Source organism: Rattus norvegicus, chromosome 8, assembly GCF_021556685.1.
Source record: "Rattus norvegicus strain SHRSP/BbbUtx chromosome 8, alternate assembly SHRSP_T2T, whole genome shotgun sequence".
NCBI lineage: Eukaryota > Metazoa > Chordata > Mammalia > Rodentia > Muridae > Rattus > Rattus norvegicus.
The window spans coordinates 4,978,785-5,050,873 of record NC_141541.1 but is presented as its reverse complement, the minus strand read 5'-3'; positions in this window follow the sequence as shown (position 1 = coordinate 5,050,873).

The following is a 72,089-nucleotide window of genomic DNA, read 5'->3' as shown; positions in this document are numbered from 1 at the left end:
GGGAACTAACTGAATTCACAGAGAAACAGTGTTTCAGTTCGTTAAAACGTTGCTCTATCTTGAATAACAAGCTTATTACATGCGAATCCTATTGGGAACCTACTGAATTCACCATGATACTTAGATTCCGTTCCACAAAATGTTGCTCTATATTGAAAAGCAGACTCATACAAGCATGTCCCACTGGGAACTCACTGAATTCGCCTAGAAATTTTGATTCCATTCGTGAAAATTTTTCTATATCCCGTACAGTCCACTCATTACTACTGCGGCCTACTGGGAACTAACCGAATTCACCATGTTACTCAGATTCGGCTCACCAAATTTTGATTAATCTTTAAAAGTACACATCGTACAAGAGCAGGCTATTGGGAACTAACTGAATTCACAGAGAAACAGTGTTTCAGTTCGTTAAAACGTTGCTCTATCTTGAATAACAAGCTTATTACATGCGAATCCTATTGGGAACCTACTGAATTCACCATGATACTTAGATTCCGTTCCACAAAATGTTGCTCTATATTGAAAAGCAGACTCATACAAGCATGTCCCATTGGGAACTCTCTGAATTCGCCTAGAAATTTTGATTCCATTCGTGAAAATTTTTCTATATCCCGAACAGTCCACTCATTACTACTGCGGCCTACTGGGAACTAACCGAATTCACCATGTTACTCAGATTCGGCTCACCAAATTTTGATAAATCTTTAAAAGTACACATCGTACAAGAGCAGGCTACTGGGAGCTAACTGGATTTACAGAGAAACAGTGTTTCAGTTCGTTAAAACGTTGCTCTATCTTGAATAACAAGCTTATTACATGCGAATCCTATTGGGAACCTACTGAATTCACCATGATACTTAGATTCCGTTCCACAAAATGTTGCTCTATATTGAAAAGCAGACTCATACAAGCATGTCCCATTGGGAACTCACTGAATTCGCCTAGAAATTTTGATTCCATTCGTGAAAATTTTTCTATATCCCGAACAGTCCACTCATTACTACTGCAGCCTACTGCGAACTAACCGAATTCACCATGTTACTCAGATTCGGCTCACCAAATTTTGATAAATCTTTAAAAGTACACATAGTGCAAGAGCAGGCTACTGGGAACTAACTGAATTCACAGAGAAACAGTGTTTCAGTTCGTTAAAACGTTGCTCTATCTTGAATAACAAGCTTATTACATGCGAATCCTATTGGGAACCTACTGAATTCACCATGATACTTAGATTCCGTTCCACAAAATGTTGCTCTATATTGAAAAGCAGACTCATACAAGCATGTCCCATTGGGAACTCACTGAATTCGCCTAGAAATTTTGATTCCATTCGTGAAAATTTTTCTCTATCCCGAACAGTCCACTCATTACTACTGCGGCCTACTGGGAACTAACCGAATTCACCATGTTACTCAGATTCGGCTCACCAAATTTTGATAAATCTTTAAAAGTACACATAGTACAAGAGCAGGCTACTTGGAACTAACTGAATTCACAGAGAAACAGTGTTTCAGTTCGTTAAAACGTTGCTCTATCTTGAATAACAAGCTTATTACATGCGAATCCTATTGGGAACCTACTGAATTCACCATGATACTTAGATTCCGTTCCACAAAATGTTGCTCTATATTGAAAAGCAGACTCATACAAGCATGTCCCATTGGGAACTCACTGAATTCGCCTAGAAATTTTGATTCCATTCGTGAAAATTTTTCTATATCCCGTACAGTCCACTCATTACTACTGCGGCCTACTGGCAACTAACCGAATTCACCATGTTACTCAGATTCGGCTCACCAAATTTTGATAAATCTTTAAAAGTACACATCGTACAAGAGCAGGCTACTGGGAACTAACTGAATTCACAGAGAAACAGTGTTTCAGTTCGTTAAAACGTTGCTCTATCTTGAATAACAAGCTTATTAAATGCGAATCCTATTGGGAACCTACTGAATTCACCATGATACTTAGATTCCGTTCCACAAAATGTTGCTCTATATTGAAAAGCAGACTCATACAAGCATGTCCCATTGGGAACTCACTGAATTCGCCTAGAAATTTTGATTCCATTCGTGAAAATTTTTCTATATCCCGTACAGTCCACTCATTACTACTGCGGCCTATTGGGAACTAACCGAATTCACCATGTTACTCAGATTCGGCTCACCAAATTTTGATAAATCTTAAAAAGTACACATCGTACAAGAGCAGGCTACTGGGAACTAACTGAATTCACAGAGAAACAGTGTTTCAGTTCGTTAAAACGTTGCTCTATCTTGAATAACAAGCTTATTACATGCGAATCCTATTGGGAACGTACTGAATTCACCATGATACTTAGATTCCGTTCCACAAAATGTTGCTCTATATTGAAAAGCAGACTCATACAAGCATGTCCCATTGGGAACTCACTGAATTCGCCTAGAAATTTTGATTCCATTCGTGAAAATTTTTCTATATCCCGAACAGTCCACTCATTACTACTGCGGCCTACTGGGAACTAACCGAATTCACCATGTTACTCAGATTCGGCTCACCAAATTTTGATAAATCTTTAAAAGTACACATCGTACAAGAGCATGCTACTGGGAGCTAACTGGATTTACAGAGAAACAGTGTTTCAGTTCGTTAAAACGTTGCTCTATCTTGAAGAACAAGCTTATTACATGCGAATCCTATTGGGAACCTACTGAATTCACCATGATACTTAGATTCCGTTCCACAAAATGTTGCTCTATATTGAAAAGCAGACTGATACAAGCATGTCCCATTGGGAACTCACTGAATTCGCCTAGAAATTTTGATTCCATTCGTGAAAATTTTTCTATATCCCGAACAGTCCACTCATTACTACTGCGGCCTACTGGGAACTAACCGAATTCACCATGTTACTCAGATTCGGCTCACCAAATTTTGATAAATCTTTAAAAGTACACATCGTACAAGAGCAGGCTACTTGGAACTAACTGAATTCACAGAGAAACAGTGTTTCAGTTCGTTAAAACGTTGCTCTATCTTGAATAACAAGCTTATTACATGCGAATCCTATTGGGAACCTACTGAATTCACCATGATACTTAGATTCCGTTCCACAAAATGTTGCTCTATATTGAAAAGCAGACTCATACAAGCATGTCCCATTGGGAACTCACTGAATTCGCCTAGAAATTTTGATTCCATTCGTGAAAATTTTTCTATATCCCGTACAGTCCACTCATTACTACTGCGGCCTACTGGCAACTAACTGAATTCACCATGTTACTCAGATTCGGCTCACCAAATTTTGATAAATCTTTAAAAGTACACATCGTACAAGAGCAGGCTACTGGGAACTAACTGAATTCACAGAGAAACAGTGTTTCAGTTCGTTAAAACGTTGCTCTATCTTGAATAACAAGCTTATTACATGCGAATCCTATTGGGAACCTACTGAATTCACCATGATACTTAGATTCCGTTCCACAAAATGTTGCTCTATATTGAAAAGCAGACTCATACAAGCATGTCCCATTGGGAACTCACTGAATTCGCCTAGAAATTTTGATTCCATTCGTGAAAATTTTTCTATATCCCGAACAGTCCACTCATTACTACTGCGGCCTACTGGGAACTAACCGAATTCACCATGTTACTCAGATTCGGCTCACCAAATTTTGATAAATCTTTAAAAGTACACATCGTACAAGAGCAGGCTACTGGGAACTAACTGAATTCACAGAGAAACAGTGTTTCAGTTCGTTAAAACGTTGCTCTATCTTGAATAACAAGCTTATTACATGCGAATCCTATTGGGAACCTACTGAATTCACCATGATACTTAGATTCCGTTCCACAAAATGTTGCTCTATATTGAAAAGCAGACTCATACAAGCATGTCCCATTGGGAACTCACTGAATTCGCCTAGAAATTTTGATTCCATTCGTGAAAATTTTTCTATATCCCGAACAGTCCACTCATTACTACTGCGGCCTACTGGGAACTAACCGAATTCACCATGTTACTCAGATTCGGCTCACCAAATTTTGATAAATCTTTAAAAGTACACATCGTACAAGAGCAGGCTACTGGGAACTAACTGAATTCACAGAGAAACAGTGTTTCAGTTCGTTAAAACGTTGCTCTATCTTGAATAACAAGCTTATTACATGCGAATCCTATTGGGAACCTACTGAATTCACCATGATACTTAGATTCCGTTCCACAAAATGTTGCTCTATATTGAAAAGCAGACTCATACAAGCATGTCCCACTGGGAACTCACTGAATTCGCCTAGAAATTTTGATTCCATTCGTGAAAATTTTTCTATATCCCGAACAGTCCACTCATTACTACTGCGGCCTACTGGGAACTAACCGAATTCACCATGTTACTCAGATTCGGCTCACCAAATTTTGATTAATCTTTAAAAGTACACATCGTACAAGAGCAGGCTACTGGGAACTAACTGAATTCACAGAGAAACAGTGTTTCAGTTCGTTAAAACGTTGCTCTATCTTGAATAACAAGCTTATTACATGCGAATCCTATTGGGAACCTACTGAATTCACCATGATACTTAGATTCCGTTCCACAAAATGTTGCTCTATATTGAAAAGCAGACTGATACAAGCATGTCCCATTGGGAACTCACTGAATTCGCCTAGAAATTTTGATTCCATTCGGAAAATTTTTCTATATCCCGAACAGTCCACTCATTACTACTGCGGCCTACTGGGAACTAACCGAATTCACCATGTTACTCAGATTCGGCTCACCAAATTTTGATAAATCTTTAAAAGTACACATCGTACAAGAGCAGGCTACTGGGAGCTAACTGGATTTACAGAGAAACAGTGTTTCAGTTCGTTAAAACGTTGCTATATCTTGAATAACAAGCTTATTACATGCGAATCCTATTGGGAACCTACTGAATTCACCATGATACTTAGATTCCGTTCCACAAAATGTTGCTCTATATTGAAAAGCAGACTCATACAAGCATGTCCCATTGGGAACTCACTGAATTCGCCTAGAAATTTTGATTCCATTCGTGAAAATTTTTCTATATCCCGAACAGTCCACTCATTACTACTGCAGCCTACTGCGAACTAACCGAATTCACCATGTTACTCAGATTCGGCTCACCAAATTTTGATAAATCTTTAAAAGTACACATAGTACAAGAGCAGGCTACTGGGAACTAACTGAATTCACAGAGAAACAGTGTTTCAGTTCGTTAAAACGTTGCTCTATCTTGAATAACAAGCTTATTACATGCGAATCCTATTGGGAACCTACTGAATTCACCATGATACTTAGATTCCGTTCCACAAAATGTTGCTCTATATTGAAAAGCAGACTCATACAAGCATGTCCCATTGGGAACTCACTGAATTCGCCTAGAAATTTTGATTCCATTCGTGAAAATTTTTCTATATCCCGAACAGTCCACTCATTACTACTGCGGCCTACTGGGAACTAACCGAATTCACCATGTTACTCAGATTCGGCTCACCAAATTTTGATAAATCTTTAAAAGTACACATCGTACAAGAGCAGGCTACTGGGAACTAACTGAATTCACAGAGAAACAGTGTTTCAGTTCGTTAAAACGTTGCTCTATCTTGAATAACAAGCTTATTACATGCGAATCCTATTGGGAACCTACTGAATTCACCATGATACTTAGATTCCGTTCCACAAAATGTTGCTCTATATTGAAAAGCAGACTCATACAAGCATGTCCCACTGGGAACTCACTGAATTCGCCTAGAAATTTTGATTCCATTCGTGAAAATTTTTCTATATCCCGTACAGTCCACTCATTACTACTGCGGCCTACTGGGAACTAACCGAATTCACCATGTTACTCAGATTCGGCTCACCAAATTTTGATAAATCTTTAAAAGTACACATCGTACAAGAGCAGGCTACTGGGAACTAACTGAATTCACAGAGAAACAGTGTTTCAGTTCGTTAAAACGTTGCTCTATCTTGAATAACAAGCTTATTACATGCGAATCCTATTGGGAACCTACTGAATTCACCATGATACTTAGATTCCGTTCCACAAAATGTTGCTCTATATTGAAAAGCAGACTCATACAAGCATGTCCCATTGGGAACTCACTGAATTCGCCGAGAAATTTTGATTCCATTCGTGAAAATTTTTCTATATCCCGAACAGTCCACTCATTACTACTGCGGCCTACTGGGAACTAACCGAATTCACCATGTTACTCAGATTCGGCTCACCAAATTTTGATAAATCTTTAAAAGTACACATCGTACAAGAGCAGGCTACTGGGAGCTAACTGGATTTACAGAGAAACAGTGTTTCAGTTCGTTAAAACGTTGCTCTATCTTGAATAACAAGCTTATTACATGCGAATCCTATTGGGAACCTACTGAATTCACCATGATACTTAGATTCCGTTCCACAAAATGTTGCTCTATATTGAAAAGCAGACTCATACAAGCATGTCCCATTGGGAACTCACTGAATTCGCCTCGAAATTTTGATTCCATTCGTGAAAATTTTTCTATATCCCGAACAGTCCACTCATTACTACTGCGGCCTACTGGGAACTAACCGAATTCACCATGTTACTCAGATTCGGCTCACCAAATTTTGATAAATCTTTAAAAGTACACATCGTACAAGAGCAGGCTACTTGGAACTAACTGAATTCACAGAGAAACAGTGTTTCAGTTCGTTAAAACGTTGCTCTATCTTGAATAACAAGCTTATTACATGCGAATCCTATTGGGAACCTACTGAATTCAACATGATACTTAGATTCCGTTCCACAAAATGTTGCTCTATATTGAAAAGCAGACTCATACAAGCATGTCCCATTGGGAACTCACTGAATTCGCCTAGAAATTTTGATTCCATTCGTGAAAATTTTTCTATATCCCGAACAGTCCACTCATTACTACTGCGGCCTACTGGGAACTAACCGAATTCACCATGTTACTCAGATTCGGCTCACCAAATTTTGATAAATCTTTAAAAGTACACATCGTACAAGAGCAGGCTACTTGGAACTAACTGAATTCACAGAGAAACAGTGTTTCAGTTCGTTAAAACGTTGCTCTATCTTGAATAACAAGCTTATTACATGCGAATCCTATTGGGAACCTACTGAATTCACCATGATACTTAGATTCCGTTCCACAAAATGTTGCTCTATATTGAAAAGCAGACTCATACAAGCATGTCCCATTGGGAACTCACTGAATTCGCCTAGAAATTTTGATTCCATTCGTGAAAATTTTTCTATATCCCGTACAGTCCACTCATTACTACTGCGGCCTACTGGCAACTAACCGAATTCACCATGTTACTCAGATTCGGCTCACCAAATTTTGATAAATCTTTAAAAGTACACATCGTACAAGAGCAGGCTACTGGGAACTAACTGAATTCACAGAGAAACAGTGTTTCAGTTCGTTAAAACGTTGCTCTATCTTGAATAACAAGCTTATTACATGCGAATCCTATTGGGAACCTACTGAATTCACCATGATACTTAGATTCCGTTCCACAAAATGTTGCTCTATATTGAAAAGCAGACTCATACAAGCATGTCCCATTGGGAACTCACTGAATTCGCCTAGAAATTTTGATTCCATTCGTGAAAATTTTTCTATATCCCGAACAGTCCACTCATTACTACTGCAGCCTACTGGGAACTAACCGAATTCACCATGTTACTCAGATTCGGCTCACCAAATTTTGATAAATCTTTAAAAGTACACATAGTACAAGAGCAGGCTACTGGGAACTAACTGAATTCACAGAGAAACAGTGTTTCAGTTCGTTAAAACGTTGCTCTATCTTGAATAACAAGCTTATTACATGCGAATCCTATTGGGAACCTACTGAATTCACCATGATACTTAGATTCCGTTCCACAAAATGTTGCTCTATATTGAAAAGCAGACTCATACAAGCATGTCCCATTGGGAACTCACTGAATTCGCCGAGAAATTTTGATTCCATTCGTGAAAATTTTTCTATATCCCGAACAGTCCACTCATTACTACTGCGGCCTACTGGGAACTAACCGAATTCACCATGTTACTCAGATTCGGCTCACCAAATTTTGATAAATCTTTAAAAGTACACATCGTACAAGAGCAGGCTACTGGGAGCTAACTGGATTTACAGAGAAACAGTGTTTCAGTTCGTTAAAACGTTGCTCTATCTTGAATAACAAGCTTATTACATGCGAATCCTATTGGGAACCTACTGAATTCACCATGATACTTAGATTCCGTTCCACAAAATGTTGCTCTATATTGAAAAGCAGACTCATACAAGCATGTCCCATTGGGAACTCACTGAATTCGCCTAGAAATTTTGATTCCATTCGTGAAAATTTTTCTATATCCCGAACAGTCCACTCATTACTACTGCGGCCTACTGGGAACTAACCGAATTCACCATGTTACTCAGATTCGGCTCACCAAATTTTGATAAATCTTTAAAAGTACACATCGTACAAGAGCAGGCTACTGGGAACTAACTGAATTCACAGAGAAACAGTGTTTCAGTTCGTTAAAACGTTGCTCTATCTTGAATAACAAGCTTATTACATGCGAATCCTATTGGGAACCTACTGAATTCACCATGATACTTAGATTCCGTTCCACAAAATGTTGCTCTATATTGAAAAGCAGACTCATACAAGCATGTCCCACTGGGAACTCACTGAATTCGCCTAGAAATTTTGATTCCATTCGTGAAAATTTTTCTATATCCCGAACAGTCCACTCATTACTACTGCGGCCTACTGGGAACTAACCGAATTCACCATGTTACTCAGATTCGGCTCACCAAATTTTGATTAATCTTTAAAAGTACACATCGTACAAGAGCAGGCTACTGGGAACTAACTGAATTCACAGAGAAACAGTGTTTCAGTTCGTTAAAACGTTGCTCTATCTTGAATAACAAGCTTATTACATGCGAATCCTATTGGGAACCTACTGAATTCACCATGATACTTAGATTCCGTTCCACAAAATGTTGCTCTATATTGAAAAGCAGACTGATACAAGCATGTCCCATTGGGAACTCACTGAATTCGCCTAGAAATTTTGATTCCATTCGTGAAAATTTTTCTATATCCCGAACAGTCCACTCATTACTACTGCGGCCTACTGGGAACTAACCGAATTCACCATGTTACTCAGATTCGGCTCACCAAATTTTGATAAATCTTTAAAAGTACACATCGTACAAGAGCAGGCTACTGGGAGCTAACTGGATTTACAGAGAAACAGTGTTTCAGTTCGTTAAAACGTTGCTATATCTTGAATAACAAGCTTATTACATGCGAATCCTATTGGGAACCTACTGAATTCACCATGATACTTAGATTCCGTTCCACAAAATGTTGCTCTATATTGAAAAGCAGACTCATACAAGCATGTCCCATTGGGAACTCACTGAATTCGCCTAGAAATTTTGATTCCATTCGTGAAAATTTTTCTATATCCCGAACAGTCCACTCATTACTACTGCAGCCTACTGCGAACTAACCGAATTCACCATGTTACTCAGATTCGGCTCACCAAATTTTGATAAATCTTTAAAAGTACACATAGTACAAGAGCAGGCTACTGGGAACTAACTGAATTCACAGAGAAACAGTGTTTCAGTTCGTTAAAACGTTGCTCTATCTTGAATAACAAGCTTATTACATGCGAATCCTATTGGGAACCTACTGAATTCACCATGATACTTAGATTCCGTTCCACAAAATGTTGCTCTATATTGAAAAGCAGACTCATACAAGCATGTCCCATTGGGAACTCACTGAATTCGCCTAGAAATTTTGATTCCATTCGTGAAAATTTTTCTATATCCCGAACAGTCCACTCATTACTACTGCGGCCTACTGGGAACTAACCGAATTCACCATGTTACTCAGATTCGGCTCACCAAATTTTGATAAATCTTTAAAAGTACACATCGTACAAGAGCAGGCTACTGGGAACTAACTGAATTCACAGAGAAACAGTGTTTCAGTTCGTTAAAACGTTGCTCTATCTTGAATAACAAGCTTATTACATGCGAATCCTATTGGGAACCTACTGAATTCACCATGATACTTAGATTCCGTTCCACAAAATGTTGCTCTATATTGAAAAGCAGACTCATACAAGCATGTCCCACTGGGAACTCACTGAATTCGCCTAGAAATTTTGATTCCATTCGTGAAAATTTTTCTATATCCCGTACAGTCCACTCATTACTACTGCGGCCTACTGGGAACTAACCGAATTCACCATGTTACTCAGATTCGGCTCACCAAATTTTGATAAATCTTTAAAAGTACACATCGTACAAGAGCAGGCTACTGGGAACTAACTGAATTCACAGAGAAACAGTGTTTCAGTTCGTTAAAACGTTGCTCTATCTTGAATAACAAGCTTATTACATGCGAATCCTATTGGGAACCTACTGAATTCACCATGATACTTAGATTCCGTTCCACAAAATGTTGCTCTATATTGAAAAGCAGACTCATACAAGCATGTCCCATTGGGAACTCACTGAATTCGCCGAGAAATTTTGATTCCATTCGTGAAAATTTTTCTATATCCCGAACAGTCCACTCATTACTACTGCGGCCTACTGGGAACTAACCGAATTCACCATGTTACTCAGATTCGGCTCACCAAATTTTGATAAATCTTTAAAAGTACACATCGTACAAGAGCAGGCTACTGGGAGCTAACTGGATTTACAGAGAAACAGTGTTTCAGTTCGTTAAAACGTTGCTCTATCTTGAATAACAAGCTTATTACATGCGAATCCTATTGGGAACCTACTGAATTCACCATGATACTTAGATTCCGTTCCACAAAATGTTGCTCTATATTGAAAAGCAGACTCATACAAGCATGTCCCATTGGGAACTCACTGAATTCGCCTCGAAATTTTGATTCCATTCGTGAAAATTTTTCTATATCCCGAACAGTCCACTCATTACTACTGCGGCCTACTGGGAACTAACCGAATTCACCATGTTACTCAGATTCGGCTCACCAAATTTTGATAAATCTTTAAAAGTACACATCGTACAAGAGCAGGCTACTTGGAACTAACTGAATTCACAGAGAAACAGTGTTTCAGTTCGTTAAAACGTTGCTCTATCTTGAATAACAAGCTTATTACATGCGAATCCTATTGGGAACCTACTGAATTCAACATGATACTTAGATTCCGTTCCACAAAATGTTGCTCTATATTGAAAAGCAGACTCATACAAGCATGTCCCATTGGGAACTCACTGAATTCGCCTAGAAATTTTGATTCCATTCGTGAAAATTTTTCTATATCCCGAACAGTCCACTCATTACTACTGCGGCCTACTGGGAACTAACCGAATTCACCATGTTACTCAGATTCGGCTCACCAAATTTTGATAAATCTTTAAAAGTACACATCGTACAAGAGCAGGCTACTTGGAACTAACTGAATTCACAGAGAAACAGTGTTTCAGTTCGTTAAAACGTTGCTCTATCTTGAATAACAAGCTTATTACATGCGAATCCTATTGGGAACCTACTGAATTCACCATGATACTTAGATTCCGTTCCACAAAATGTTGCTCTATATTGAAAAGCAGACTCATACAAGCATGTCCCATTGGGAACTCACTGAATTCGCCTAGAAATTTTGATTCCATTCGTGAAAATTTTTCTATATCCCGTACAGTCCACTCATTACTACTGCGGCCTACTGGCAACTAACCGAATTCACCATGTTACTCAGATTCGGCTCACCAAATTTTGATAAATCTTTAAAAGTACACATCGTACAAGAGCAGGCTACTGGGAACTAACTGAATTCACAGAGAAACAGTGTTTCAGTTCGTTAAAACGTTGCTCTATCTTGAATAACAAGCTTATTACATGCGAATCCTATTGGGAACCTACTGAATTCACCATGATACTTAGATTCCGTTCCACAAAATGTTGCTCTATATTGAAAAGCAGACTCATACAAGCATGTCCCATTGGGAACTCACTGAATTCGCCTAGAAATTTTGATTCCATTCGTGAAAATTTTTCTATATCCCGAACAGTCCACTCATTACTACTGCAGCCTACTGGGAACTAACCGAATTCACCATGTTACTCAGATTCGGCTCACCAAATTTTGATAAATCTTTAAAAGTACACATAGTACAAGAGCAGGCTACTGGGAACTAACTGAATTCACAGAGAAACAGTGTTTCAGTTCGTTAAAACGTTGCTCTATCTTGAATAACAAGCTTATTACATGCGAATCCTATTGGGAACCTACTGAATTCACCATGATACTTAGATTCCGTTCCACAAAATGTTGCTCTATATTGAAAAGCAGACTCATACAAGCATGTCCCATTGGGAACTCACTGAATTCGCCGAGAAATTTTGATTCCATTCGTGAAAATTTTTCTATATCCCGAACAGTCCACTCATTACTACTGCGGCCTACTGGGAACTAACCGAATTCACCATGTTACTCAGATTCGGCTCACCAAATTTTGATAAATCTTTAAAAGTACACATCGTACAAGAGCAGGCTACTGGGAGCTAACTGGATTTACAGAGAAACAGTGTTTCAGTTCGTTAAAACGTTGCTCTATCTTGAATAACAAGCTTATTACATGCGAATCCTATTGGGAACCTACTGAATTCACCATGATACTTAGATTCCGTTCCACAAAATGTTGCTCTATATTGAAAAGCAGACTCATACAAGCATGTCCCATTGGGAACTCACTGAATTCGCCTAGAAATTTTGATTCCATTCGTGAAAATTTTTCTATATCCCGAACAGTCCACTCATTACTACTGCGGCCTACTGGGAACTAACCGAATTCACCATGTTACTCAGATTCGGCTCACCAAATTTTGATAAATCTTTAAAAGTACACATCGTACAAGAGCAGGCTACTTGGAACTAACTGAATTCACAGAGAAACAGTGTTTCAGTTCGTTAAAACGTTGCTCTATCTTGAATAACAAGCTTATTACATGCGAATCCTATTGGGAACCTACTGAATTCACCATGATTCTTAGATTCCGTTCCACAAAATGTTGCTCTATATTGAAAAGCAGACTCATACAAGCATGTCCCATTGGGAACTCACTGAATTCGCCTAGAAATTTTGATTCCATTCGTGAAAATTTTTCTATATCCCGAACAGTCCACTCATTACTACTGCGGCCTACTGGGAACTAACCGAATTCACCATGTTACTCAGATTCGGCTCACCAAATTTTGATAAATCTTTAAAAGTACACATCGTACAAGAGCAGGCTACTTGGAACTAACTGAATTCACAGAGAAACAGTGTTTCAGTTCGTTAAAACGTTGCTCTATCTTGAATAACAAGCTTATTACATGCGAATCCTATTGGGAACCTACTGAATTCACCATGATACTTAGATTCCGTTCCACAAAATGTTGCTCTATATTGAAAAGCAGACTCATACAAGCATGTCCCATTGGGAACTCACTGAATTCGCCTAGAAATTTTGATTCCATTCGTGAAAATTTTTCTATATCCCGTACAGTCCACTCATTACTACTGCGGCCTACTGGCAACTAACCGAATTCACCATGTTACTCAGATTCGGCTCACCAAATTTTGATAAATCTTTAAAAGTACACATCGTACAAGAGCAGGCTACTGGGAACTAACTGAATTCACAGAGAAACAGTGTTTCAGTTCGTTAAAACGTTGCTCTATCTTGAATAACAAGCTTATTACATGCGAATCCTATTGGGAACCTACTGAATTCACCATGATACTTAGATTCCGTTCCACAAAATGTTGCTCTATATTGAAAAGCAGACTCATACAAGCATGTCCCATTGGGAACTCACTGAATTCGCCTAGAAATTTTGATTCCATTCGTGAAAATTTTTCTATATCCCGAACAGTCCACTCATTACTACTGCAGCCTACTGGGAACTAACCGAATTCACCATGTTACTCAGATTCGGCTCACCAAATTTTGATAAATCTTTAAAAGTACACATAGTACAAGAGCAGGCTACTGGGAACTAACTGAATTCACAGAGAAACAGTGTTTCAGTTCGTTAAAACGTTGCTCTATCTTGAATAACAAGCTTATTACATGCGAATCCTATTGGGAACCTACTGAATTCACCATGATACTTAGATTCCGTTCCACAAAATGTTGCTCTATATTGAAAAGCAGACTCATACAAGCATGTCCCATTGGGAACTCACTGAATTCGCCTAGAAATTTTGATTCCATTCGTGAAAATTTTTCTATATCCCGAACAGTCCACTCATTACTACTGCGGCCTACTGGGAACTAACCGAATTCACCATGTTACTCAGATTCGGCTCACCAAATTTTGATAAATCTTTAAAAGTACACATCGTACAAGAGCAGGCTACTGGGAACTAACTGAATTCACAGAGAAACAGTGTTTCAGTTCGTTAAAACGTTGCTCTATCTTGAATAACAAGCTTATTACATGCGAATCCTATTGGGAACCTACTGAATTCACCATGATACTTAGATTCCGTTCCACAAAATGTTGCTCTATATTGAAAAGCAGACTCATACAAGCATGTCCCACTGGGAACTCACTGAATTCGCCTAGAAATTTTGATTCCATTCGTGAAAATTTTTCTATATCCCGTACAGTCCACTCATTACTACTGCGGCCTATTGGGAACTAACCGAATTCACCATGTTACTCAGATTCGGCTCACCAAATTTTGATAAATCTTAAAAAGTACACATCGTACAAGAGCAGGCTACTGGGAACTAACTGAATTCACAGAGAAACAGTGTTTCAGTTCGTTAAAACGTTGCTCTATCTTGAATAACAAGCTTATTACATGCGAATCCTATTGGGAACGTACTGAATTCACCATGATACTTAGATTCCGTTCCACAAAATGTTGCTCTATATTGAAAAGCAGACTCATACAAGCATGTCCCATTGGGAACTCACTGAATTCGCCTAGAAATTTTGATTCCATTCGTGAAAATTTTTCTATATCCCAAACAGTCCACTCATTACTACTGCGGCCTACTGGGAACTAACCGAATTCACCATGTTACTCAGATTCGGCTCACCAAATTTTGATAAATCTTTAAAAGTACACATCGTACAAGAGCATGCTACTGGGAGCTAACTGGATTTACAGAGAAACAGTGTTTCAGTTCGTTAAAACGTTGCTCTATCTTGAAGAACAAGCTTATTACATGCGAATCCTATTGGGAACCTACTGAATTCACCATGATACTTAGATTCCGTTCCACAAAATGTTGCTCTATATTGAAAAGCAGACTGATACAAGCATGTCCCATTGGGAACTCACTGAATTCGCCTAGAAATTTTGATTCCATTCGTGAAAATTTTTCTATATCCCGAACAGTCCACTCATTACTACTGCGGCCTACTGGGAACTAACCGAATTCACCATGTTACTCAGATTCGGCTCACCAAATTTTGATAAATCTTTAAAAGTACACATCGTACAAGAGCAGGCTACTTGGAACTAACTGAATTCACAGAGAAACAGTGTTTCAGTTCGTTAAAACGTTGCTCTATCTTGAATAACAAGCTTATTACATGCGAATCCTATTGGGAACCTACTGAATTCACCATGATACTTAGATTCCGTTCCACAAAATGTTGCTCTATATTGAAAAGCAGACTCATACAAGCATGTCCCATTGGGAACTCACTGAATTCGCCTAGAAATTTTGATTCCATTCGTGAAAATTTTTCTATATCCCGTACAGTCCACTCATTACTACTGCGGCCTACTGGCAACTAACTGAATTCACCATGTTACTCAGATTCGGCTCACCAAATTTTGATAAATCTTTAAAAGTACACATCGTACAAGAGCAGGCTACTGGGAACTAACTGAATTCACAGAGAAACAGTGTTTCAGTTCGTTAAAACGTTGCTCTATCTTGAATAACAAGCTTATTACATGCGAATCCTATTGGGAACCTACTGAATTCACCATGATACTTAGATTCCGTTCCACAAAATGTTGCTCTATATTGAAAAGCAGACTCATACAAGCATGTCCCATTGGGAACTCACTGAATTCGCCTAGAAATTTTGATTCCATTCGTGAAAATTTTTCTATATCCCGAACAGTCCACTCATTACTACTGCGGCCTACTGGGAACTAACCGAATTCACCATGTTACTCAGATTCGGCTCACCAAATTTTGATAAATCTTTAAAAGTACACATCGTACAAGAGCAGGCTACTGGGAACTAACTGAATTCACAGAGAAACAGTGTTTCAGTTCGTTAAAACGTTGCTCTATCTTGAATAACAAGCTTATTACATGCGAATCCTATTGGGAACCTACTGAATTCACCATGATACTTAGATTCCGTTCCACAAAATGTTGCTCTATATTGAAAAGCAGACTCATACAAGCATGTCCCATTGGGAACTCACTGAATTCGCCTAGAAATTTTGATTCCATTCGTGAAAATTTTTCTATATCCCGAACAGTCCACTCATTACTACTGCGGCCTACTGGGAACTAACCGAATTCACCATGTTACTCAGATTCGGCTCACCAAATTTTGATAAATCTTTAAAAGTACACATCGTACAAGAGCAGGCTACTGGGAACTAACTGAATTCACAGAGAAACAGTGTTTCAGTTCGTTAAAACGTTGCTCTATCTTGAATAACAAGCTTATTACATGCGAATCCTATTGGGAACCTACTGAATTCACCATGATACTTAGATTCCGTTCCACAAAATGTTGCTCTATATTGAAAAGCAGACTCATACAAGCATGTCCCACTGGGAACTCACTGAATTCGCCTAGAAATTTTGATTCCATTCGTGAAAATTTTTCTATATCCCGTACAGTCCACTCATTACTACTGCGGCCTACTGGGAACTAACCGAATTCACCATGTTACTCAGATTCGGCTCACCAAATTTTGATTAATCTTTAAAAGTACACATCGTACAAGAGCAGGCTATTGGGAACTAACTGAATTCACAGAGAAACAGTGTTTCAGTTCGTTAAAACGTTGCTCTATCTTGAATAACAAGCTTATTACATGCGAATCCTATTGGGAACCTACTGAATTCACCATGATACTTAGATTCCGTTCCACAAAATGTTGCTCTATATTGAAAAGCAGACTCATACAAGCATGTCCCATTGGGAACTCTCTGAATTCGCCTAGAAATTTTGATTCCATTCGTGAAAATTTTTCTATATCCCGAACAGTCCACTCATTACTACTGCGGCCTACTGGGAACTAACCGAATTCACCATGTTACTCAGATTCGGCTCACCAAATTTTGATAAATCTTTAAAAGTACACATCGTACAAGAGCAGGCTACTGGGAGCTAACTGGATTTACAGAGAAACAGTGTTTCAGTTCGTTAAAACGTTGCTCTATCTTGAATAACAAGCTTATTACATGCGAATCCTATTGGGAACCTACTGAATTCACCATGATACTTAGATTCCGTTCCACAAAATGTTGCTCTATATTGAAAAGCAGACTCATAAAAGCATGTCCCATTGGGAACTCACTGAATTCGCCTCGAAATTTTGATTCCATTCGTGAAAATTTTTCTATATCCCGAACAGTCCACTCATTACTACTGCGGCCTACTGGGAACTAACCGAATTCACCATGTTACTCAGATTCGGCTCACCAAATTTTGATAAATCTTTAAAAGTACACATCGTACAAGAGCAGGCTACTTGGAACTAACTGAATTCACAGAGAAACAGTGTTTCAGTTCGTTAAAACGTTGCTCTATCTTGAATAACAAGCTTATTACATGCGAATCCTATTGGGAACCTACTGAATTCAACATGATACTTAGATTCCGTTCCACAAAATGTTGCTCTATATTGAAAAGCAGACTCATACAAGCATGTCCCATTGGGAACTCACTGAATTCGCCTAGAAATTTTGATTCCATTCGTGAAAATTTTTCTATATCCCGAACAGTCCACTCATTACTACTGCGGCCTACTGGGAACTAACCGAATTCACCATGTTACTCAGATTCGGCTCACCAAATTTTGATAAATCTTTAAAAGTACACATCGTACAAGAGCAGGCTACTTGGAACTAACTGAATTCACAGAGAAACAGTGTTTCAGTTCGTTAAAACGTTGCTCTATCTTGAATAACAAGCTTATTACATGCGAATCCTATTGGGAACCTACTGAATTCACCATGATACTTAGATTCCGTTCCACAAAATGTTGCTCTATATTGAAAAGCAGACTCATACAAGCATGTCCCATTGGGAACTCACTGAATTCGCCTAGAAATTTTGATTCCATTCGTGAAAATTTTTCTATATCCCGTACAGTCCACTCATTACTACTGCGGCCTACTGGCAACTAACCGAATTCACCATGTTACTCAGATTCGGCTCACCAAATTTTGATAAATCTTTAAAAGTACACATCGTACAAGAGCAGGCTACTGGGAACTAACTGAATTCACAGAGAAACAGTGTTTCAGTTCGTTAAAACGTTGCTCTATCTTGAATAACAAGCTTATTACATGCGAATCCTATTGGGAACCTACTGAATTCACCATGATACTTAGATTCCGTTCCACAAAATGTTGCTCTATATTGAAAAGCAGACTCATACAAGCATGTCCCATTGGGAACTCACTGAATTCGCCTAGAAATTTTGATTCCATTCGTGAAAATTTTTCTATATCCCGAACAGTCCACTCATTACTACTGCAGCCTACTGGGAACTAACCGAATTCACCATGTTACTCAGATTCGGCTCACCAAATTTTGATAAATCTTTAAAAGTACACATAGTACAAGAGCAGGCTACTGGGAACTAACTGAATTCACAGAGAAACAGTGTTTCAGTTCGTTAAAACGTTGCTCTATCTTGAATAACAAGCTTATTACATGCGAATCCTATTGGGAACCTACTGAATTCACCATGATACTTAGATTCCGTTCCACAAAATGTTGCTCTATATTGAAAAGCAGACTCATACAAGCATGTCCCATTGGGAACTCACTGAATTCGCCGAGAAATTTTGATTCCATTCGTGAAAATTTTTCTATATCCCGAACAGTCCACTCATTACTACTGCGGCCTACTGGGAACTAACCGAATTCACCATGTTACTCAGATTCGGCTCACCAAATTTTGATAAATCTTTAAAAGTACACATCGTACAAGAGCAGGCTACTGGGAGCTAACTGGATTTACAGAGAAACAGTGTTTCAGTTCGTTAAAACGTTGCTCTATCTTGAATAACAAGCTTATTACATGCGAATCCTATTGGGAACCTACTGAATTCACCATGATACTTAGATTCCGTTCCACAAAATGTTGCTCTATATTGAAAAGCAGACTCATACAAGCATGTCCCATTGGGAACTCACTGAATTCGCCTAGAAATTTTGATTCCATTCGTGAAAATTTTTCTATATCCCGAACAGTCCACTCATTACTACTGCGGCCTACTGGGAACTAACCGAATTCACCATGTTACTCAGATTCGGCTCACCAAATTTTGATAAATCTTTAAAAGTACACATCGTACAAGAGCAGGCTACTTGGAACTAACTGAATTCACAGAGAAACAGTGTTTCAGTTCGTTAAAACGTTGCTCTATCTTGAATAACAAGCTTATTACATGCGAATCCTATTGGGAACCTACTGAATTCACCATGATTCTTAGATTCCGTTCCACAAAATGTTGCTCTATATTGAAAAGCAGACTCATACAAGCATGTCCCATTGGGAACTCACTGAATTCGCCTAGAAATTTTGATTCCATTCGTGAAAATTTTTCTATATCCCGAACAGTCCACTCATTACTACTGCGGCCTACTGGGAACTAACCGAATTCACCATGTTACTCAGATTCGGCTCACCAAATTTTGATAAATCTTTAAAAGTACACATCGTACAAGAGCAGGCTACTTGGAACTAACTGAATTCACAGAGAAACAGTGTTTCAGTTCGTTAAAACGTTGCTCTATCTTGAATAACAAGCTTATTACATGCGAATCCTATTGGGAACCTACTGAATTCACCATGATACTTAGATTCCGTTCCACAAAATGTTGCTCTATATTGAAAAGCAGACTCATACAAGCATGTCCCATTGGGAACTCACTGAATTCGCCTAGAAATTTTGATTCCATTCGTGAAAATTTTTCTATATCCCGTACAGTCCACTCATTACTACTGCGGCCTACTGGCAACTAACCGAATTCACCATGTTACTCAGATTCGGCTCACCAAATTTTGATAAATCTTTAAAAGTACACATCGTACAAGAGCAGGCTACTGGGAACTAACTGAATTCACAGAGAAACAGTGTTTCAGTTCGTTAAAACGTTGCTCTATCTTGAATAACAAGCTTATTACATGCGAATCCTATTGGGAACCTACTGAATTCACCATGATACTTAGATTCCGTTCCACAAAATGTTGCTCTATATTGAAAAGCAGACTCATACAAGCATGTCCCATTGGGAACTCACTGAATTCGCCTAGAAATTTTGATTCCATTCGTGAAAATTTTTCTATATCCCGAACAGTCCACTCATTACTACTGCAGCCTACTGGGAACTAACCGAATTCACCATGTTACTCAGATTCGGCTCACCAAATTTTGATAAATCTTTAAAAGTACACATAGTACAAGAGCAGGCTACTGGGAACTAACTGAATTCACAGAGAAACAGTGTTTCAGTTCGTTAAAACGTTGCTCTATCTTGAATAACAAGCTTATTACATGCGAATCCTATTGGGAACCTACTGAATTCACCATGATACTTAGATTCCGTTCCACAAAATGTTGCTCTATATTGAAAAGCAGACTCATACAAGCATGTCCCATTGGGAACTCACTGAATTCGCCTAGAAATTTTGATTCCATTCGTGAAAATTTTTCTATATCCCGAACAGTCCACTCATTACTACTGCGGCCTACTGGGAACTAACCGAATTCACCATGTTACTCAGATTCGGCTCACCAAATTTTGATAAATCTTTAAAAGTACACATCGTACAAGAGCAGGCTACTGGGAACTAACTGAATTCACAGAGAAACAGTGTTTCAGTTCGTTAAAACGTTGCTCTATCTTGAATAACAAGCTTATTACATGCGAATCCTATTGGGAACCTACTGAATTCACCATGATACTTAGATTCCGTTCCACAAAATGTTGCTCTATATTGAAAAGCAGACTCATACAAGCATGTCCCACTGGGAACTCACTGAATTCGCCTAGAAATTTTGATTCCATTCGTGAAAATTTTTCTATATCCCGTACAGTCCACTCATTACTACTGCGGCCTATTGGGAACTAACCGAATTCACCATGTTACTCAGATTCGGCTCACCAAATTTTGATAAATCTTAAAAAGTACACATCGTACAAGAGCAGGCTACTGGGAACTAACTGAATTCACAGAGAAACAGTGTTTCAGTTCGTTAAAACGTTGCTCTATCTTGAATAACAAGCTTATTACATGCGAATCCTATTGGGAACGTACTGAATTCACCATGATACTTAGATTCCGTTCCACAAAATGTTGCTCTATATTGAAAAGCAGACTCATACAAGCATGTCCCATTGGGAACTCACTGAATTCGCCTAGAAATTTTGATTCCATTCGTGAAAATTTTTCTATATCCCGAACAGTCCACTCATTACTACTGCGGCCTACTGGGAACTAACCGAATTCACCATGTTACTCAGATTCGGCTCACCAAATTTTGATAAATCTTTAAAAGTACACATCGTACAAGAGCATGCTACTGGGAGGTAACTGGATTTACAGAGAAACAGTGTTTCAGTTCGTTAAAACGTTGCTCTATCTTGAAGAACAAGCTTATTACATGCGAATCCTATTGGGAACCTACTGAATTCACCATGATACTTAGATTCCGTTCCACAAAATGTTGCTCTATATTGAAAAGCAGACTGATACAAGCATGTCCCATTGGGAACTCACTGAATTCGCCTAGAAATTTTGATTCCATTCGTGAAAATTTTTCTATATCCCGAACAGTCCACTCATTACTACTGCGGCCTACTGGGAACTAACCGAATTCACCATGTTACTCAGATTCGGCTCACCAAATTTTGATAAATCTTTAAAAGTACACATCGTACAAGAGCAGGCTACTTGGAACTAACTGAATTCACAGAGAAACAGTGTTTCAGTTCGTTAAAACGTTGCTCTATCTTGAATAACAAGCTTATTACATGCGAATCCTATTGGGAACCTACTGAATTCACCATGATACTTAGATTCCGTTCCACAAAATGTTGCTCTATATTGAAAAGCAGACTCATACAAGCATGTCCCATTGGGAACTCACTGAATTCGCCTAGAAATTTTGATTCCATTCGTGAAAATTTTTCTATATCCCGTACAGTCCACTCATTACTACTGCGGCCTACTGGCAACTAACTGAATTCACCATGTTACTCAGATTCGGCTCACCAAATTTTGATAAATCTTTAAAAGTACACATCGTACAAGAGCAGGCTACTGGGAACTAACTGAATTCACAGAGAAACAGTGTTTCAGTTCGTTAAAACGTTGCTCTATCTTGAATAACAAGCTTATTACATGCGAATCCTATTGGGAACCTACTGAATTCACCATGATACTTAGATTCCGTTCCACAAAATGTTGCTCTATATTGAAAAGCAGACTCATACAAGCATGTCCCATTGGGAACTCACTGAATTCGCCTAGAAATTTTGATTCCATTCGTGAAAATTTTTCTATATCCCGAACAGTCCACTCATTACTACTGCGGCCTACTGGGAACTAACCGAATTCACCATGTTACTCAGATTCGGCTCACCAAATTTTGATAAATCTTTAAAAGTACACATCGTACAAGAGCAGGCTACTGGGAACTAACTGAATTCACAGAGAAACAGTGTTTCAGTTCGTTAAAACGTTGCTCTATCTTGAATAACAAGCTTATTACATGCGAATCCTATTGGGAACCTACTGAATTCACCATGATACTTAGATTCCGTTCCACAAAATGTTGCTCTATATTGAAAAGCAGACTCATACAAGCATGTCCCATTGGGAACTCACTGAATTCGCCTAGAAATTTTGATTCCATTCGTGAAAATTTTTCTATATCCCGAACAGTCCACTCATTACTACTGCGGCCTACTGGGAACTAACCGAATTCACCATGTTACTCAGATTCGGCTCACCAAATTTTGATAAATCTTTAAAAGTACACATCGTACAAGAGCAGGCTACTGGGAACTAACTGAATTCACAGAGAAACAGTGTTTCAGTTCGTTAAAACGTTGCTCTATCTTGAATAACAAGCTTATTACATGCGAATCCTATTGGGAACCTACTGAATTCACCATGATACTTAGATTCCGTTCCACAAAATGTTGCTCTATATTGAAAAGCAGACTCATACAAGCATGTCCCACTGGGAACTCACTGAATTCGCCTAGAAATTTTGATTCCATTCGTGAAAATTTTTCTATATCCCGTACAGTCCACTCATTACTACTGCGGCCTACTGGGAACTAACCGAATTCACCATGTTACTCAGATTCGGCTCACCAAATTTTGATTAATCTTTAAAAGTACACATCGTACAAGAGCAGGCTACTGGGAACTAACTGAATTCACAGAGAAACAGTGTTTCAGTTCGTTAAAACGTTGCTCTATCTTGAATAACAAGCTTATTACATGCGAATCCTATTGGGAACCTACTGAATTCACCATGATACTTAGATTCCGTTCCACAAAATGTTGCTCTATATTGAAAAGCAGACTGATACAAGCATGTCCCATTGGGAACTCACTGAATTCGCCTAGAAATTTTGATTCCATTCGTGAAAATTTTTCTATATCCCGAACAGTCCACTCATTACTACTGCGGCCTACTGGGAACTAACCGAATTCACCATGTTACTCAGATTCGGCTCACCAAATTTTGATAAATCTTTAAAAGTACACATCGTACAAGAGCAGGCTACTGGGAGCTAACTGGATTTACAGAGAAACAGTGTTTCAGTTCGTTAAAACGTTGCTCTATCTTGAATAACAAGCTTATTACATGCGAATCCTATTGGGAACCTACTGAATTCACCATGATACTTAGATTCCGTTCCACAAAATGTTGCTCTATATTGAAAAGCAGACTCATACAAGCATGTCCCATTGGGAACTCACTGAATTCGCCTAGAAATTTTGATTCCATTCGTGAAAATTTTTCTATATCCCGAACAGTCCACTCATTACTACTGCAGCCTACTGCGAACTAACCGAATTCACCATGTTACTCAGATTCGGCTCACCAAATTTTGATAAATCTTTAAAAGTACACATAGTACAAGAGCAGGCTACTGGGAACTAACTGAATTCACAGAGAAACAGTGTTTCAGTTCGTTAAAACGTTGCTCTATCTTGAATAACAAGCTTATTACATGCGAATCCTATTGGGAACCTACTGAATTCACCATGATACTTAGATTCCGTTCCACAAAATGTTGCTCTATATTGAAAAGCAGACTCATACAAGCATGTCCCATTGGGAACTCACTGAATTCGCCTAGAAATTTTGATTCCATTCGTGAAAATTTTTCTCTATCCCGAACAGTCCACTCATTACTACTGCGGCCTACTGGGAACTAACCGAATTCACCATGTTACTCAGATTCGGCTCACCAAATTTTGATAAATCTTTAAAAGTACACATAGTACAAGAGCAGGCTACTTGGAACTAACTGAATTCACAGAGAAACAGTGTTTCAGTTCGTTAAAACGTTGCTCTATCTTGAATAACAAGCTTATTACATGCGAATCCTATTGGGAACCTACTGAATTCACCATGATACTTAGATTCCGTTCCACAAAATGTTGCTCTATATTGAAAAGCAGACTCATACAAGCATGTCCCATTGGGAACTCACTGAATTCGCCTAGAAATTTTGATTCCATTCGTGAAAATTTTTCTATATCCCGTACAGTCCACTCATTACTACTGCGGCCTACTGGCAACTAACCGAATTCACCATGTTACTCAGATTCGGCTCACCAAATTTTGATAAATCTTTAAAAGTACACATCGTACAAGAGCAGGCTACTGGGAACTAACTGAATTCACAGAGAAACAGTGTTTCAGTTCGTTAAAACGTTGCTCTATCTTGAATAACAAGCTTATTAAATGCGAATCCTATTGGGAACCTACTGAATTCACCATGATACTTAGATTCCGTTCCACAAAATGTTGCTCTATATTGAAAAGCAGACTCATACAAGCATGTCCCATTGGGAACTCACTGAATTCGCCTAGAAATTTTGATTCCATTCGTGAAAATTTTTCTATATCCCGAACAGTCCACTCATTACTACTGCGGCCTACTGGGAACTAACCGAATTCACCATGTTACTCAGATTCGGCTCACCAAATTTTGATAAATCTTTAAAAGTACACATAGTACAAGAGCAGGCTACTGGGAACTAACTGAATTCACAGAGAAACAGTGTTTCAGTTCGTTAAAACGTTGCTCTATCTTGAATAACAAGCTTATTACATGCGAATCCTATTGGGAACCTACTGAATTCACCATGATACTTAGATTCCGTTCCACAAAATGTTGCTCTATATTGAAAAGCAGACTCATACAAGCATGTCCCATTGGGAACTCACTGAATTCGCTTGAGAAATTTTGATTCCATTCGTGAAAATTTTCTATATCCCGAACAGTCCACTCATTACTACTGCGGCCTACTGGGAACTAACCGAATTCACCATGTTACTCAGATTCGGCTCACCAAATTTTGATAAATCTTTAAAAGTACACATCGTACAAGAGCAGGCTACTGGGAACTAACTGAATTCACAGAGAAACAGTGTTTCAGTTCGTTAAAACGTTGCTCTATCTTGAATAACAAGCTTATTACATGCGAATCCTATTGGGAACCTACTGAATTCACCATGATACTTAGATTCCGTTCCACAAAATGTTGCTCTATATTGAAAAGCAGACTCATACAAGCATGTCCCACTGGGAACTCACTGAATTCGCCTAGAAATTTTGATTCCATTCGTGAAAATTTTTCTATATCCCGTACAGTCCACTCATTACTACTGCGGCCTACTGGGAACTAACCGAATTCACCATGTTACTCAGATTCGGCTCACCAAATTTTGATTAATCTTTAAAAGTACACATCGTACAAGAGCAGGCTACTGGGAACTAACTGAATTCACAGAGAAACAGTGTTTCAGTTCGTTAAAACGTTGCTCTATCTTGAATAACAAGCTTATTACATGCGAATCCTATTGGGAACCTACTGAATTCACCATGATACTTAGATTCCGTTCCACAAAATGTTGCTCTATATTGAAAAGCAGACTCATACAAGCATGTCATATTGGGAACTCACTGAATTCGCCTAGAAATTTTGATTCCATTCGTGAAAATTTTTCTATATCCCGAACAGTCCACTCATTACTACTGCGGCCTACTGGGAACTAACCGAATTCACCATGTTACTCAGATTCGGCTCACCAAATTTTGATAAATCTTTAAAAGTACACATCGTACAAGAGCAGGCTACTGGGAGCTAACTGGATTTACAGAGAAACAGTGTTTCAGTTCGTTAAAACATTGCTCTATCTTGAATAACAAGCTTATTACATGCGAATCCTATTGGGAACCTACTGAATTCACCATGATACTTAGATTCCGTTCCACAAAATGTTGCTCTATATTGAAAAGCAGACTCATACAAGCATGTCCCATTGGGAACTCACTGAATTCGCCTAGAAATTTTGATTCCATTCGTGAAAATTTTTCTATATCCCGAACAGTCCACTCATTACTACTGCAGCCTACTGGGAACTAACCGAATTCACCATGTTACTCAGATTCGGCTCACCAAATTTTGATAAATCTTTAAAAGTACACATAGTACAAGAGCAGGCTACTGGGAACTAACTGAATTCACAGAGAAACAGTGTTTCAGTTCGTTAAAACGTTGCTCTATCTTGAATAACAAGCTTATTACATGCGAATCCTATTGGGAACCTACTGAATTCAACATGATACTTAGATTCCGTTCCACAAAATGTTGCTCTATATTGAAAAGCAGACTCATACAAGCATGTCCCATTGGGAACTCACTGAATTCGCCTAGAAATTTTGATTCCATTCGTGAAAATTTTTCTATATCCCGAACAGTCCACTCATTACTACTGCGGCCTACTGGGAACTAACCGAATTCACCATGTTACTCAGATTCGGCTCACCAAATTTTGATAAATCTTTAAAAGTACACATAGTACAAGAGCAGGCTACTTGGAACTAACTGAATTCACAGAGAATCAGTGTTTCAGTTCGTTAAAACGTTGCTCTATCTTGAATAACAAGCTTATTACATGCGAATCCTATTGGGAACCTACTGAATTCACCATGATACTTAGATTCCGTTCCACAAAATGTTGCTCTATATTGAAAAGCAGACTCATACAAGCATGTCCCATTGGGAACTCACTGAATTCGCCTAGAAATTTTGATTCCATTCGTGAAAATTTTTCTATATCCCGTACAGTCCACTCATTACTACTGCGGCCTACTGGCAACTAACCGAATTCACCATGTTACTCAGATTCGGCTCACCAAATTTTGATAAATCTTTAAAAGTACACATCGTACAAGAGCAGGCTACTGGGAACTAACTGAATTCACAGAGAAACAGTGTTTCAGTTCGTTAAAACGTTGCTCTATCTTGAATAACAAGCTTATTACATGCGAATCCTATTGGGAACCTACTGAATTCACCATGATACTTAGATTCCGTTCCACAAAATGTTGCTCTATATTGAAAAGCAGACTCATACAAGCATGTCCCATTGGGAACTCACTGAATTCGCCTAGAAATTTTGATTCCATTCGTGAAAATTTTTCTATATCCCGAACAGTCCACTCATTACTACTGCAGCCTACTGGGAACTAACCGAATTCACCATGTTACTCAGATTCGGCTCACCAAATTTTGATAAATCTTTAAAAGTACACATAGTACAAGAGCAGGCTACTGGGAACTAACTGAATTCACAGAGAAACAGTGTTTCAGTTCGTTAAAACGTTGCTCTATCTTGAATAACAAGCTTATTACATGCGAATCCTATTGGGAACCTACTGAATTCACCATGATACTTAGATTCCGTTCCACAAAATGTTGCTCTATATTGAAAAGCAGACTCATACAAGCATGTCCCACTGGGAACTCACTGAATTCGCCTAGAAATTTTGATTCCATTCGTGAAAATTTTCTATATCCCGAACAGTCCACTCATTACTACTGCGGCCTACTGGGAACTAACCGAATTCACCATGTTACTCAGATTCGGCTCACCAAATTTTGATAAATCTTTAAAAGTACACATCGTACAAGAGCAGGCTACTGGGAACTAACTGAATTCACAGAGAAACAGTGTTTCAGTTCGTTAAAACGTTGCTCTATCTTGAATAACAAGCTTATTACATGCGAATCCTATTGGGAACCTACTGAATTCACCATGATACTTAGATTCCGTTCCACAAAATGTTGCTCTATATTGAAAAGCAGACTCATACAAGCATGTCCCACTGGGAACTCACTGAATTCGCCTAGAAATTTTGATTCCATTCGTGAAAATTTTTCTATATCCCGTACAGTCCACTCATTACTACTGCGGCCTACTGGGAACTAACCGAATTCACCATGTTACTCAGATTCGGCTCACCAAATTTTGATAAATCTTAAAAAGTACACATCGTACAAGAGCAGGCTACTGGGAACTAACTGAATTCACAGAGAAACAGTGTTTCAGTTCGTTAAAACGTTGCTCTATCTTGAATAACAAGCTTATTACATGCGAATCCTATTGGGAACCTACTGAATTCACCATGATACTTAGATTCCGTTCCACAAAATGTTGCTCTATATTGAAAAGCAGACTCATACAAGCATGTCCCACTGGGAACTCACTGAATTCGCCTAGAAATTTTGATTCCATTCGTGAAAATTTTTCTATATCCCGAACAGTCCACTCATTACTACTGCGGCCTACTGGGAACTAACCGAATTCACCATGTTACTCAGTTCGGCTCACCAAATTTTGATAAATCTTTAAAAGTACACATCGTACAAGAGCAGGCTACTGGGAGCTAACTGGATTTACAGAGAAACAGTGTTTCAGTTCGTTAAAACGTTGCTCTATCTTGAATAACAAGCTTATTACATGCGAATCCTATTGGGAACCTACTGAATTCACCATGATACTTAGATTCCGTTCCACAAAATGTTGCTCTATATTGAAAAGCAGACTGATACAAGCATGTCCCATTGGGAACTCACTGAATTCGCCCAGAAATTTTGATTCCATTCGTGAAAATTTTTCTATATCCCGAACAGTCCACTCATTACTACTGCGGCCTACTGGGAACTAACCGAATTCACCATGTTACTCAGATTCGGCTCACCAAATTTTGATAAATCTTTAAAAGTACACATCGTACAAGAGCAGGCTACTTGGAACTAACTGAATTCACAGAGAAACAGTGTTTCAGTTCGTTAAAACGTTGCTCTATCTTGAATAACAAGCTTATTACATGCGAATCCTATTGGGAACCTACTGAATTCACCATGATACTTAGATTCCGTTCCACAAAATGTTGCTCTATATTGAAAAGCAGACTCATACAAGCATGTCCCATTGGGAACTCACTGAATTCGCCTAGAAATTTTGATTCCATTCGTGAAAATTTTTCTATATCCCGTACAGTCCACTCATTACTACTGCGGCCTACTGGCAACTAACCGAATTCACCATGTTACTCAGATTCGGCTCACCAAATTTTGATAAATCTTTAAAAGTACACATCGTACAAGAGCAGGCTACTGGGAACTAACTGAATTCACAGAGAAACAGTGTTTCAGTTCGTTAAAACGTTGCTCTATCTTGAATAACAAGCTTATTACATGCGAATCCTATTGGGAACCTACTGAATTCACCATGATACTTAGATTCCGTTCCACAAAATGTTGCTCTATATTGAAAAGCAGACTCATACAAGCATGTCCCATTGGGAACTCACTGAATTCGCCTAGAAATTTTGATTCCATTCGTGAAAATTTTTCTATATCCCGAACAGTCCACTCATTACTACTGCGGCCTACTGGGAACTAACCGAATTCACCATGTTACTCAGATTCGGCTCACCAAATTTTGATAAATCTTTAAAAGTACACATCGTACAAGAGCAGGCTACTGGGAACTAACTGAATTCACAGAGAAACAGTGTTTCAGTTCGTTAAAACGTTGCTCTATCTTGAATAACAAGCTTATTACATGCGAATCCTATTGGGAACCTACTGAATTCACCATGATACTTAGATTCCGTTCCACAAAATGTTGCTCTATATTGAAAAGCAGACTCATACAAGCATGTCCCACTGGGAACTCACTGAATTCGCCTAGAAATTTTGATTCCATTCGTGAAAATTTTTCTATATCCCGTACAGTCCACTCATTACTACTGCGGCCTACTGGGAACTAACCGAATTCACCATGTTACTCAGATTCGGCTCACCAAATTTTGATAAATCTTTAAAAGTACACATCGTACAAGAGCAGGCTACTGGGAACTAACTGAATTCACAGAGAAACAGTGTTTCAGTTCGTTAAAACGTTGCACTATCTTGAATAACAAGCTTATTACATGCGAATCCTATTGGGAACCCTCTGAATTCACCATGATACTTAGATTCCGTTCCACAAAATGTTGCTCTATATTGAAAAGCAGACTCATACAAGCATGTCCCATTGGGAACTCACTGAATTCGCCTAGAAATTTTGATTCCATTCGTGAAAATTTTTCTATATCCCGAACAGTCCACTCATTACTACTGCGGCCTACTGGGAACTAACCGAATTCACCATGTTACTCAGATTCGGCTCACCAAATTTTGATACATCTTTAAAAGTACACATCGTACAAGAGCAGGCTACTGGGAGCTAACTGGATTTACAGAGAAACAGTGTTTCAGTTCGTTAAAACGTTGCTCTATCTTGAATAACAAGCTTATTACATGCGAATCCTATTGGGAACCTACTGAATTCACCATGATACTTAGATTCCGTTCCACAAAATGTTGCTCTATATTGAAAAGCAGACTGATACAAGCATGTCCCATTGGGAACTCACTGAATTCGCCTAGAAATTTTGATTCCATTCGTGAAAATTTTTCTATATCCCGTACAGTCCACTCATTACTACTGCGGCCTACTGGCAACTAACCGAATTCACCATGTTACTCAGATTCGGCTCACCAAATTTTGATAAATCTTTAAAAGTACACATCGTACAAGAGCAGGCTACTGGGAACTAACTGAATTCACAGAGAAACAGTGTTTCAGTTCGTTAAAACGTTGCTCTATCTTGAATAACAAGCTTATTACATGCGAATCCTATTGGGAACCTACTGAATTCACCATGATACTTAGATTCCGTTCCACAAAATGTTGCTCTATATTGAAAAGCAGACTCATACAAGCATGTCCCATTGGGAACTCACTGAATTCGCCTAGAAATTTTGATTCCATTCGTGAAAATTTTTCTATATCCCGAACAGTCCACTCATTACTACTGCAGCCTACTGGGAACTAACCGAATTCACCATGTTACTCAGATTCGGCTCACCAAATTTTGATAAATCTTTAAAAGTACACATCGTACAAGAGCAGGCTACTGGGACCTAACTGAATTCACAGAGAAACAGTGTTTCAGTTCGTTAAAACGTTGCTCTATCTTGAATAACAAGCTTATTACATGCGAATCCTATTGGGAACCTACTGAATTCACCATGATACTTAGATTCCGTTCCACAAAATGTTGCTCTATATTGAAAAGCAGACTCATACAAGCATGTCCCATTGGGAACTCACTGAATTCGCTTAGAAATTTTGATTCCATTCGTGAAAATTTTTCTATATCCCGAACAGTCCACTCATTACTACTGCGGCCTACTGGGAACTAACCGAATTCACCATGTTACTCAGATTCGGCTCACCAAATTTTGATAAATCTTTAAAAGTACACATCGTACAAGAGCAGGCTACTGGGAACTAACTGAATTCACAGAGAAACAGTGTTTCAGTTCGTTAAAACGTTGCTCTATCTTGAATAACAAGCTTATTACATGCGAATCCTATTGGGAACCTACTGAATTCACCATGATACTTAGATTCCGTTCCACAAAATGTTGCTCTATATTGAAAAGCAGACTCATACAAGCATGTCCCACTGGGAACTCACTGAATTCGCCTAGAAATTTTGATTCCATTCGTGAAAATTTTTCTATATCCCGTACAGTCCACTCATTACTACTGCGGCCTACTGGGAACTAACCGAATTCACCATGTTACTCAGATTCGGCTCACCAAATTTTGATTAATCTTTAAAAGTACACATCGTACAAGAGCAGGCTACTGGGAACTAACTGAATTCACAGAGAAACAGTGTTTCAGTTCGTTAAAACGTTGCTCTATCTTGAATAACAAGCTTATTACATGCGAATCCTATTGGGAACCTACTGAATTCACCATGATACTTAGATTCCGTTCCACAAAATGTTGCTCTATATTGAAAAGCAGACTCATACAAGCATGTCCCATTGGGAACTCACTGAATTCGCCTAGAAATTTTGATTCCATTCGTGAAAATTTTTCTATATCCCGAACAGTCCACTCATTACTACTGCGGCCTACTGGGAACTAACCGAATTCACCATGTTACTCAGATTCGGCTCACCAAATTTTGATAAATCTTTAAAAGTACACATCGTACAAGAGCAGGCTACTGGGAACTAACTGAATTCACAGAGAAACAGTGTTTCAGTTCATTAAAACGTTGCTCTATCTTGAATAACAAGCTTATTACATGCGAATCCTATTGGGAACCTACTGAATTCACCATGATACTTAGATTCCGTTCCACAAAATGTTGCTCTATATTGAAAAGCAGACTCATACAAGCATGTCCCACTGGGAACTCACTGAATTCGCCTAGAAATTTTGATTCCATTCGTGAAAATTTTTCTATATCCCGTACAGTCCACTCATTACTACTGCGGCCTACTGGGAACTAACCGAATTCACCATGTTACTCAGATTCGGCTCACCAAATTTTGATAAATCTTTAAAAGTACACATCGTACAAGAGCAGGCTACTGGGAACTAACTGAATTCACAGAGAAACAGTGTTTCAGTTCGTTAAAACGTTGCTCTATCTTGAATAACAAGCTTATTACATGCGAATCCTATTGGGAACCTACTGAATTCACCATGATACTTAGATTCCGTTCCACAAAATGTTGCTCTATATTGAAAAGCAGACTCATACAAGCATGTCCCATTGGGAACTCACTGAATTCGCCTAGAAATTTTGATTCCATTCGTGAAAATTTTTCTATATCCCGAACAGTCCACTCATTACTACTGCGGCCTACTGGGAACTAACCGAATTCACCATGTTACTCAGATTCGGCTCACCAAATTTTGATAAATCTTTAAAAGTACACATCGTACAAGAGAAGGCTACTGGGAACTAACTGAATTCGCAGAGAAACAGTGTTTCAGTTCGTTAAAACGTTGCTCTATCTTGAATAACAAGCTTATTACATGCGAATCCTATTGGGAACCTACTGAATTCACCATGATACTTAGATTCCGTTCCACAAAATGTTGCTCTATATTGAAAAGCAGACTCATACAAGCATGTCCCATTGGGAACTCACTGAATTCGCTTAGAAATTTTGATTCCATTCGTGAAAATTTTTCTATATCCCGAACAGTCCACTCATTACTACTGCGGCCTACTGGGAACTAACCGAATTCACCATGTTACTCAGATTCGGCTCACCAAATTTTGATAAATCTTTAAAAGTACACATCGTACAAGAGCAGGCTACTTGGAACTAACTGAATTCACAGAGAAACAGTGTTTCAGTTCGTTAAAACGTTGCTCTATCTTGAATAACAAGCTTATTACATGCGAATCCTATTGGGAACCTACTGAATTCACCATGATACTTAGATTCCGTTCCACAAAATGTTGCTCTATATTGAAAAGCAGACTCATACAAGCATGTCCCATTGGGAACTCACTGAATTCGCCTAGAAATTTTGATTCCATTCGTGAAAATTTTTCTATATCCCGTACAGTCCACTCATTACTACTGCGGCCTACTGGGAACTAACCGAATTCACCATGTTACTCAGATTCGGCTCACCAAATTTTGATAAATCTTTAAAAGTACACATCATACAAGAGCAGGCTACTGGGAACTAACTGAATTCACAGAGAAACAGTGTTTCAGTTCGTTAAAACGTTGCTCTATCTTGAATAACAAGCTTATTACATGCGAATCCTATTGGGAACCTACTGAATTCACCATGATACTTAGATTCCGTTCCACAAAATGTTGCTCTATATTGAAAAGCAGACTGATACAAGCATGTCCCATTGGGAACTCACTGAATTCGCCTAGAAATTTTGATTCCATTCGTGAAAATTTTTCTATATCCCGAACAGTCCACTCATTACTACTGCGGCCTACTGGGAACTAACCGAATTCACCATGTTACTCAGATTCGGCTCACCAAATTTTGATAAATCTTTAAAAGTACACATCGTACAAGAGCAGGCTACTTGGAACTAACTGAATTCACAGAGAAACAGTGTTTCAGTTCGTTAAAACGTTGCTCTATCTTGAATAACAAGCTTATTACATGCGAATCCTATTGGGAACCTACTGAATTCACCATGATACTTAGATTCCGTTCCACAAAATGTTGCTCTATATTGAAAAGCAGACTCATACAAGCATGTCCCATTGGGAACTCACTGAATTCGCCTAGAAATTTTGATTCCATTCGTGAAAATTTTTCTATATCCCGTACAGTCCACTCATTACTACTGCGGCCTACTGGCAACTAACCGAATTCACCATGTTACTCAGATTCGGCTCACCAAATTTTGATAAATCTTTAAAAGTACACATCGTACAAGAGCAGGCTACTGGGAACTAACTGAATTCACAGAGAAACAGTGTTTCAGTTCGTTAAAACGTTGCTCTATCTTGAATAACAAGCTTATTACATGCGAATCCTATTGGGAACCTACTGAATTCACCATGATACTTAGATTCCGTTCCACAAAATGTTGCTCTATATTGAAAAGCAGACTCATACAAGCATGTCCCATTGGGACCTCACTGAATTCGCCTAGAAATTTTGATTCCATTCGTGAAAATTTTTCTATATCCCGAACAGTCCACTCATTACTACTGCAGCCTACTGGGAACTAACCGAATTCACCATGTTACTCAGATTCGGCTCACCAAATTTTGATAAATCTTTAAAAGTACACATCGTACAAGAGCAGGCTACTGGGAACTAACTGAATTCACAGAGAAACAGTGTTTCAGTTCGTTAAAACGTTGCTCTATCTTGAATAACAAGCTTATTACATGCGAATCCTATTGGGAACCTACTGAATTCACCATGATACTTAGATTCCGTTCCACAAAATGTTGCTCTATATTGAAAAGCAGACTCATACAAGCATGTCCCATTGGGAACTCACTGAATTCGCATAGAAATTTTGATTCCATTCGTGAAAATTTTCTATATCCCGAACAGTCCACTCATTACTACTGCGGCCTACTGGGAACTAACCGAATTCACCATGTTACTCAGATTCGGCTCACCAAATTTTGATAAATCTTTAAAAGTACACATCGTACAAGAGCAGGCTACTGGGAACTAACTGAATTCACAGAGAAACAGTGTTTCAGTTCGTTAAAACGTTGCTCTATCTTGAATAACAAGCTTATTACATGCGAATCCTATTGGGAACCTACTGAATTCACCATGATACTTAGATTCCGTTCCACAAAATGTTGCTCTATATTGAAAAGCAGACTCATACAAGCATGTCCCACTGGGAACTCACTGAATTCGCCTAGAAATTTTGATTCCATTCGTGAAAATTTTTCTATATCCCGTACAGTCCACTCATTACTACTGCGGCCTACTGGGAACTAACCGAATTCACCATGTTACTCAGATTCGGCTCACCAAATTTTGATAAATCTTAAAAAGTACACATCGTACAAGAGCAGGCTACTGGGAACTAACTGAATTCACAGAGAAACAGTGTTTCAGTTCGTTAAAACGTTGCTCTATCTTGAATAACAAGCTTATTACATGCGAATTTTATTGGGAACCTACTGAATTCACCATGATACTTAGATTCCGTTCCACAAAATGTTGCTCTATATTGAAAAGCAGACTCATACAAGCATGTCCCATTGGGAACTCACTGAATTCGCCTAGAAATTTTGATTCCATTCGTGAAAATTTTTCTATATCCCGAACAGTCCACTCATTACTACTGCGGCCTACTGGGAACTAACCGAATTCACCATGTTACTCAGATTCGGCTCACCAAATTTTGATAAATCTTTAAAAGTACACATCGTACAAGAGCAGGCTACTGGGAGCTAACTGGATTTACAGAGAAACAGTGTTTCAGTTCGTTAAAACGTTGCTCTATCTTGAATAACAAGCTTATTACATGCGAATCCTATTGGGAACCTACTGAATTCACCATGATACTTAGATTCCGTTCCACAAAATGTTGCTCTATATTGAAAAGCAGACTGATACAAGCATGTCCCATTGGGAACTCACTGAATTCGCCCAGAAATTTTGATTCCATTCGTGAAAATTTTTCAATATCCTGAACAGTCCACTCATTACTACTGCGGCCTACTGGGAACTAACCGAATTCACCATGTTACTCAGATTCGGCTCACCAAATTTTGATAAATCTTTAAAAGTACACATCGTACAAGAGCAGGCTACTTGGAACTAACTGAATTCACAGAGAAACAGTGTTTCAGTTCGTTAAAACGTTGCTCTATCTTGAATAACAAGCTTATTACATGCGAATCCTATTGGGAACCTACTGAATTCACCATGATACTTAGATTCCGTTCCACAAAATGTTGCTCTATATTGAAAAGCAGACTCATACAAGCATGTCCCATTGGGAACTCACTGAATTCGCCTAGAAATTTTGATTCCATTCGTGAAAATTTTTCTATATCCCGTACAGTCCACTCATTACTACTGCGGCCTACTGGCAACTAACCGAATTCACCATGTTACTCAGATTCGGCTCACCAAATTTTGATAAATCTTTAAAAGTACACATCGTACAAGAGCAGGCTACTGGGAACTAACTGAATTCACAGAGAAACAGTGTTTCAGTTCGTTAAAACGTTGCTCTATCTTGAATAACAAGCTTATTACATGCGAATCCTATTGGGAACCTACTGAATTCACCATGATACTTAGATTCCGTTCCACAAAATGTTGCTCTATATTGAAAAGCAGACTCATACAAGCATGTCCCATTGGGAACTCACTGAATTCGCCTAGAAATTTTGATTCCATTCGTGTAAATTTTTCTATATCCCGAACAGTCCACTCATTACTACTGCAGCCTACTGGGAACTAACCGAATTCACCATGTTACTCAGATTCGGCTCACCAAATTTTGATAAATCTTTAAAAGTACACATCGTACAAGAGCAGGCTACTGGGAACTAACTGAATTCACAGAGAAACAGTGTTTCAGTTCGTTAAAACGTTGCTCTATCTTGAATAACAAGCTTATTACATGCGAATCCTATTGGGAACCTTCTGAATTCACCATGATACTTAGATTCCGTTCCACAAAATGTTGCTCTATATTGAAAAGCAGACTGATACAAGCATGTCCCATTGGGAACTCACTGAATTCGCCTAGAAATTTTGATTCCATTCGTGAAAATTTTTCTATATCCCGAACAGTCCACTCATTACTACTGCGGCCTACTGGGAACTAACCGAATTCACCATGTTACTCAGATTCGGCTCACCAAATTTTGATAAATCTTTAAAAGTACACATCGTACAAGAGCAGGCTACTGGGAACTAACTGAATTCACAGAGAAACAGTGTTTCAGTTCGTTAAAACGTTGCTCTATCTTGAATAACAAGCTTATTACATGCGAATCCTATTGGGAACCTACTGAATTCACCATGATACTTAGATTCCGTTCCACAAAATGTTGCTCTATATTGAAAAGCAGACTCATACAAGCATGTCCCACTGGGAACTCACTGAATTCGCCTAGAAATTTTGATTCCATTCGTGAAAATTTTTCTATATCCCGTACAGTCCACTCATTACTACTGCGGCCTACTGGGAACAAACCGAATTCACCATGTTACTCAGATTCGGCTCACCAAATTTTGATAAATCTTCAAAAGTACACATCGTACAAGAGCAGGCTACTGGGAACTAACTGAATTCACAGAGAAACAGTGTTTCAGTTCGTTAAAACGTTGCTCTATCTTGAATAACAAGCTTATTACATGCGAATCCTATTGGGAACCCTCTGAATTCACCATGATACTTAGATTCCGTTCCACAAAATGTTGCTCTATATTGAAAAGCAGACTGATACAAGCATGTCCCATTGGGAACTCACTGAATTCGCCTAGAAATTTTGATTCCATTCGTGAAAATTTTTCTATATCCCGAACAGTCCACTCATTACTACTGCGGCCTACTGGGAACTAACCGAATTCACCATGTTACTCAGATTCGGCTCACCAAATTTTGATAAATCTTTAAAAGTACACATCGTACAAGAGCAGGCTACTGGGAGCTAACTGGATTTACAGAGAAACAGTGTTTCAGTTCGTTAAAACGTTGCTCTATCTTGAATAACAAGCTTATTACATGCGAATCCTATTGGGAACCTACTGAATTCACCATGATACTTAGATTCCGTTCCACAAAATGTTGCTCTATATTGAAAAGCAGACTGATACAAGCATGTCCCATTGGGAACTCACTGAATTCGCCTAGAAATTTTGATTCCATTCGTGAAAATTTTTCTATATCCCGAACAGTCCACTCATTACTACTGCGGCCTACTGGGAACTAACCGAATTCACCATGTTACTCAGATTCGGCTCACCAAATTTTGATAAATCTTTAAAAGTACACATCGTACAAGAGCAGGCTACTTGGAACTAACTGAATTCACAGAGAAACAGTGTTTCAGTTCGTTAAAACGTTGCTCTATCTTGAATAACAAGCTTATTACATGCGAATCCTATTGGGAACCTACTGAATTCACCATGATACTTAGATTCCGTTCCACAAAATGTTGCTCTATATTGAAAAGCAGACTCATACAAGCATGTCCCATTGGGAACTCACTGAATTCGCCTAGAAATTTTGATTCCATTCGTGAAAATTTTTCTATATCCCGTACAGTCCACTCATTACTACTGCGGCCTACTGGCAACTAACCGAATTCACCATGTTACTCAGATTCGGCTCACCAAATTTTGATAAATCTTTAAAAGTACACATCGTACAAGAGCAGGCTACTGGGAACTAACTGAATTCACAGAGAAACAGTGTTTCAGTTCGTTAAAACGTTGCTCTATCTTGAATAACAAGCTTATTACATGCGAATCCTATTGGGAACCTACTGAATTCACCATGATACTTAGATTCCGTTCCACAAAATGTTGCTCTATATTGAAAAGCAGACTCATACAAGCATGTCCCATTGGGAACTCACTGAATTCGCCTAGAAATTTTGATTCCATTCGTGAAAATTTTTCTATATCCCGAACAGTCCACTCATTACTACTGCAGCCTACTGGGAACTAACCGAATTCACCATGTTACTCAGATTCGGCTCACCAAATTTTGATAAATCTTTAAAAGTACACATCGTACAAGAGCAGGCTACTGGGAACTAACTGAATTCACAGAGAAACAGTGTTTCAGTTCGTTAAAACGTTGCTCTATCTTGAATAACAAGCTTATTACATGCGAATCCTATTGGGAACCTACTGAATTCACCATGATACTTAGATTCCGTTCCACAAAATGTTGCTCTATATTGAAAAGCAGACTCATACAAGCATGTCCCATTGGGAACTCACTGAATTCGCCTAGAAATTTTGATTCCATTCGTGAAAATTTTTCTATATCCCGAACAGTCCACTCATTACTACTGCGGCCTACTGGGAACTAACCGAATTCACCATGTTACTCAGATTCGGCTCACCAAATTTTGATAAATCTTTAAAAGTACACATCGTACAAGAGCAGGCTACTGGGAACTAACTGAATTCACAGAGAAACAGTGTTTCAGTTCGTTAAAACGTTGCTCTATCTTGAATAACAAGCTTATTACATGCGAATCCTATTGGGAACCTACTGAATTCACCATGATACTTAGATTCCGTTCCACAAAATGTTGCTCTATATTGAAAAGCAGACTCATACAAGCATGTCCCACTGGGAACTCACTGAATTCGCCTAGAAATTTTGATTCCATTCGTGAAAATTTTTCTATATCCCGTACAGTCCACTAATTACTACTGCGGCCTACTGGGAACTAACCGAATTCACCATGTTACTCAGATTCGGCTCACCAAATTTTGATTAATCTTTAAAAGTACACATCGTACAAGAGCAGGCTACTGGGAACTAACTGAATTCACAGAGAAACAGTGTTTCAGTTCGTTAAAACGTTGCTCTATCTTGAATAACAAGCTTATTACATGCGAATCCTATTGGGAACCCTCTGAATTCACCATGATACTTAGATTCCGTTCCACAAAATGTTGCTCTATATTGAAAAGCAGACTCATACAAGCATGTCCCATTGGGAACTCACTGAATTCGCCTAGAAATTTTGATTCCATTCGTGAAAATTTTTCTATATCCCGAACAGTCCACTCATTACTACTGCGGCCTACTGGGAACTAACCGAATTCACCATGTTACTCAGATTCGGCTCACCAAATTTTGATAAATCTTTAAAAGTACACATCGTACAAGAGCAGGCTACTGGGAACTAACTGAATTCACAGAGAAACAGTGTTTCAGTTCGTTAAAACGTTGCTCTATCTTGAATAACAAGCTTATTACATGCGAATCCTATTGGGAACCTACTGAATTCACCATGATACTTAGATTCCGTTCCACAAAATGTTGCTCTATATTGAAAAGCAGACTCATACAAGCATGTCCCACTGGGAACTCACTGAATTCGCCTAGAAATTTTGATTCCATTCGTGAAAATTTTTCTATATCCCGTACAGTCCACTCATTACTACTGCGGCCTACTGGGAACTAACCGAATTCACCATGTTACTCAGATTCGGCTCACCAAATTTTGATAAATCTTTAAAAGTACACATCGTACAAGAGCAGGCTACTGGGAACTAACTGAATTCACAGAGAAACAGTGTTTCAGTTCGTTAAAACGTTGCTCTATCTTGAATAACAAGCTTATTACAAGCGAATCCTATTGGGAACCTACTGAATTCACCATGATACTTAGATTCCGTTCCACAAAATGTTGCTCTATATTGAAAAGCAGACTCATACAAGCATGTCCCATTGGGAACTCACTGAATTCGCCTAGAAATTTTGATTCCATTCGTGAAAATTTTTCTATATCCCGAACAGTCCACTCATTACTACTGCGGCCTACTGGGAACTAACCGAATTCACCATGTTACTCAGATTCGGCTCACCAAATTTTGATAAATCTTTAAAAGTACACATCGTACAAGAGCAGGCTACTGGGAACTAACTGAATTCGCAGAGAAACAGTGTTTCAGTTCGTTAAAACGTTGCTCTATCTTGAATAACAAGCTTATTACATGCGAATCCTATTGGGAACCTACTGAATTCACCATGATACTTAGATTCCGTTCCACAAAATGTTGCTCTATATTGAAAAGCAGACTCATACAAGCATGTCCCATTGGGAACTCACTGAATTCGCCTAGAAATTTTGATTCCATTCGTGAAAATTTTTCTATATCCCGAACAGTCCACTCATTACTACTGCGGCCTACTGGGAACTAACCGAATTCACCATGTTACTCAGATTCGGCTCACCAAATTTTGATAAATCTTTAAAAGTACACATCGTACAAGAGCAGGCTACTTGGAACTAACTGAATTCACAGAGAAACAGTGTTTCAGTTCGTTAAAACGTTGCTCTATCTTGAATAACATGCTTATTACATGCGAATCCTATTGGGAACCTACTGAATTCACCATGATACTTAGATTCAGTTCCACAAAATGTTGCTCTATATTGAAAAGCAGACTCATACAAGCATGTCCCATTGGGAACTCACTGAATTCGCCTAGAAATTTTGATTCCATTCGTGAAAATTTTTCTATATCCCGTACAGTCCACTCATTACTACTGCGGCCTACTGGGAACTAACCGAATTCACCATGTTACTCAGATTCGGCTCACCAAATTTTGATAAATCTTTAAAAGTACACATCATACAAGAGCAGGCTACTGGGAACTAACTGAATTCACAGAGAAACAGTGTTTCAGTTCGTTAAAACGTTGCTCTATCTTGAATAACAAGCTTATTACATGCGAATCCTATTGGGAACCTACTGAATTCACCATGATACTTAGATTCCGTTCCACAAAATGTTGCTCTATATTGAAAAGCAGACTCATACAAGCATGTCCCATTGGGAACTCACTGAATTCGCCTAGAAATTTTGATTCCATTCGTGAAAATTTTTCTATATCCCGAACAGTCCACTCATTACTACTGCGGCCTACTGGGAACTAACCGAATTCACCATGTTACTCAGATTCGGCTCACCAAATTTTGATAAATCTTTAAAAGTACACATCGTACAAGAGCAGGCTACTTGGAACTAACTGAATTCACAGAGAAACAGTGTTTCAGTTCGTTAAAACGTTGCTCTATCTTGAATAACAAGCTTATTACATGCGAATCCTATTGGGAACCTACTGAATTCACCATGATACTTAGATTCCGTTCCACAAAATGTTGCTCTATATTGAAAAGCAGACTGATACAAGCATGTCCCATTGGGAACTCACTGAATTCGCCTAGAAATTTTGATTCCATTCGTGAAAATTTTTCTATATCCCGAACAGTCCACTCATTACTACTGCGGCCTACTGGGAACTAACCGAATTCACCATGTTACTCAGATTCGGCTCACCAAATTTTGATAAATCTTTAAAAGTACACATCGTACAAGAGCAGGCTACTTGGAACTAACTGAATTCACAGAGAAACAGTGTTTCAGTTCGTTAAAACGTTGCTCTATCTTGAATAACAAGCTTATTACATGCGAATCCTATTGGGAACCTACTGAATTCACCATGATACTTAGATTCCGTTCCACAAAATGTTGCTCTATATTGAAAAGCAGACTCATACAAGCATGTCCCATTGGGAACTCACTGAATTCGCCTAGAAATTTTGATTCCATTCGTGAAAATTTTTCTATATCCCGTACAGTCCACTCATTACTACTGCGGCCTACTGGCAACTAACCGAATTCACCATGTTACTCAGATTCGGCTCACCAAATTTTGATAAATCTTTAAAAGTACACATCGTACAAGAGCAGGCTACTGGGAACTAACTGAATTCACAGAGAAACAGTGTTTCAGTTCGTTAAAACGTTGCTCTATCTTGAATAACAAGCTTATTACATGCGAATCCTATTGGGAACCTACTGAATTCACCATGATACTTAGATTCCGTTCCACAAAATGTTGCTCTATATTGAAAAGCAGACTCATACAAGCATGTCCCATTGGGAACTCACTGAATTCGCCTAGAAATTTTGATTCCATTCGTGAAAATTTTTCTATATCCCGAACAGTCCACTCATTACTACTGCAGCCTACTGGGAACTAACCGAATTCACCATGTTACTCAGATTCGGCTCACCAAATTTTGATAAATCTTTAAAAGTACACATCGTACAAGAGCAGGCTACTGGGAACTAACTGAATTCACAGAGAAACAGTGTTTCAGTTCGTTAAAACGTTGCTCTATCTTGAATAACAAGCTTATTACATGCGAATCCTATTGGGAACCTACTGAATTCACCATGATACTTAGATTCCGTTCCACAAAATGTTGCTCTATATTGAAAAGCAGACTCATACAAGCATGTCCCATTGGGAACTCACTGAATTCGCCTAGAAATTTTGATTCCATTCGTGAAAATTTTTCTATATCCCGAACAGTCCACTCATTACTACTGCGGCCTACTGGGAACTAACCGAATTCACCATGTTACTCAGATTCGGCTCACCAAATTTTGATAAATCTTTAAAAGTACACATCGTACAAGAGCAGGCTACTGGGAACTAACTGAATTCACAGAGAAACAGTGTTTCAGTTCGTTAAAACGTTGCTCTATCTTGAATAACAAGCTTATTACATGCGAATCCTATTGGGAACCTACTGAATTCACCATGATACTTAGATTCCGTTCCACAAAATGTTGCTCTATATTGAAAAGCAGACTCATACAAGCATGTCCCACTGGGAACTCACTGAATTCGCCTAGAAATTTTGATTCCATTCGTGAAAATTTTTCTATATCCCGTACAGTCCACTCATTACTACTGCGGCCTACTGGGAACTAACCGAATTCACCATGTTACTCAGATTCGGCTCACCAAATTTTGATTAATCTTTAAAAGTACACATCGTACAAGAGCAGGCTACTGGGAACTAACTGAATTCACAGAGAAACAGTGTTTCAGTTCGTTAAAACGTTGCTCTATCTTGAATAACAAGCTTATTACATGCGAATCCTATTGGGAACCTACTGAATTCACCATGATACTTAGATTCCGTTCCACAAAATGTTGCTCTATATTGAAAAGCAGACTCATACAAGCATGTCCCATTGGGAACTCACTGAATTCGCCTAGAAATTTTGATTCCATTCATGAAAATTTTTCTATATCCCGAACAGTCCACTCATTACTACTGCGGCCTACTGGGAACTAACCGAATTCACCATGTTACTCAGATTCGGCTCACCAAATTTTGATAAATCTTTAAAAGTACACCTCGTACAAGAGCAGGCTACTGGGAACTAACTGAATTCACAGAGAAACAGTGTTTCAGTTCGTTAAAACGTTGCTCTATCTTGAATAACAAGCTTATTACATGCGAATCCTATTGGGAACCTACTGAATTCACCATGATACTTAGATTCCGTTCCACAAAATGTTGCTCTATATTGAAAAGCAGACTCATACAAGCATGTCCCACTGGGAACTCACTGAATTCGCCTAGAAATTTTGATTCCATTCGTGAAAATTTTTCTATATCCCGTACAGTCCACTCATTACTACTGCGGCCTACTGGGAACTAACCGAATTCACCATGTTACTCAGATTCGGCTCACCAAATTTTGATAAATCTTTAAAAGTACACATCGTACAAGAGCAGGCTACTGGGAACTAACTGAATTCACAGAGAAACAGTGTTTCAGTTCGTTAAAACGTTGCTCTATCTTGAATAACAAGCTTATTACATGCGAATCCTATTGGGAACCTACTGAATTCACCATGATACTTAGATTCCGTTCCACAAAATGTTGCTCTATATTGAAAAGCAGACTCATACAAGCATGTCCCATTGGGAACTCACTGAATTCGCCTAGAAATTTTGATTCCATTCGTGAAAATTTTTCTATATCCCGAACAGTCCACTCATTACTACTGCGGCCTACTGGGAACTAACCGAATTCACCATGTTACTCAGATTCGGCTCACCAAATTTTGATAAATCTTTAAAAGTACACATCGTACAAGAGCAGGCTACTGGGAACTAACTGAATTCGCAGAGAAACAGTGTTTCAGTTCGTTAAAACGTTGCTCTATCTTGAATAACAAGCTTATTACATGCGAATCCTATTGGGAACCTACTGAATTCACCAAGATACTTAGATTCCGTTCCACAAAATGTTGCTCTATATTGAAAAGCAGACTCATACAAGCATGTCCCATTGGGAACTCACTGAATTCGCCTAGAAATTTTGATTCCATTCGTGAAAATTTTTCTATATCCAGAACAGTCCACTCATTACTACTGCGGCCTACTGGGAACTAACCGAATTCACCATGTTACTCAGATTCGGCTCACCAAATTTTGATAAATCTTTAAAAGTACACATCGTACAAGAGCAGGCTACTTGGAACTAACTGAATTCACAGAGAAACAGTGTTTCAGTTCGTTAAAACGTTGCTCTATCTTGAATAACAAGCTTATTACATGCGAATCCTATTGGGAACCTACTGAATTCACCATGATACTTAGATTCCGTTCCACAAAATGTTGCTCTATATTGAAAAGCAGACTCATACAAGCATGTCCCATTGGGAACTCACTGAATTCGCCTAGAAATTTTGATTCCATTCGTGAAAATTTTTCTATATCCCGTACAGTCCACTCATTACTACTGCGGCCTACTGGGAACTAACCGAATTCACCATGTTACTCAGATTCGGCTCACCAAATTTTGATAAATCTTTAAAAGTACACATCATACAAGAGCAGGCTACTGGGAACTAACTGAATTCACAGAGAAACAGTGTTTCAGTTCGTTAAAACGTTGCTCTATCTTGAATAACAAGCTTATTACATGCGAATCCTATTGGGAACCTACTGAATTCACCATGATACTTAGATTCCGTTCCACAAAATGTTGCTCTATATTGAAAAGCAGACTCATACAAGCATGTCCCATTGGGAACTCACTGAATTCGCCTAGAAATTTTGATTCCATTCGTGAAAATTTTTCTATATCCCGAACAGTCCACTCATTACTACTGCATCCTACTGGGAACTAACCGAATTCACCATGTTACTCAGATTCGGCTCACCAAATTTTGATAAATCTTTAAAAGTACACATAGTACAAGAGCAGGCTACTGGGAACTAACTGAATTCACAGAGAAACAGTGTTTCAGTTCGTTAAAACGTTGCTCTATCTTGAATAACAAGCTTATTACATGCGAATCCTATTGGGAACCTACTGAATTCACCATGATACTTAGATTCCGTTCCACAAAATGTTGCTCTATATTGAAAAGCAGACTCATACAAGCATGTCCCATTGGGAACTCACTGAATTCGCCTAGAAATTTTGATTCCATTCGTGAAAATTTTTCTATATCCCGAACAGTCCACTCATTACTACTGCGGCCTACTGGGAACTAACCGAATTCACCATGTTACTCAGATTCGGCTCACCAAATTTTGATAAATCTTTAAAAGTACACATCCTACAAGAGCAGGCTACTGGGAACTAACTGAATTCACAGAGAAACAGTGTTTCAGTTCGTTAAAACGTTGCTCTATCTTGAATAACAAGCTTATTACATGCGAATCCTATTGGGAACCTACTGAATTCACCATGATACTTAGATTCCGTTCCACAAAATGTTGCTCTATATTGAAAAGCAGACTCATACAAGCATGTCCCATTGGGAACTCACTGAATTCGCCTAGAAATTTTGATTCCATTCGTGAAAATTTTTCTATATCCCGAACAGTCCACTCATTACTACTGCGGCCTACTGGGAACTAACCGAATTCACCATGTTACTCAGATTCGGCTCACCAAATTTTGATAAATCTTTAAAAGTACACATCGTACAAGAGCAGGCTACTTGGAACTAACTGAATTCACAGAGAAACAGTGTTTCAGTTCGTTAAAACGTTGCTCTATCTTGAATAACAAGCTTATTACATGCGAATCCTATTGGGAACCTACTGAATTCACCATGATACTTAGATTCCGTTCCACAAAATGTTGCTCTATATTGAAAAGCAGACTCATACAAGCATGTCCCATTGGGAACTCACTGAATTCGCCTAGAAATTTTGATTCCATTCGTGAAAATTTTTCTATATCCCGTACAGTCCACTCATTACTACTGCGGCCTACTGGGAACTAACCGAATTCACCATGTTACTCAGATTCGGCTCACCAAATTTTGATAAATCTTTAAAAGTACACATCGTACAAGAGCAGGCTACTGGGAACTAACTGAATTCACAGAGAAACAGTGTTTCAGTTCGTTAAAACGTTGCTCTATCTTGAATAACAAGCTTATTACATGCGAATCCTATTGGGAACCTACTGAATTCACCATGATACTTAGATTCCGTTCCACAAAATGTTGCTCTATATTGAAAAGCAGACTCATACAAGCATGTCCCACTGGGAACTCACTGAATTCGCCTAGAAATTTTGATTCCATTCGTGAAAATTTTTCTATATCCCGTACAGTCCACTCATTACTACTGCGGCCTACTGGGAACTAACCGAATTCACCATGTTACTCAGATTCGGCTCACCAAATTTTGATAAATCTTTAAAAGTACACATCGTACAAGAGCAGGCTACTGGGAACTAACTGAATTCACAGAGAAACAGTGTTTCAGTTCGTTAAAACGTTGCTCTATCTTGAATAACAAGCTTATTACATGCGAATCCTATTGGGAACCTACTGAATTCACCATGATACTTAGATTCCGTTCCACAAAATGTTGCTCTATATTGAAAAGCAGACTCATACAAGCATGTCCCATTGGGAACTCACTGAATTCGCCTAGAAATTTTGATTCCATTCGTGAAAATTTTTCTATATCCCGAACAGTCCACTCATTACTACTGCGGCCTACTGGGAACTAACCGAATTCACCATGTTACTCAGATTCGGCTCACCAAATTTTGATAAATCTTTAAAAGTACACATCGTACAAGAGCAGGCTACTGGGAACTAACTGAATTCGCAGAGAAACAGTGTTTCAGTTCGTTAAAACGTTGCTCTATCTTGAATAACAAGCTTATTACATGCGAATCCTATTGGGAACCTACTGAATTCACCAAGATACTTAGATTCCGTTCCACAAAATGTTGCTCTATATTGAAAAGCAGACTCATACAAGCATGTCCCATTGGGAACTCACTGAATTCGCCTAGAAATTTTGATTCCATTCGTGAAAATTTTTCTATATCCAGAACAGTCCACTCATTACTACTGCGGCCTACTGGGAACTAACCGAATTCACCATGTTACTCAGATTCGGCTCACCAAATTTTGATAAATCTTTAAAAGTACACATCGTACAAGAGCAGGCTACTTGGAACTAACTGAATTCACAGAGAAACAGTGTTTCAGTTCGTTAAAACGTTGCTCTATCTTGAATAACAAGCTTATTACATGCGAATCCTATTGGGAACCTACTGAATTCACCATGATACTTAGATTCCGTTCCACAAAATGTTGCTCTATATTGAAAAGCAGACTCATACAAGCATGTCCCATTGGGAACTCACTGAATTCGCCTAGAAATTTTGATTCCATTCGTGAAAATTTTTCTATATCCCGTACAGTCCACTCATTACTACTGCGGCCTACTGGGAACTAACCGAATTCACCATGTTACTCAGATTCGGCTCACCAAATTTTGATAAATCTTTAAAAGTACACATCATACAAGAGCAGGCTACTGGGAACTAACTGAATTCACAGAGAAACAGTGTTTCAGTTCGTTAAAACGTTGCTCTATCTTGAATAACAAGCTTATTACATGCGAATCCTATTGGGAACCTACTGAATTCACCATGATACTTAGATTCCGTTCCACAAAATGTTGCTCTATATTGAAAAGCAGACTCATACAAGCATGTCCCATTGGGAACTCACTGAATTCGCCTAGAAATTTTGATTCCATTCGTGAAAATTTTTCTATATCCCGAACAGTCCACTCATTACTACTGCATCCTACTGGGAACTAACCGAATTCACCATGTTACTCAGATTCGGCTCACCAAATTTTGATAAATCTTTAAAAGTACACATAGTACAAGAGCAGGCTACTGGGAACTAACTGAATTCACAGAGAAACAGTGTTTCAGTTCGTTAAAACGTTGCTCTATCTTGAATAACAAGCTTATTACATGCGAATCCTATTGGGAACCTACTGAATTCACCATGATACTTAGATTCCGTTCCACAAAATGTTGCTCTATATTGAAAAGCAGACTCATACAAGCATGTCCCATTGGGAACTCACTGAATTCGCCTAGAAATTTTGATTCCATTCGTGAAAATTTTTCTATATCCCGAACAGTCCACTCATTACTACTGCGGCCTACTGGGAACTAACCGAATTCACCATGTTACTCAGATTCGGCTCACCAAATTTTGATAAATCTTTAAAAGTACACATCCTACAAGAGCAGGCTACTGGGAACTAACTGAATTCACAGAGAAACAGTGTTTCAGTTCGTTAAAACGTTGCTCTATCTTGAATAACAAGCTTATTACATGCGAATCCTATTGGGAACCTACTGAATTCACCATGATACTTAGATTCCGTTCCACAAAATGTTGCTCTATATTGAAAAGCAGACTCATACAAGCATGTCCCATTGGGAACTCACTGAATTCGCCTAGAAATTTTGATTCCATTCGTGAAAATTTTTCTATATCCCGAACAGTCCACTCATTACTACTGCGGCCTACTGGGAACTAACCGAATTCACCATGTTACTCAGATTCGGCTCACCAAATTTTGATAAATCTTTAAAAGTACACATCGTACAAGAGCAGGCTACTTGGAACTAACTGAATTCACAGAGAAACAGTGTTTCAGTTCGTTAAAACGTTGCTCTATCTTGAATAACAAGCTTATTACATGCGAATCCTATTGGGAACCTACTGAATTCACCATGATACTTAGATTCCGTTCCACAAAATGTTGCTCTATATTGAAAAGCAGACTCATACAAGCATGTCCCATTGGGAACTCACTGAATTCGCCTAGAAATTTTGATTCCATTCGTGAAAATTTTTCTATATCCCGTACAGTCCACTCATTACTACTGCGGCCTACTGGGAACTAACCGAATTCACCATGTTACTCAGATTCGGCTCACCAAATTTTGATAAATCTTTAAAAGTACACATCGTACAAGAGCAGGCTACTGGGAACTAACTGAATTCACAGAGAAACAGTGTTTCAGTTCGTTAAAACGTTGCTCTATCTTGAATAACAAGCTTATTACATGCGAATCCTATTGGGAACCTACTGAATTCACCATGATACTTAGATTCCGTTCCACAAAATGTTGCTCTATATTGAAAAGCAGACTCATACAAGCATGTCCCACTGGGAACTCACTGAATTCGCCTAGAAATTTTGATTCCATTCGTGAAAATTTTTCTATATCCCGTACAGTCCACTCATTACTACTGCGGCCTACTGGGAACTAACCGAATTCACCATGTTACTCAGATTCGGCTCACCAAATTTTGATAAATCTTTAAAAGTACACATCGTACAAGAGCAGGCTACTGGGAACTAACTGAATTCACAGAGAAACAGTGTTTCAGTTCGTTAAAACGTTGCTCTATCTTGAATAACAAGCTTATTACATGCGAATCCTATTGGGAACCTACTGAATTCACCATGATACTTAGATTCCGTTCCACAAAATGTTGCTCTATATTGAAAAGCAGACTCATACAAGCATGTCCCATTGGGAACTCACTGAATTCGCCTAGAAATTTTGATTCCATTCGTGAAAATTTTTCTATATCCCGAACAGTCCACTCATTACTACTGCGGCCTACTGGGAACTAACCGAATTCACCATGTTACTCAGATTCGGCTCACCAAATTTTGATAAATCTTTAAAAGTACACATCGTACAAGAGCAGGCTACTGGGAGCTAACTGGATTTACAGAGAAACAGTGTTTCAGTTCGTTAAAACGTTGCTCTATCTTGAATAACAAGCTTATTACATGCGAATCCTATTGGGAACCTACTGAATTCACCATGATACTTAGATTCCGTTCCACAAAATGTTGCTCTATATTGAAAAGCAGACTCATACAAGCATGTCCCACTGGGAACTCACTGAATTCGCCTAGAAATTTTGATTCCATTCGTGAAAATTTTTCTATATCCCGTACAGTCCACTCATTACTACTGCGGCCTACTGGGAACTAACCGAATTCACCATGTTACTCAGATTCGGCTCACCAAATTTTGATAAATCTTTAAAAGTACACATCGTACAAGAGCAGGCTACTGGGAACTAACTGAATTCACAGAGAAACAGTGTTTCAGTTCGTTAAAACGTTGCTCTATCTTGAATAACAAGCTTATTACATGCGAATCCTATTGGGAACCTACTGAATTCACCATGATACTTAGATTCCGTTCCACAAAATGTTGCTCTATATTGAAAAGCAGACTCATACAAGCATGTCCCATTGGGAACTCACTGAATTCGCCTAGAAATTTTGATTCCATTCGTGAAAATTTTTCTATATCCCGAACAGTCCACTCATTACTACTGCAGCCTACTGGGAACTAACCGAATTCACCATGTTACTCAGATTCGGCTCACCAAATTTTGATAAATCTTTAAAAGTACACATAGTACAAGAGCAGGCTACTGGGAACTAACTGAATTCACAGAGAAACAGTGTTTCAGTTCGTTAAAACGTTGCTCTATCTTGAATAACAAGCTTATTACATGCGAATCCTATTGGGAACCTACTGAATTCACCATGATACTTAGATTCCGTTCCACAAAATGTTGCTCTATATTGAAAAGCAGACTCATACAAGCATGTCCCATTGGGAACTCACTGAATTCGCCTAGAAATTTTGATTCCATTCGTGAAAATTTTTCTATATCCCGAACAGTCCACTCATTACTACTGCGGCCTACTGGGAACTAACCGAATTCACCATGTTACTCAGATTCGGCTCACCAAATTTTGATAAATCTTTAAAAGTACACATCGTACAAGAGCAGGCTACTGGGAGCTAACTGGATTTACAGAGAAACAGTGTTTCAGTTCGTTAAAACGTTGCTCTATCTTGAATAACAAGCTTATTACATGCGAATCCTATTGGGAACCTACTGAATTCACCATGATACTTAGATTCCGTTCCACAAAATGTTGCTCTATATTGAAAAGCAGACTCATACAAGCATGTCCCATTGGGAACTCACTGAATTCGCCTAGAAATTTTGATTCCATTCGTGAAAATTTTTCTATATCCCGAACAGTCCACTCATTACTACTGCGGCCTACTGGGAACTAACCGAATTCACCATGTTACTCAGATTCGGCTCACCAAATTTTGATAAATCTTTAAAAGTACACATCGTACAAGAGCAGGCTACTGGGAGCTAACTGGATTTACAGAGAAACAGTGTTTCAGTTCGTTAAAACGTTGCTCTATCTTGAATAACAAGCTTATTACATGCGAATCCTATTGGGAACCTACTGAATTCACCATGATACTTAGATTCCGTTCCACAAAATGTTGCTCTATATTGAAAAGCAGACTCATACAAGCATGTCCCATTGGGAACTCACTGAATTCGCCTAGAAATTTTGATTCCATTCGTGAAAATTTTTCTATATCCCGTACAGTCCACTCATTACTACTGCGGCCTACTGGGAACTAACCGAATTCACCATGTTACTCAGATTCGGCTCACCAAATTTTGATAAATCTTTAAAAGTACACATCGTACAAGAGCAGGCTACTGGGAACTAACTGAATTCACAGAGAAACAGTGTTTCAGTTCGTTAAAACGTTGCTCTATCTTGAATAACAAGCTTATTACATGCGAATCCTATTGGGAACCTAGTGAATTCACCATGATACTTAGATTCCGTTCCACAAAATGTTGCTCTATATTGAAAAGCAGACTCATACAAGCATGTCCCATTGGGAACTCACTGAATTCGCCTAGAAATTTTGATTCCATTCGTGAAAATTTTTCTATATCCCGAACAGTCCACTCATTACTACTGCGGCCTACTGGGAACTAACCGAATTCACCATGTTACTCAGATTCGGCTCACCAAATTTTGATAAATCTTTAAAAGTACACATCGTACAAGAGCAGGGTACTGGGAGCTAACTGGATTTACAGAGAAACAGTGTTTCAGTTCGTTAAAACGTTGCTCTATCTTGAATAACAAGCTTATTACATGCGAATCCTATTGGGAACCTACTGAATTCACCATGATACTTAGATTCCGTTCCACAAAATGTTGCTCTATATTGAAAAGCAGACTCATACAAGCATGTCCCATTGGGAACTCACTGAATTCGCCTAGAAATTTTGATTCCATTCGTGAAAATTTTTCTATATCCCGAACAGTCCAATCATTACTACTGCGGCCTACTGGGAACTAACCGAATTCACCATGTTACTCAGATTCGGCTCACCAAATTTTGATAAATCTTTAAAAGTACACATCGTACAAGAGCAGGCTACTTGGAACTAACTGAATTCACAGAGAAACAGTGTTTCAGTTCGTTAAAACGTTGCTCTATCTTGAATAACAAGCTTATTACATGCGAATCCTATTGGGAACCTACTGAATTCACCATGATACTTAGATTCCGTTCCACAAAATGTTGCTCTATATTGAAAAGCAGACTCATACAAGCATGTCCCATTGGGAACTCACTGAATTCGCCTAGAAATTTTGATTCCATTCGTGAAAATTTTTCTATATCCCGAACAGTACACTCATTACTACTGCGGCCTACTGGGAACTAACCGAATTCACCATGTTACTCAGATTCGGCTCACCAAATTTTGATAAATCTTTAAAAGTACACATCGTACAAGAGCAGGCTACTGGGAGCTAACTGGATTTACAGAGAAACAGTGTTTCAGTTCGTTAAAACGTTGCTCTATCTTGAATAACAAGCTTATTACATGCGAATCCTATTGGGAACCTACTGAATTCACCATGATACTTAGATTCCGTTCCACAAAATGTTGCTCTATATTGAAAAGCAGACTCATACAAGCATGTCCCATTGGGAACTCACTGAATTCGCCTAGAAATTTTGATTCCATTCGTGAAAATTTTTCTATATCCCGTACAGTCCACTCATTACTACTGCGGCCTACTGGGAACTAACCGAATTCACCATGTTACTCAGATTCGGCTCACCAAATTTTGATAAATCTTTAAAAGTACACATCGTACAAGAGCAGGCTACTGGGAACTAACTGAATTCACAGAGAAACAGTGTTTCAGTTCGTTAAAACGTTGCTCTATCTTGAATAACAAGCTTATTACATGCGAATCCTATTGGGAACCTACTGAATTCACCATGATACTTAGATTCCGTTCCACAAAATGTTGCTCTATATTGAAAAGCAGACTCATACAAGCATGTCCCATTGGGAACTCACTGAATTCGCCTAGAAATTTTGATTCCATTCGTGAAAATTTTTCTATATCCCGAACAGTCCACTCATTACTACTGCGGCCTACTGGGAACTAACCGAATTCACCATGTTACTCAGATTCGGCTCACCAAATTTTGATAAATCTTTAAAAGTACACATCGTACAAGAGCAGGCTACTGGGAGCTAACTGAATTCACAGAGAAACAGTGTTTCAGTTCGTTAAAACGTTGCTCTATCTTGAATAACAAGCTTATTACATGCGAATCCTATTGGGAACCTACTGAATTCACCATGATACTTAGATTCCGTTCCACAAAATGTTGCTCTATATTGAAAAGCAGACTCATACAAGCATGTCCCATTGGGAACTCACTGAATTCGCCTAGAAATTTTGATTCCATTCGTGAAAATTTTTCTCTATCCCGAACAGTCCACTCATTACTACTGCGGCCTACTGGGAACTAACCGAATTCACCATGTTACTCAGATTCGGCTCACCAAATTTTGATAAATCTTTAAAAGTACACATCGTACAAGAGCAGGCTACTGGGAACTAACTGAATTCACAGAGAAACAGTGTTTCAGTTCGTTAAAACGTTGCTCTATCTTGAATAACAAGCTTATTACATGCGAATCCTATTGGGAACCTACTGAATTCACCATGATACTTAGATTCCGTTCCACAAAATGTTGCTCTATATTGAAAAGCAGACTCATACAAGCATGTCCCATTGGGAACTCACTGAATTCGCCTAGAAATTTTGATTCCATTCGCGAAAATTTTTCTATATCCCGAACAGTCCACTCATTACTACTGCGGCCTACTGGGAACTAACCGAATTCACCATGTTACTCAGATTCGGCTCACCAAATTTTGATAAATCTTTAAAAGTACACATAGTACAAGAGCAGGCTACTGGGAACTAACTGAATTCACAGAGAAACAGTGTTTCAGTTCGTTAAAACGTTGCTCTATCTTGAATAACAAGCTTATTACATGCGAATCCTATTGGGAACCTACTGAATTCACCATGATACTTAGATTCCGTTCCACAAAATGTTGCTCTATATTGAAAAGCAGACTCATACAAGCATGTCCCATTGGGAACTCACTGAATTCGCCTAGAAATTTTGATTCCATTCGTGAAAATTTTTCTATATCCCGAACAGTCCACTCATTACTACTGCGGCCTACTGGGAACTAACCGAATTCACCATGTTACTCAGATTCGGCTCACCAAATTTTGATAAATCTTTAAAAGTACACATAGTACAAGAGCAGGCTACTGGGAACTAACTGAATTCACAGAGAAACAGTGTTTCAGTTCGTTAAAACGTTGCTCTATCTTGAATAACAAGCTTATTACATGCGAATCCTATTGGGAACCTACTGAATTCACCATGATACTTAGATTCCGTTCCACAAAATGTTGCTCTATATTGAAAAGCAGACTCATACAAGCATGTCCCACTGGGAACTCACTGAATTCGCCTAGAAATTTTGATTCCATTCGTGAAAATTTTTCTATATCCCGAACAGTCCACTCATTACTACTACGGCCTACTGGGAAGAAACCGAATTCACCATGTTACTCAGATTCGGCTCACCAAATTTTGATAAATCTTTAAAAGTACACATCGTACAAGAGCAGGCTACTTGGAGCTAACTGAATTCAAAGAGAAACAGTGTTTCAGTTCGTTAAAACGTTGCTCTATCTTGAATAACAAGCTTATTACATGCGAATCCTATTGGGAACCTACTGAATTCACCATGATACTTAGATTCCGTTCCACAAAATGTTGCTCTATATTGAAAAGCAGACTCATACAAGCATGTCCCATTGGGAACTCACTGAATTCGCCTAGAAATTTTGATTCCATTCGTGAAAATTTTTCTATATCCCGAACAGTCCACTCATTACTACTGCGGCCTACTGGGAACTAACCGAATTCACCATGTTACTCAGATTCGGCTCACCAAATTTTGATAAATCTTTAAAAGTACACATCGTACAAGAGCAGGCTACTGGGAACTAACTGAATTCACAGAGAAACAGTGTTTCAGTTCGTTAAAACGTTGCTCTATCTTGAATAACAAGCTTATTACATGCGAATCCTATTGGGAACCTACTGAATTCACCATGATACTTAGATTCCGTTCAACAAAATGTTGCTCTATATTGAAAAGCAGACTCATACAAGCATGTCCCATTGGGAACTTACTGAATTCGCCTAGAAATTTTGATTCCATTCGCGAATATTTTTCTATATCCCGAACAGTCCACTCATTACTACTGCAGCCTACTGGGAACTAACCGAATTCACCATGTTACTCAGATTCGGCTCACCAAATTTTGATAAATCTTTAAAAGTACACATAGTACAAGAGCAGGCTACTGGGAACTAACTGAATTCACAGAGAAACAGTGTTTCAGTTCGTTAAAACGTTGCTCTATCTTGAATAACAAGCTTATTACATGCGAATCCTATTGGGAACCTACTGAATTCACCATGATACTTAGATTCCGTTCCACAAAATGTTGCTCTATATTGAAAAGCAGACTCATACAAGCATGTCCCATTGGGAACTCACTGAATTCGCCTAGAAATTTTGATTCCATTCGTGAAAATTTTTCTATATCCCGAACAGTCCACTCATTACTACTGCGGCCTACTGGGAACTAACCGAATTCACCATGTTACTCAGATTCGGCTCACCAAATTTTGATAAATCTTTAAAAGTACACATCGTACAAGAGCAGGCTACTGGGAACTAACTGAATTCACAGAGAAACAGTGTTTCAGTTCGTTAAAACGTTGCTCTATCTTGAATAACAAGCTTATTACATGCGAATCCTATTGGGAACCTACTGAATTCACCATGATACTTAGATTCCGTTCCACAAAATGTTGCTCTATATTGAAAAGCAGACTCATACAAGCATGTCCCACTGGGAACTCACTGAATTCGCCTAGAAATTTTGATTCCATTCGTGAAAATTTTTCTATATCCCGAACAGTCCACTCATTACTACTACGGCCTACTGGGAAGAAACCGAATTCACCATGTTACTCAGATTCGGCTCACCAAATTTTGATAAATCTTTAAAAGTACACATCGTACAAGAGCAGGCTACTTGGAGCTAACTGAATTCACAGAGAAACAGTGTTTCAGTTCGTTAAAACGTTGCTCTATCTTGAATAACAAGCTTATTACATGCGAATCCTATTGGGAACCTACTGAATTCACCATGATACTTAGATTCCGTTCCACAAAATGTTGCTCTATATTGAAAAGCAGACTCATACAAGCATGTCCCATTGGGAACTCACTGAATTCGCCTAGAAATTTTGATTCCATTCGTGAAAATTTTTCTATATCCCGAACAGTCCACTCATTACTACTGCGGCCTACTGGGAACTAACCGAATTCACCATGTTACTCAGATTCGGCTCACCAAATTTTGATAAATCTTTAAAAGTACACATCGTACAAGAGCAGGCTACTGGGAACTAACTGAATTCACAGAGAAACAGTGTTTCAGTTCGTTAAAACGTTGCTCTATCTTGAATAACAAGCTTATTACATGCGAATCCTATTGGGAACCTACTGAATTCACCATGATACTTAGATTCCGTTCAACAAAATGTTGCTCTATATTGAAAAGCAGACTCATACAAGCATGTCCCATTGGGAACTTACTGAATTCGCCTAGAAATTTTGATTCCATTCGCGAATATTTTTCTATATCCCGAACAGTCCACTCATTACTACTGCAGCCTACTGGGAACTAACCGAATTCACCATGTTACTCAGATTCGGCTCACCAAATTTTGATAAATCTTTAAAAGTACACATAGTACAAGAGCAGGCTACTGGGAACTAACTGAATTCACAGAGAAACAGTGTTTCAGTTCGTTAAAACGTTGCTCTATCTTGAATAACAAGCTTATTACATGCGAATCCTATTGGGAACCTACTGAATTCACCATGATACTTAGATTCCGTTCCACAAAATGTTGCTCTATATTGAAAAGCAGACTCATACAAGCATGTCCCATTGGGAACTCACTGAATTCGCCTAGAAATTTTGATTCCATTCGTGAAAATTTTTCTATATCCCGAACAGTCCACTCATTACTACTGCGGCCTACTGGGAACTAACCGAATTCACCATGTTACTCAGATTCGGCTCACCAAATTTTGATAAATCTTTAAAAGTACACATCGTACAAGAGCAGGCTACTGGGAACTAACTGAATTCACAGAGAAACAGTGTTTCAGTTCGTTAAAACGTTGCTCTATCTTGAATAACAAGCTTATTACATGCGAATCCTATTGGGAACCTACTGAATTCACCATGATACTTAGATTCCGTTCCACAAAATGTTGCTCTATATTGAAAAGCAGACTCATACAAGCATGTCCCACTGGGAACTCACTGAATTCGCCTAGAAATTTTGATTCCATTCGTGAAAATTTTTCTATATCCCGAACAGTCCACTCATTACTACTACGGCCTACTGGGAAGAAACCGAATTCACCATGTTACTCAGATTCGGCTCACCAAATTTTGATAAATCTTTAAAAGTACACATCGTACAAGAGCAGGCTACTTGGAGCTAACTGAATTCACAGAGAAACAGTGTTTCAGTTCGTTAAAACGTTGCTCTATCTTGAATAACAAGCTTATTACATGCGAATCCTATTGGGAACCTACTGAATTCACCATGATACTTAGATTCCGTTCCACAAAATGTTGCTCTATATTGAAAAGCAGACTCATACAAGCATGTCCCATTGGGAACTCACTGAATTCGCCTAGAAATTTTGATTCCATTCGTGAAAATTTTTCTATATCCCGAACAGTCCACTCATTACTACTGCGGCCTACTGGGAACTAACCGAATTCACCATGTTACTCAGATTCGGCTCACCAAATTTTGATAAATCTTTAAAAGTACACATCGTACAAGAGCAGGCTACTGGGAACTAACTGAATTCACAGAGAAACAGTGTTTCAGTTCGTTAAAACGTTGCTCTATCTTGAATAACAAGCTTATTACATGCGAATCCTATTGGGAACCTACTGAATTCACCATGATACTTAGATTCCGTTCAACAAAATGTTGCTCTATATTGAAAAGCAGACTCATACAAGCATGTCCCATTGGGAACTTACTGAATTCGCCTAGAAATTTTGATTCCATTCGCGAATATTTTTCTATATCCCGAACAGTCCACTCATTACTACTGCAGCCTACTGGGAACTAACCTAATTCACCATGTTACTCAGATTCGGCTCACCAAATTTTGATAAATCTTTAAAAGTACACATAGTACAAGAGCAGGCTACTGGGAACTAACTGAATTCACAGAGAAACAGTGTTTCAGTTCGTTAAAACGTTGCTCTATCTTGAATAACAAGCTTATTACATGCGAATCCTATTGGGAACCTACTGAATTCACCATGATACTTAGATTCCGTTCCACAAAATGTTGCTCTATATTGAAAAGCAGACTCATACAAGCATGTCCCATTGGGAACTCACTGAATTCGCCTAGAAATTTTGATTCCATTCGTGAAAATTTTTCTATATCCCGAACAGTCCACTCATTACTACTGCGGCCTACTGGGAACTAACCGAATTCACCATGTTACTCAGATTCGGCTCACCAAATTTTGATAAATCTTTAAAAGTACACATCGTACAAGAGCAGGCTACTGGGAGCTAACTGGATTTACAGAGAAACAGTGTTTCAGTTCGTTAAAACGTTGCTCTATCTTGAATAACAAGCTTATTACATGCGAATCCTATTGGGAACCTACTGAATTCACCATGATACTTAGATTCCGTTCCACAAAATGTTGCTCTATATTGAAAAGCAGACTCATACAAGCATGTCCCATTGGGAACTCACTGAATTCGCCTAGAAATTTTGATTCCATTCGCGAAAATTTTTCTATATCCCGTACAGTCCACTCATTACTACTGCGGCCTACTGGGAACTAACCGAATTCACCATGTTACTCAGATTCGGCTCACCAAATTTTGATAAATCTTTAAAAGTACACATCGTACAAGAGCAGGCTACTGGGAACTAACTGAATTCACAGAGAAACAGTGTTTCAGTTCGTTAAAACGTTGCTCTATCTTGAATAACAAGCTTATTACATGCGAATCCTATTGGGAACCTACTGAATTCACCATGATACTTAGATTCCGTTCCACAAAATGTTGCTCTATATTGAAAAGCAGACTCATACAAGCATGTCCCACTGGGAACTCACTGAATTCGCCTAGAAATTTTGATTCCATTCGTGAAAATTTTTCTATATCCCGAACAGTCCACTCATTACTACTACGGCCTACTGGGAAGAAACCGAATTCACCATGTTACTCAGATTCGGCTCACCAAATTTTGATAAATCTTTAAAAGTACACATCGTACAAGAGCAGGCTACTTGGAGCTAACTGAATTCACAGAGAAACAGTGTTTCAGTTCGTTAAAACGTTGCTCTATCTTGAATAACAAGCTTATTACATGCGAATCCTATTGGGAACCTACTGAATTCACCATGATACTTAGATTCCGTTCCACAAAATGTTGCTCTATATTGAAAAGCAGACTCATACAAGCATGTCCCATTGGGAACTCACTGAATTCGCCTAGAAATTTTGATTCCATTCGTGAAAATTTTTCTATATCCCGAACAGTCCACTCATTACTACTGCGGCCTACTGGGAACTAACCGAATTCACCATGTTACTCAGATTCGGCTCACCAAATTTTGATAAATCTTTAAAAGTACACATCGTACAAGAGCAGGCTACTGGGAACTAACTGAATTCACAGAGAAACAGTGTTTCAGTTCGTTAAAACGTTGCTCTATCTTGAATAACAAGCTTATTACATGCGAATCCTATTGGGAACCTACTGAATTCACCATGATACTTAGATTCCGTTCAACAAAATGTTGCTCTATATTGAAAAGCAGACTCATACAAGCATGTCCCATTGGGAACTTACTGAATTCGCCTAGAAATTTTGATTCCATTCGCGAATATTTTTCTATATCCCGAACAGTCCACTCATTACTACTGCAGCCTACTGGGAACTAACCGAATTCACCATGTTACTCAGATTCGGCTCACCAAATTTTGATAAATCTTTAAAAGTACACATAGTACAAGAGCAGGCTACTGGGAACTAACTGAATTCACAGAGAAACAGTGTTTCAGTTCGTTAAAACGTTGCTCTATCTTGAATAACAAGCTTATTACATGCGAATCCTATTGGGAACCTACTGAATTCACCATGATACTTAGATTCCGTTCCACAAAATGTTGCTCTATATTGAAAAGCAGACTCATACAAGCATGTCCCATTGGGAACTCACTGAATTCGCCTAGAAATTTTGATTCCATTCGTGAAAATTTTTCTATATCCCGAACAGTCCACTCATTACTACTGCGGCCTACTGGGAACTAACCGAATTCACCATGTTACTCAGATTCGGCTCACCAAATTTTGATAAATCTTTAAAAGTACACATCGTACAAGAGCAGGCTACTGGGAGCTAACTGGATTTACAGAGAAACAGTGTTTCAGTTCGTTAAAACGTTGCTCTATCTTGAATAACAAGCTTATTACATGCGAATCCTATTGGGAACCTACTGAATTCACCATGATACTTAGATTCCGTTCCACAAAATGTTGCTCTATATTGAAAAGCAGACTCATACAAGCATGTCCCATTGGGAACTCACTGAATTCGCCTAGAAATTTTGATTCCATTCGCGAAAATTTTTCTATATCCCGTACAGTCCACTCATTACTACTGCGGCCTACTGGGAACTAACCGAATTCACCATGTTACTCAGATTCGGCTCACCAAATTTTGATAAATCTTTAAAAGTACACATCGTACAAGAGCAGGCTACTGGGAACTAACTGAATTCACAGAGAAACAGTGTTTCAGTTCGTTAAAACGTTGCTCTATCTTGAATAACAAGCTTATTACATGCGAATCCTATTGGGAACCTACTGAATTCACCATGATACTTAGATTCCGTTCCACAAAATGTTGCTCTATATTGAAAAGCAGACTCATACAAGCATGTCCCATTGGGAACTCACTGAATTCGCCTAGAAATTTTGATTCCATTCGTGAAAATTTTTCTATATCCCGAACAGTCCACTCATTACTACTGCGGCCTACTGGGAACTAACCGAATTCACCATGTTACTCAGATTCGGCTCACCAAATTTTGATAAATCTTTAAAAGTACACATCGTACAAGAGCAGGCTACTGGGAGCTAACTGGATTTACAGAGAAACAGTGTTTCAGTTCGTTAAAACGTTGCTCTATCTTGAATAACAAGCTTATTACATGCGAATCCTATTGGGAACCTACTGAATTCACCATGATACTTAGATTCCGTTCCACAAAATGTTGCTCTATATTGAAAAGCAGACTCATACAAGCATGTCCCATTGGGAACTCACTGAATTCGCCTAGAAATTTTGATTCCATTCGTGAAAATTTTTCTATATCCCGAACAGTCCACTCATTACTACTGCGGCCTACTGGGAACTAACCGAATTCACCATGTTACTCAGATTCGGCTCACCAAATTTTGATAAATCTTTAAAAGTACACATCGTACAAGAGCAGGCTACTTGGAACTAACTGAATTCACAGAGAAACAGTGTTTCAGTTCGTTAAAACGTTGCTCTATCTTGAATAACAAGCTTATTACATGCGAATCCTATTGGGAACCTACTGAATTCACCATGATACTTAGATTCCGTTCCACAAAATGTTGCTCTATATTGAAAAGCAGACTGATACAAGCATGTCCCATTGGGAACTCACTGAATTCGCCTAGAAATTTTGATTCCATTCGTGAAAATTTTTCTATATCCCGAACAGTACACTCATTACTACTGCGGCCTACTGGGAACTAACCGAATTCACCATGTTACTCAGATTCGGCTCACCAAATTTTGATAAATCTTTAAAAGTACACATCGTACAAGAGCAGGCTACTGGGAGCTAACTGGATTTACAGAGAAACAGTGTTTCAGTTCGTTAAAACGTTGCTCTATCTTGAATAACAAGCTTATTACATGCGAATCCTATTGGGAACCTACTGAATTCACCATGATACTTAGATTCCGTTCCACAAAATGTTGCTCTATATTGAAAAGCAGACTCATACAAGCATGTCCCATTGGGAACTCACTGAATTCGCCTAGAAATTTTGATTCCATTCGTGAAAATTTTTCTATATCCCGTACAGTCCACTCATTACTACTGCGGCCTACTGGGAACTAACCGAATTCACCATGTTACTCAGATTCGGCTCACCAAATTTTGATAAATCTTTAAAAGTACACATCGTACAAGAGCAGGCTACTGGGAACTAACTGAATTCACAGAGAAACAGTGTTTCAGTTCGTTAAAACGTTGCTCTATCTTGAATAACAAGCTTATTACATGCGAATCCTATTGGGAACCTACTGAATTCACCATGATACTTAGATTCCGTTCCACAAAATGTTGCTCTATATTGAAAAGCAGACTCATACAAGCATGTCCCATTGGGAACTCACTGAATTCGCCTAGAAATTTTGATTCCATTCGTGAAAATTTTTCTATATCCCGAACAGTCCACTCATTACTACTGCGGCCTACTGGGAACTAACCGAATTCACCATGTTACTCAGATTCGGCTCACCAAATTTTGATAAATCTTTAAAAGTACACATCGTACAAGAGCAGGCTACTGGGAGCTAACTGAATTCACAGAGAAACAGTGTTTCAGTTCGTTAAAACGTTGCTCTATCTTGAATAACAAGCTTATTACATGCGAATCCTATTGGGAACCTACTGAATTCACCATGATACTTAGATTCCGTTCCACAAAATGTTGCTCTATATTGAAAAGCAGACTCATACAAGCATGTCCCATTGGGAACTCACTGAATTCGCCTAGAAATTTTGATTCCATTCGTGAAAATTTTTCTCTATCCCGAACAGTCCACTCATTACTACTGCGGCCTACTGGGAACTAACCGAATTCACCATGTTACTCAGATTCGGCTCACCAAATTTTGATAAATCTTTAAAAGTACACATCGTACAAGAGCAGGCTACTGGGAACTAACTGAATTCACAGAGAAACAGTGTTTCAGTTCGTTAAAACGTTGCTCTATCTTGAATAACAAGCTTATTACATGCGAATCCTATTGGGAACCTACTGAATTCACCATGATACTTAGATTCCGTTCCACAAAATGTTGCTCTATATTGAAAAGCAGACTCATACAAGCATGTCCCATTGGGAACTCACTGAATTCGCCTAGAAATTTTGATTCCATTCGTGAAAATTTTTCTATATCCCGAACAGTCCACTCATTACTACTGCGGCCTACTGGGAACTAACCGAATTCACCATGTTACTCAGATTCGGCTCACCAAATTTTGATAAATCTTTAAAAGTACACATAGTACAAGAGCAGGCTACTGGGAACTAACTGAATTCACAGAGAAACAGTGTTTCAGTTCGTTAAAACGTTGCTCTATCTTGAATAACAAGCTTATTACATGCGAATCCTATTGGGAACCTACTGAATTCACCATGATACTTAGATTCCGTTCCACAAAATGTTGCTCTATATTGAAAAGCAGACTCATACAAGCATGTCCCATTGGGAACTCACTGAATTCGCCTAGAAATTTTGATTCCATTCGTGAAAATTTTTCTATATCCCGAACAGTCCACTCATTACTACTGCGGCCTACTGGGAACTAACCGAATTCACCATGTTACTCAGATTCGGCTCACCAAATTTTGATAAATCTTTAAAAGTACACATCGTACAAGAGCAGGCTACTGGGAACTAACTGAATTCACAGAGAAACAGTGTTTCAGTTCGTTAAAACGTTGCTCTATCTTGAATAACAAGCTTATTACATGCGAATCCTATTGGGAACCTACTGAATTCACCATGATACTTAGATTCCGTTCCACAAAATGTTGCTCTATATTGAAAAGCAGACTCATACAAGCATGTCCCACTGGGAACTCACTGAATTCGCCTAGAAATTTTGATTCCATTCGTGAAAATTTTTCTATATCCCGAACAGTCCACTCATTACTACTACGGCCTACTGGGAAGAAACCGAATTCACCATGTTACTCAGATTCGGCTCACCAAATTTTGATAAATCTTTAAAAGTACACATCGTACAAGAGCAGGCTACTTGGAGCTAACTGAATTCACAGAGAAACAGTGTTTCAGTTCGTTAAAACGTTGCTCTATCTTGAATAACTGGCTTATTACATGCGAATCCTATTGGGAACCTACTGAATTCACCATGATACTTAGATTCCGTTCCACAAAATGTTGCTCTATATTGAAAAGCAGACTCATACAAGCATGTCCCATTGGGAACTCACTGAATTCGCCTAGAAATTTTGATTCCATTCGTGAAAATTTTTCTATATCCCGAACAGTCCACTCATTACTACTGCGGCCTACTGGGAACTAACCGAATTCACCATGTTACTCAGATTCGGCTCACCAAATTTTGATAAATCTTTAAAAGTACACATCGTACAAGAGCAGGCTACTGGGAACTAACTGAATTCACAGAGAAACAGTGTTTCAGTTCGTTAAAACGTTGCTCTATCTTGAATAACAAGCTTATTACATGCGAATCCTATTGGGAACCTACTGAATTCACCATGATACTTAGATTCCGTTCAACAAAATGTTGCTCTATATTGAAAAGCAGACTCATACAAGTATGTCCCATTGGGAACTTACTGAATTCGCCTAGAAATTTTGATTCCATTCGCGAATATTTTTCTATATCCCGAACAGTCCACTCATTACTACTGCAGCCTACTGGGAACTAACCGAATTCACCATGTTACTCAGATTCGGCTCACCAAATTTTGATAAATCTTTAAAAGTACACATAGTACAAGAGCAGGCTACTGGGAACTAACTGAATTCACAGAGAAACAGTGTTTCAGTTCGTTAAAACGTTGCTCTATCTTGAATAACAAGCTTATTACATGCGAATCCTATTGGGAACCTACTGAATTCACCATGATACTTAGATTCCGTTCCACAAAATGTTGCTCTATATTGAAAAGCAGACTCATACAAGCATGTCCCATTGGGAACTCACTGAATTCGCCTAGAAATTTTGATTCCATTCGTGAAAATTTTTCTATATCCCGAACAGTCCACTCATTACTACTGCGGCCTACTGGGAACTAACCGAATTCACCATGTTACTCAGATTCGGCTCACCAAATTTTGATAAATCTTTAAAAGTACACATCGTACAAGAGCAGGCTACTGGGAACTAACTGAATTCACAGAGAAACAGTGTTTCAGTTCGTTAAAACGTTGCTCTATCTTGAATAACAAGCTTATTACATGCGAATCCTATTGGGAACCTACTGAATTCACCATGATACTTAGATTCCGTTCCACAAAATGTTGCTCTATATTGAAAAGCAGACTCATACAAGCATGTCCCACTGGGAACTCACTGAATTCGCCTAGAAATTTTGATTCCATTCGTGAAAATTTTTCTATATCCCGAACAGTCCACTCATTACTACTGCGGCCTACTGGAAACTAACCGAATTCACCATGTTACTCAGATTCGGCTCACCAAATTTTGATTAATCTTTAAAAGTACACATCGTACAAGAGCAGGCTACTGGGAGCTAACTGAATTCACAGAGAAACAGTGTTTCAGTTCGTTAAAACGTTACTCTATCTTGAATAACAAGCTTATTACATGCGAATCCTATTGGGAACCTACTGAATTCACCATGATACTTAGATTCCGTTCCACAAAATGTTGCTCTATATTGAAAAGCAGACTCATACAAGCATGTCCCATTGGGAACTCACTGAATTCGCCTAGAAATTTTGATTCCATTCGTGAAAATTTTTCTATATCCCGAACAGTCCACTCATTACTACTGCGGCCTACTGGGAACTAACCGAATTCACCATGTTACTCAGATTCGGCTCACCAAATTTTGATAAATCTTTAAAAGTACACATCGTACAAGAGCAGGCTACTGGGAGCTAACTGAATTCACAGAGAAACAGTGTTTCAGTTCGTTAAAACGTTGCTCTATCTTGAATAACAAGCTTATTACATGCGAATCCTATTGGGAACCTACTGAATTCACCATGATACTTAGATTCCGTTCCACAAAATGTTGCTCTATATTGAAAAGCAGACTCATACAAGCATGTCCCATTGGGAACTCACTGAATTCGCCTAGAAATTTTGATTCCATTCGTGAAAATTTTTCTATATCCCGAACAGTCCACTCATTACTACTGCGGCCTACTGGGAACTAACCGAATTCACCATGTTACTCAGATTCGGCTCACCAAATTTTGATAAATCTTTAAAAGTACACATCGTACAAGAGCAGGCTACTTGGAGCTAACTGAATTCACAGAGAAACAGTGTTTCAGTTCGTTAAAACGTTGCTCTATCTTGAATAACAAGCTTATTACATGCGAATCCTATTGGGAACCTACTGAATTCACCATGATACTTAGATTCCGTTCCACAAAATGTTGCTCTATATTGAAAAGCAGACTCATACAAGCATGTCCCATTGGGAACTCACTGAATTCGCCTAGAAATTTTGATTCCATTCGTGAAAATTTTTCTATATCCCGAACAGTCCACTCATTACTACTGCGGCCTACTGGGAACTAACCGAATTCACCATGTTACTCAGATTCGGCTCACCAAATTTTGATAAATCTTTAAAAGTACACATCGTACAAGAGCAGGCTACTGGGAACTAACTGAATTCACAGAGAAACAGTGTTTCAGTTCGTTAAAACGTTGCTCTATCTTGAATAACAAGCTTATTACATGCGAATCCTATTGGGAACCTACTGAATTCACCATGATACTTAGATTCCGTTCCACAAAATGTTGCTCTATATTGAAAAGCAGACTCATACAAGCATGTCCCACTGGGAACTCACTGAATTCGCCTAGAAATTTTGATTCCATTCGTGAAAATTTTTCTATATCCCGAACAGTCCACTCATTACTACTGCGGCCTACTGGAAACTAACCGAATTCACCATGTTACTCAGATTCGGCTCACCAAATTTTGATTAATCTTTAAAAGTACACATCGTACAAGAGCAGGCTACTGGGAGCTAACTGAATTCACAGAGAAACAGTGTTTCAGTTCGTTAAAACGTTACTCTATCTTGAATAACAAGCTTATTACATGCGAATCCTATTGGGAACCTACTGAATTCACCATGATACTTAGATTCCGTTCCACAAAATGTTGCTCTATATTGAAAAGCAGACTCATACAAGCATGTCCCATTGGGAACTCACTGAATTCGCCTAGAAATTTTGATTCCATTCGTGAAAATTTTTCTATATCCCGAACAGTCCACTCATTACTACTGCGGCCTACTGGGAACTAACCGAATTCACCATGTTACTCAGATTCGGCTCACCAAATTTTGATAAATCTTTAAAAGTACACATCGTACAAGAGCAGGCTACTGGGAGCTAACTGAATTCACAGAGAAACAGTGTTTCAGTTCGTTAAAACGTTGCTCTATCTTGAATAACAAGCTTATTACATGCGAATCCTATTGGGAACCTACTGAATTCACCATGATACTTAGATTCCGTTCCACAAAATGTTGCTCTATATTGAAAAGCAGACTCATACAAGCATGTCCCATTGGGAACTCACTGAATTCGCCTAGAAATTTTGATTCCATTCGTGAAAATTTTTCTATATCCCGAACAGTCCACTCATTACTACTGCGGCCTACTGGGAACTAACCGAATTCACCATGTTACTCAGATTATGCTCACCAAATTTTGATAAATCTTTAAAAGTACACATCGTACAAGAGCAGGCTACTTGGAGCTAACTGAATTCACAGAGAAACAGTGTTTCAGTTCGTTAAAACGTTGCTCTATCTTGAATAACAAGCTTATTACATGCGAATCCTATTGGGAACCTACTGAATTCACCATGATACTTAGATTCCGTTCCACAAAATGTTGCTCTATATTGAAAAGCAGACTCATACAAGCATGTCCCATTGGGAACTCACTGAATTCGCATAGAAATTTTGATTCCATTCGTGAAAATTTTTCTATATCCCGAACAGTCCACTCATTACTACTGCGGCCTACTGGGAACTAACCGAATTCACCATGTTACTCAGATTCGGCTCACCAAATTTTGATAAATCTTTAAAAGTATACATCGTACAAGAGCAGGCTACTGGGAACTAACTGAATTCACAGAGAAACAGTGTTTCAGTTCGTTAAAACGTTGCTCTATCTTGAATAACAAGCTTATTACATGCGAATCCTATTGGGAACCTACTGAATTCACCATGATACTTAGATTCCGTTCAACAAAATGTTGCTCTATATTGAAAAGCAGACTCATACAAGCATGTCCCATTGGGAACTTACTGAATTCGCCTAGAAATTTTGATTCCATTCGCGAATATTTTTCTATATCCCGAACAGTCCACTCATTACTACTGCAGCCTACTGGGAACTAACCGAATTCACCATGTTACTCAGATTCGGCTCACCAAATTTTGATAAATCTTTAAAAGTACACATAGTACAAGAGCAGGCTACTGGGAACTAACTGAATTCACAGAGAAACAGTGTTTCAGTTCGTTAAAACGTTGCTCTATCTTGAAAACAAGCTTATTACATGCGAATCCTATTGGGAACCTACTGAATTCACCATGATACTTAGATTCCGTTCCACAAAATGTTGCTCTATATTGAAAAGCAGACTCATACAAGCATGTCCCATTGGGAACTCACTGAATTCGCCTAGAAATTTTGATTCCATTCGTGAAAATTTTTCTATATCCCGAACAGTCCACTCATTACTACTGCGGCCTACTGGGAACTAACCGAATTCACCATGTTACTCAGATTCGGCTCACCAAATTTTGATAAATCTTTAAAAGTACACATCGTACAAGAGCAGGCTACTGGGAACTAACTGAATTCACAGAGAAACAGTGTTTCAGTTCGTTAAAACGTTGCTCTATCTTGAATAACAAGCCTATTACATGCGAATCCTATTGGGAACCTACTGAATTCACCATGATACTTAGATTCCGTTCCACAAAATGTTGCTCTATATTGAAAAGCAGACTCATACAAGCATGTCCCATTGGGAACTCACTGAATTCGCCTAGAAATTTTGATTCCATTCGTGAAAATTTTTCTATATCCCGAACAGTCCACTCATTACTACTGCGGCCTACTGGGAACTAACCGAATTCACCATGTTACTCAGATTCGGCTCACCAAATTTTGATAAATCTTTAAAAGTACACATCGTACAAGAGCAGGCTACTGGGAACTAACTGAATTCACAGAGAAACAGTGTTTCAGTTCGTTAAAACGTTGCTCTATCTTGAATAACAAGCTTATTACATGCGAATCCTATTGGGAACCTACTGAATTCACCATGATACTTAGATTCCGTTCCACAAAATGTTGCTCTATATTGAAAAGCAGACTCATACAAGCATGTCCCATTGGGAACTCACTGAATTCGCCTAGAAATTTTGATTCCATTCGTGAAAATTTTTCTCTATCCCGAACAGTCCACTCATTACTACTGCGGCCTACTGGGAACTAACCGAATTCACCATGTTACTCAGATTCG